This window comes from Takifugu rubripes, chromosome 22 (genome assembly GCF_901000725.2).
Source record: "Takifugu rubripes chromosome 22, fTakRub1.2, whole genome shotgun sequence".
NCBI lineage: Eukaryota > Metazoa > Chordata > Actinopteri > Tetraodontiformes > Tetraodontidae > Takifugu > Takifugu rubripes.
The window spans coordinates 13867704-13937034 of NC_042306.1; the positions used below are offsets into that span (position 1 = coordinate 13867704).

Here is a 69331-nt window from a genome sequence, read left to right on the forward strand (position 1 = left end):
TTCTCGGGTTCCATCTGAAATGTCAACATGCACGTAAATAAAAGCGTTTCATTTCAGATTGACATTAAAACCAAGTGGGGGGGGGGGGCAACCTGGTCATTTGAAAGAAAGTTTGTTTTTGTGGGGCTTTGCATGATAACCAGCAATCCCGGGGAGCAGATGCTGGTTCTGAGGTTCTGACTGATACAGACGGGCACCGAGGAGGCCGCCAGGCGGGTCCTGGTGATGAAGGGCCAGATGGATGATTTGAATCCTGTAAATCACGGCTAAAAGTCAATGTATAAAGCCAAGGTCTATGAAACTATCAGTGTGGGACGCAGAACATGGACGATATGTTAACACATTGCCAAGTGCTACCACTTAATACCATTAATCTTGCCCCACCCCACCCCCAGCCCGCCCCGCTCTCCTCGTCCCTGCGATGGAGTGCTCGGCGTCCTCTAAAAGTATGGATCTTGACCGCAGCAATTTTCCCCGGAAGAGGGAAAGGCTAAAGAGAAAGCACTGACCCCTCTTCGCTGCAATTTTCCCCTCATCAACTTGTGAGACTTCATTAACTTCCACGGGGTAATTTCTTCTCTCAGTGCGTTTGGGGGGGGGGGGTTGTGACGTCGTTGCCCCTCCCATCTATTCCTTACGACTGAACATTAACTGAAAAGAATCACTTTCTTAATTTCCTGCTTGATTCTCGTCCTGGTGACCATCACGTGTCATCCTTTCCCCTCGACCCGACCCCCGACGTCCCGCCTGGGAAGAGGTGGCAACCACGGCCGCTTCCCCTCGTTTCAGAGCAGGAAGAGTGCAGGGACGGCCTCTGTGAGCAGAGTTTCACGGCCTTTATCTCTCCTGAAGATTCAAACCCCACAGCTGGACGTGGAGGCGGTCACGTTGGTCACCTGGAGCCCGAGCGAGACAGGATGCACCTGCGGGGCAATGCTGCCCTCTTCTGGACAATCTGTGCTACTGCGCTCGTCATTTCCCCCTAATCTCATTATTTTAATTATATTAGCAATTACCAATTGTCTAAAATAAATACCTGTTAATGGTTGTATTAATAAGATTGTTTATTATATCTGTACATGCCAGCAGATAATTTAATGAATTTTCGGACACCTCCAATAGACCAAATTCTAATCAGGTAAAGTCCCAAATGCACGTACGTATAAATAGACTGTTCAGCTAGTTAACCACTCATCAAGCTTGACCCCCCCAGTGTTGGAGCCAGGTGTATACTGGGGGATTGGGAATACTGGTGAGACCTAAAGCTGATCTAGAGTCTGTGGATCTCTCAGGGAGGATCCATCTGTCTGTCTCATGTGATGTCAGAGATGTTCATGTGTCTGTGCTGAGCGTAAACTTTCCTCGGAGCAGCTCTATACATGATGCATCAGGTCAGCGTTGGTGCAGAGACAAATGCCAGCTGACTCTCCCAAATGTCACTCCGGACGTGACAGACATTCCAAAACCATCTCTGCCGGAACAATGGGACTGCACCCGGGGAGAGAGGAGGGGTGAGAGGGCTGGTTGTTGCCTCTGGGTCACCTGATCGCTCTTTGGAAAATGACAAACTTAAAAATATCAAACCAGCTCCTCGAACAAATTAAGCTAGACCAAGAAAAAGGGAGCAGATACTCAAAGTCTCTTCTGGGACGTCAGTCTGTCTAGTGAAGAAGCCCAACGATTGGGAATCACTTTCACCTGCTGTTGGGGCAAATGGGGCAGATAACTGGTGTCACCCTGTGACTCCGGCCGATTCTCCAGACCTCCTGGCACCAGCTGCAGGGGGGTCGGAGCTGCTGTGTCTCCCAGCAGTGTCAGGAGCCTGGAGGAGCTCCAGGACACCAGGGGAGGCTGGCCCCAAGAGCCCCCTCAGATCCTCCACGATGCCTCAGCGAAGACTAAAGTGGGGGATGTGTTCATGAATCCTGGTGGTGAATAAACCACTGCCAGACGTCTGAGGAGTTCTGTTTATTAAAGGCACGTCAGTAAAAACACAGGCTGTGCTGGACACGAAGGGACATTCATTATCAGCCTAGATGGAGTCAAGAACAAATTCTAAAGGAGGGTTTTCAATATCCAAGGCAGCATTTCTGAAACCTTAAAAATGTAGGTGTTTGCCTTCTTTTTAGTGATATTAAAATCAAAGAACTGCGTCTTCATATATACAAGAGTCACCTCAGGTTTAGCGTCACTACTAATCTACAGTGCATCACGTTTCACAGCAACATTCAACACAACTCAAATGGTTCCCAACAATGGTTCCCAACAATGGTTCCCAACAATGGTCCCCTCCAGTCCTAGTTTCACCTCTATTATGACACTTTTCTGATGGAAACATGAGCAGGCAGAGTTTGGCCTTCATGCCGAACAGTGAGTGGATCGGGTTTGAAGCTGATTTTTAAGTGCACAAACTGACACCAGACGCTGGAAGTGGAGCGGAAAACGTCCAGGTGTCCGGCTCATGTTCCAGGCAGCTCCTCCAGACCAAACCAGCCCCCCTTCACTGGTCCTGAACCCTCCGTCTCTTCATCTCAGACCCTTCTGAGTCCTTCACGCAGGCAGCCAGGAAGTTGCGGCAGTTGAGGGCGTACTGTTCGGGGAACTTCCTGAAGTGACCCACGTGGGGGGTGGAGACGAAATCAAAACTTTCCACCGGGACGCCTTTCTGCTTCAGAGCGTCCATGAAGGTCTCGATGTCCCGGTGTCGGATCACCTGGTCGGCTGTGGAGTACAGGTGGAGGTGGGGCCAGCCGGGCGGCCGCTCCCGCACCGCGTCGTAGTGGTTCTTGTGGATGTACTTGGTCAGGGGGTACAGGATGACACGCAGCACCAAAACGGACACAGCGAAGAGGGCGAGGAGCGCGGATCGTAGCACGGGGCTAACGTCGGGGCCCAGGGTGGCGTTCAGGGCGCGCATGGCCCCGCGGACGTTCCTGCTGCCCGGGGCGCTGTCCACAACCGCCCCGATCACACACAAGGAGCCAAACTGCTTATCGGTGTGCAGCAAGTCCACGATGTAGCGGTACAACATGAAGCCTCCATTACTGAATACGTGGAATAGAACTGGACTGTTCTCCACCTCGTAGTCGTAGAGGATCTCCAGCAGCTTCAGGGCCGTGCTCTTCAGCTCCTTGTAGCCAAAAGACTCCGAGATGAAGATCGTCTTCAAAGGAGCCGTGTAGCGGAGGGTTACACACCCCTAGAGGTGAACAAAATAATTCCATTTATATTTCATTACAAATGCTTGGCTTTCTTCTTTAAAGACATTAATGACACAATGGAGCGACACCATAGTTGCATATTTACACAAAACACTTAAAATAATAGTAAAATATGTGAAACGGTGCGTTGGCCACGCCCCCATTCATTCATGTTTCCGCAGCTCTCACGTGACTCGGGGCTCCAGGTTTAAGGTTAGCAGGTAAACATTTGTTGATGACACGTGACAGGTAAATTTTCCACTTTTAAAACGCAACACTAGCAAATGGGAGAATCCAGAAGGGAATGATTCCCGTGGGTTGGCCCGGACCCGGATCCCCTCGGCCCCAGGATCTGTGGCACCTGACGAACTGTCACCTGTTCATTGTAGATGGAGCTGTACTTGGAGAGGTGTTTATCCTTGCAGCCTGCCCAGCCGAGCAGAATCACAACTGGCTCCTTTGTCTTCTGCCAGTGTCTCTCTGAAAACACAACAGACCATGAAAGGGCGAATCTGCCCCTGTGCACCGGGCAAGCGTGGCAGGCTTGATTTAACGTGCTCGTAGCCGGATTACACGCACTCGCTCAGATAATGGCACCGTGTTCCGTGAGCTAACGGCAGGCATCACAATGAAAGGCTGCTCACCTGATGTCACGGCATCCGGAAACACTATATTGTAGTCTATTTCGCCCTGTGCCATTTTCGTGCGCGGGAGTATCAGCTGCGGTTTGCTAACGCTGACGTTTGTCTCATTTGTAATATAACGCAATAAGGACGGAATTCGGGGCCGAACGGAGCAGTTTGAGACAGCAACACACCGATTACTACGCGCAGGTCGGCGGCTGTCACGCCGCTTCCGTCTTTATTTTGTCAAAGGAGAACAAGTCCCGCCCCTCTCTTCTGATTGGCTGATGCGCGTTTCCTTATTTTTTTCAAACAGGAAAGTTTTATTGACACGAGCAACATGACACCCCTAATATTAAAATAATGTGAGCTTTTACATGGTCAATGAAGTACAGTATTATGTCATTTAACACTTTGCAGGAGCTACTTAACTTCAGTAAAATATATAAAACTCATACGAATAACAATGTACTGAAATGTCAAAATGAAAATGGCGGTTGCAAATTTCAGTTTCTAAAAAGCGATTTTTATTATTTAAAAACTATTATGGGGAAAATTTCTAATGCATTTTCAGGTTTGCTTCATCATCGTGACTGGTGGTCGGCTGTTGTGTAATGTTATGACCTGTAATACTACACGAGTCCACACGAGGGCGCTGTGGCCACAGTGTAGGAACTCTGATAGAGGTTCCGTGTGATTTATACAAGGAATAAACTGCATTGAGACCGTTTGACTGTGATATTCAAAGGAATTGTGCATCTCAAAGTTAAGAACTGCGTATATATCTTGCATTACTTTTAATTTTCATGTTACACTCAAGCACAAGAAATGGCTACTAGTTTCTGTCTGGAAACACTATTCTATAATATTGCACTGGGGATATTAGTTCGGGTTTGAGTCTGAAAGTGACTTGGGTGTGATGCGACCATACGTACCAGGTCAGAGCTCCTGGGCTCAGGAGTCAAATTTTCTAAAGCAGTTTGACCATTAACCTCGAGGCAACCATATACGGAACACAAATTTAACAAAGAATGTATTGTAACAAATGTGCATGCAAGCACTTTATGGGCCTGTAGCATCATGTGAAAGTAGACCCACGAGCACCTCCGGCTTCATTTAGAGGGTTTGTGACAGCTGAGAGACCAGAGCCGAACAGACAAAAAGTGCTGCAGCTTCGTAATTAGAATAAGAAAACAGAGGAGGAGACGTCAGCAGGGGAAACGTTTCATTACACAGCATCATATTAAAGGGTGACAGCGTCGCTGCCGCAGCTCGAAGATAAAGAGCAAATCATCTACTTGTCACCTGAGGGATTCTGAATTCTTGAACCAATTAGGTGACAAATAGCACAAGAAGCAAGAACCAGTTTTTTTTTTTTCACCCGAGGGCTTTTTTTTAGAGAACGATTGAATCAATTCCAAGTCAATGCCATGTAAATGATCCGTAAATAATTCAGAAAACAATGCGTTTTCTCATTTTCAGTGACGTATCGATAACATGAGCGTTTGACATTTAAGGTGCATCAAAAACCAGCAGCTAATTAGCTGAATGAAATGATCAATTATTGATGGAAGCACATCTGCGCCATCAGGGAATTCGACTCGAGTTGATGCACTTGAATTAGAGAGACAATAATTCTGCCAACACAACACTTCCGAGAAGCCATTGATCATGTTGCTGTGTTGATTTATGTTTATTAACCCGCACTTGTGTTCTTCTCTGCAAGCTCATTTCCACACCAAGTTATTAAACTTTCATTTGATATTAATGGGAAAAGGGAAGGTGTGTGCGTGCAGGTAATGCAAATAAAAGGACATTTTCAAATGATGTGAGTGGAAGATTGTATAAAAGTGACACTGCTCATCAATCACGGAGAGGAGGATTGAAATAACTCACGGTTAGTGATGTGTGAGCATGCTGGGGCAGCTCCTCGGGTGTTCTGTGTGTCAGAATCTCACACCACTATCAAAATACTGGAGCTGGAGAGAAGCTCAGACACTAAAGATCCTCGTCTGATCAACGTGATGTTTCCTGGGTTGAAATCTCTGAATATATAATATATTCAGTATAAATGCTGCAGTTCATATTAAGCATACAATTTTAATTGTATGAAGTATAAATTAGCTCTCCCGGCTTCCATAGACATGCTTTCATGCCTGATTTGATTTGGGAAACTCGAATCACATGTTCCTTGTTAGGAAAATGCACTTCCCTGCAGTTACTGGATACAACCAGCAGGTGGCAGTGTTTCCCCTCATCACGCCTTGTTTATTTAGACTTGAAAATCTCTGACAAAGATGCAAATCTTTAATCTGATCAGACGGCCGTGCAAAAGCGCACATGGCGAATAGGTGGGAGACATCTCCAACATTCTCTCTGATTTTTGCTCCGTGGGTCAAGTCTGTTGTGAGCCGCCTGCTCCAGCAGACAGTCTCGATGGCCATAAAGGTCACTGGGGTTTAATAAGATGGTGTGAGAACCGGAGGCTGGAACTTATATGCAGCGGAAAAGGTCGCCACTTGTCCGCCTCTCGAGCGTCACCACAGGTCGCGGCGCCCCATCGCTGCCTCGAAGCAGACATATGTGACATAACCAAAAATGGGGGCTGCAGGAGGTTGATTGGCACAATTATTCGTCAAAATTACCGGTACATTGTTCTTTGTTTCAGCTATATGTTCCCACAAGGGTGATGATTATTTAACCATTCTGAAAGAGTGGTAATCAGTCGTTTCTTGTCATTTCAGCTCGAACGTGTCAGGTTGAAGGCCAGTGCTGATGTTTGTCACTGTTAATGGTGTCACAATTCACCTGCAGCTGATTTGAAATTCATATGAAGGGAAATTATGGTTGCAAAGAGGGCGAAAAACAACATCTATTACATGAGTAACAAATGTTAAGTGTGTGAGTGAGTCAGGCAAAGGAAATTTATTGGGATCTTTCCCTTAACCTGCGTGTGTCTTATCAGCACACACACACACACACACACACACACACACACTCGATGAATTTCTGGGCATGTAACCTTACAGGAAGAACAGACGCCCAGATAAACAATGTGTGTCATCAATAGGACCAGGCCGCCCTTGGCTGGTTTTAGATCAACAGGAAGACCCGTGTGTGTGTGTGTGTGTGTGTGTGTGTGTGTGTGTGTGTTCAGTTTTAGGTCTGGTAATAATTAAGATAAGGGCTTCAGTGTGCTGGGAGGGGGGTCGGGGGCCTGACAGGAATACATCTTCTGGCTAAATTTAGCTGACAGCAGGTCTCAGGAACGCAGGTCTCCTCTTTTCTCTGCCTTTGGTTTCACTGTACAGCAGAACTTCTGGACCAGAGGGAGGGAACACGCCTGGGACGGGTCACTAGTCCATCACAGGACACACACACACACACACACACACACATGCAGGCAGAGTCAGGGTAACTGGCCTGTTTCTGGAAACCTGAGTGGGAATCAAACCCAAAACCTTGAGACCGCGAATGAATGAACCAGCACACAAAGCCCGTTTTCTTCTCCCCCCCAGATGAATCAATGTTCTGGACCTCTTGTACTCATGCTCTTTAAATATAACTGAAAGTGTACTTCTGCACATTTAAATTTAAAATGTTTTCCTGGTTTAAGACCTTTAACTCAATTAGATTAAAACAAACCTGTAACTACGATTAAAGAAAAATAAGTACAATGTAAGATGAACTTTCTCCTGACGTGAATATGAGAAAATAAGCCTTATTATTCTAAGGATTCTCTTGTTTTTATAATGAATGTAGAATCCCGACTTTCCAGGAAAAGCCCAGTTTGCAGTCGGGCCTCACCTGAACCTGCAGGGAAACGGATGGTTCGGATCAACAAATCAGCCAAAGATCTGGGAAACGCATCACAGGAAGCATGAAACACAAGCCTTTCCTGTGCGTGTGAGACAGTAGACGTGCACACACTCACACACGCCACCTTTCTAACATAAACGCACGTGACTGTAGGGTACAACAATAAAGACAAATAGCTGATGATGTTTTCAGAACAGCTCAGAGTCTTTAGTTAGTTTATTCCACACAGTAAAGTCACATGATGAATTCGACGTTATACAGAATATAAATAAATAATAGTGATTAAACGCTATAGGTTCTGGCTATGTCAGCTGCGGTGTTTCCGGCGCCCTCTAGCGGCGATGAGACGAATTAATGTTTTTACGTAGTTCAAAAATGAATGTTATTGACACTGTTAGACATGATTTCATTTTACAGGAATCCTTCTTTTCTTTAGGAAACGTCTGTTTCATTAGCACCGGTGACAGGTGACTCACGGTCTGCTTCCTGGCGACCGCACTTTTTCCAGGCTTTACCTGGAAAAACGCCTGACTCATTATGGAGTTTTGGGATGCTTCTAAAAGCTCCCAAAACCAGTTTGGCCTTCACGCGGTGGGCCCTGACGCGCCCTTCACCTCACAACAACCTCGTGCGTGTGTGACCGCAGCACGCACGACACGCCTGTAGGAAAGAAAAACACGGACATGTGGCTTTAATGTGGGGGAGGCCTGCAGCACGGACCTCCCTGCTGCATGGAAACATTGAAAACACACCTCAGGATGGAACACACAGGCATGCGCGCACACACGCACACATTCCTCCAGCCAGAAATCCCAGCTATGCACTGGGGCTGGTCTGCTGCTGCTGCATGCATGCGGCTGAGGTAGTGGGCCAAACCTCTGCAGGTCTGATAATGGCTCCAACATGGCTGCTTTCAGATCGGCATTGAACTGCTTGTGCGAGCCTTTTAAGGGAGAGCAGAGAGGGGCCGTCCCAGGCCCCCGGTGCACGTCGGCACCTAAACGGCTGCCAGACCGCTCCGACCGCAGTAAATCCGAGAGGTGACGCTGCAGATAAAAGCAAATGGATGCGGCAGTGAATCCCACACAGCAGGACTCTAAGTAGACGTTCTTTATGGTCTCCAGAGAAAACCCCCGATAACAGGAAAAGCAGAGACGGACGGAAGATTTAGTGGGGGGGGGGGGGGTGCGTTGTTCCAAAAGTAAATATGGAGGATTAGCGGTCATAATTGGGCTGGATGGGCGCAGAGATGGGTGATTCACGCCTCTCCGACCTGTCTGTGTGTGGAATCACAGAAAAGAAGCGCTAACGTGCAGCACATTAGCTGCCGCTGCTGTTAGCGACGGTGTGCACGGTGCCATTAAGACAAGGTCAGCGTGACCGCAGGTGATCGCAGATTAGCCTGCCTGCAATTAACTGGCTGCTTTCACAGGCAAGCATGGCGAGCACGAACGGCTCGGCTGGCCTCCGGATGGACATCTGACATGCAAAAGCTGTTGTGACCGTGATTTCAGTAGTCAATTTTCAGGTGAGAGGTGTTTTCAGGTGCCATCAAATCTCATTTATTGTGTCTTTGGTCCTTTTCCCTTCGCCATAGCTTTTATGCTAACGTGAACTGAACCTCTGCTGTACTACGGATGGTAATGGCAGGAGCTTTTTATTTATTTACTGTACTCTCTGATGGGAATGTTGCTGCACTCACCTTCAACACAGCTGGAATTTCTGTATCAGATAAAGACTTTATCCGAAACAGGTGAAGGATTTTTGCTTCTACGACTTTAGAGAAATACGGCTGAAGTCGAATGGATCCCACCTTTAACCCTCACAAATCTCAGAGTTAAAAACACGGCACGGGCACAAAAGCTGATCTGTCCCCGCTTTTATGCTTTGGATGTGTTTTATAGCGTATTTGTCACTCTTTTGACAAAGCGATTTAGTGTGTGTGTGTGTCTGAACTCGAGTCCTTGGAGTTTCTTTTCTGAGGAGTTTCCAGCCAGTAAGAAGCAGCCTGGTTTGTAAAGTCCCAGTTAGTTCCACGGCTCCAGTTTCCCTCCCAGCTCAGTTGGTCGGAGAAGAACCAGGACCAGGTGAAGCCAAATATTCACACATGTTTAAGTCATCCTCTGTAGGTGTAAAGTTTCCTTTACACACACACACACACACACACACACACGGTGCAGATTTCTCTGTCCAGCTGGAGATTATTAGTTTTTCTCCCAGCCCACAGGAAGTCAGTCATCATTCCAGGCTGACAGGTACATGGAAGAATCTCACCGGCTCTGTTCTGTTCACAGATCGGCTCCGTAATACTTTACAGCATCCTGGCAGTCGCAGCAATCATCCGGCTGATTGGCTGCAGGGGGAAATCTCGTTTAATATACTCGTTTGTGCCAAGATGAGACCGACTTTACCCGGGTTTAACTGGTGGTTGCATCCGGGTGGGTGTGAAACAGGAGGAGCCGAAGCTGGAGAAACCCAGTCATTGGAGCTTTCGAGAAGTATTTCACCATCACACACCACTTTAACCATTAATGCGTTCAGTTGTGCTGACCGGAGAGCTTGGTTCTGACAGGTTCTGGCAGGTTCCGAGAGGTTCTGACTGAATCTTTATTTCTTAATCTTTCTTTTTTCTCCATTTCTCAGCCTGTGTGAGTCATGCAACAGTTAGAAATGTGAATTTCTACCGTCTTGGTTGTGAAATATTGCAGCATGTTTGGCCCAAGATTTCCTGTTTTAAATGCAATAAATCCCAGCCAGTGAAAAGTAAAACGAGTTATTTTAATTTTGATTTGGTTTTGTTTCTTTCCCGTCGGCCAAGCAGAAATTGCACATTTTAGAAATGAATGTTTAGCATAAAAAAACTGATTTTCTGCCCCATCTTTATAAAGTGAGGTGTGTGTGTGTGTGTGTGTGTGTGTGTGTGTGCGTGTGTGTGGGTGTGTGTGCACTCAATTGTGTCATCACACTACCATCCTGACACCACAGATGGCCTAATGAAAACAGCTGGTGAGTCGCACACACACACACACACACACACACACTCACACACACACACACACACACGCGGAAGGTCAGGTCTGTCTCTCTGTGTAAACATCAGTGCTGATACAGAAAATCTTGTTCAACTCATTAACCCCCCCCCAAGTGTTTGCATGAATGACATCATTAACGGGGATTCTTCAGCTCACGTGTTCACACATGCGCACGTTTGCCTGAGATGCTCCTCTGTCTCCTACCTGGACCGACGCTGAGCGAGCGCCCACCAGCAGCCCAGAGCAGATTAGAAACATCTGCTGCTGATGCAGGAGGGGAAGGGGGGGGGATTGGATTTCATCCTTGAGTGGGGTCACACAGGAATATTGTGTTACCTCTATTTTCAGCGCACGTGCGCTCTCGGGCCTTCGCTATTGTCGGGTATTATATTCCAGAGTCCAGCTGGTGCCCAGTAAGAACCATCACCGGTTTAACCCACCGCAGCACTGTCCAGCTTTTCCCTCCCCAGTCAGGGATTAAACAAGGCTCCATCGCTGCGACTCTGCTCCCTGTTGCCCAACCACACGGCAGCCGTCATCAATCACCTGAGGAGCGGCCGGACGTGCACGTTCCAGGAGGGGACAAACTGAAGGACGGGCGGTGACGTGCAGCTTCCCGGGGAACGCCGGCGCGACCACCGCGCCGGGAAGTCACGCCTGTTAGCGCAGAAGCAGCCCCGATGTGGCATTTAAACCCGGAGGAGGGTGTGACGGCGTTCCCATCCACGTTCCCGCTCTTCCTGAGCGTCTTTAGACGGAGGCGATAAAGGTGAGGTGGCAACTATGATTTCCCCATTTCATTAAAAATGCCAGCGTGAGACGGGGCCTTAAAAGCACCGCCAGTGCAATTATCTGCAAATTAAGTGTGCTGTCATGCTATTATCACAACCTTTTCCTTCCGCCTGGCCGCAGCCACATTCATAATTTAATCTTTTATGCACTTCCCCTGTTCTAGGTGTTGCCGGCGCTCCTGCCAAGGTAGGCAGAGAGGAGACCTCCTGCAGGGGGGGGGGGGGGCTGACCTGCTTCTGGGTCAATTAGCCGCTAAAGGGCTCGTTCTTGTTGCCCTGTTTACATGTGGGTCAAGACAGAACCCGGAGCGGAGCTGCTGGGGGTTTGGCCCTGATTCAGTGCGACTGGGTGACCTCTGACCTTTGGACGGTGTCAACGGGGGCTGCAAGGCCTGTTTGGGTTTGTTGTTCCGTGTAGCTCACGGCGACAAACTGTTCGAGAGTTCGGTTTTCACGTCGGATTAAAGCGAAGCTGCCGGTCGTTTTGTGGCAGAAGTTAATTTCCACGGGGTGAAATATTGTGAAGCGACATCAGAGAAAAGGGGTTTTCAGCTATTACCCACGTTGAGGCAGAGCTGACAGGCTGTTGAGGGTTGGGTGTGTGGGGGGGGGGGCAGTCTGAATATTAAATCTGGCTTTTATCACTTCGTAGGCGATGCGAGACTGATGTGAGATATGAAGCCTCTTTCATTGACCGTCAAGTGTCGGAGCGGATTTGGAGGTGATGGAGGAATAAAGCGCGAGGCGGTTTGATCTGTGCAAAGTGCAATTAGTGTCAAAACAGGGAGAGCGGAGCCGATCGGAGGGGGGGGGGGCTCACCTGCGTGGTGGTGGAGATCCTGTACTTCACACGAGCCAGATTTGGATATCGCGGATTCTTGGATGTAGCAACAAACACTGAAGTTTACCAATTCCAGTTGCTCAACATCTGCCAAAGCCAAATGAAAGGACCAAACCAGCCCCGTCGCTGCACGGTCTTTGTTGACCTCCAGGGGGCGCTGGTGAAAACGACCCACGCTGGATGTCCAAGCTGCCTCAGGTTTGACAGCAGCCCTCATCGATCATCTGAAGGTCAAAGGTTACCTTCGTGCTGCACCTGACTGCTTTAATGCTTTTTCTTGCTAAAGTCACAGTTATGAAATGGGATGCTTTCGCCTTTGATCCTCATCGTAAGTGACATTGGGTGCTCTTGGGGAACGTGAGTCTGCAGTATTTAAATCATCCCAGTGGTTCTAACATCCATTTCATTAGTTTTTATCGTGGCTCTCTTTTCCCGTCTTCTCCCTTCCTCCTCCAGTTGTTGGTGGGGGGATGACGAGCGCCGCGTCTGACTTTCACCCTGAATAATGTCAGGCAGGATGACTCACTCGGATGTCTTCGCCATGACTTACCCTCCTCTCGCACACAGGGCGCTGCTCCTTTTCCCATCATGCACCGCGGCTGAGGCAGAGTGAGGTCATCTCTTCGGGGGGATGTCAGACCACGGGGGACGTGTCGGGAACAATATCGCCTTCTGTGGTCGACAAGGACCAACACGGACCGTCAGAGCCGTGCTGTAATTAGCCACAGTTCTTTTTAACTGCGTGAAACACGCGCGGACGGAAAAATAGCGGCAGTGTGTGTATTTTTTATAGGTCTGTTCAATGCAAGCCTGCGTGCATTAGCGCCTCCCACGCACACACCTGCAGGAAGTGAAAGCAGGTTAATGCTGCAGAACCTGGTCCAACACCTGGACCTTCCCAGATGCTGACACAAGGCTGCAGCAGGCTGGGGAAGCAGGCGGCGTCACAGGGCTAAACGCTGACGTCCTGTGGGAAACGGCTCAGGTCTCATTTCAATATCAGAGTGAGGATTCACATGTTGACTCCCGGGAGCGCGAAAAGCTCGGTTTCAGTGCCGTATTTCTGAGAGGAACGGGTTTTATTTAAGTGCTCAGCAGCCATTTAACTCGTACCAGGAAGGAGGTCAGTCCATCAGTTCCCCTCTAACCTTGTTTGCTGTGTTGGCTGATGTCATGTGACTGTAGAAGGAGAGGAAAAGGCAAATGTGAGAGTTCCGTCACATCGTCGGCTCCATCAGCTGACCTGGAAGGCCACATCACCTGACGGGTCGGATGATTTTCCATTTAACTGCTGAAGCTCACACCCTGACCTGACAGCTCGTCCTGCTGCCTGTGTGAGCCACAACCTCCACTCAGCCGCCGCCCCAGCGCCTCCTTTTAAGCTGAGACTTAATTACAGTCATTTCTACCTTGTCCTGTTACCAGGACTTACTGGCAGCTACCTTTCTTTCATGTGTCCTGCTCATGAAGGCGCGTCTGTAGGAGCTTTGCTGTAGATGCTAAATCCTCAGGTCAACACACAGTGTCTCATAGATCAGGTCCCAGTTTTCTCATCATCTGTATGTTTTTACCATCAGATCTGCAGATGTATGACTGAAACATGGAGAATACAGGCACATGTGACGCTTTAACCTGCACCTCTTCGGGGATGCCACCATCATGACTGGTTTTTCTAAAACTGTGGTTCCAGAGTTGGTTTGGTCTGCCAGGAAAAGGACCATGCTAAGCTTGCTGTGACTCGGCAGCCATGACGTGTTTACTGCAGTGTACCTTTGTGCCACTGGGGAGAGCTATTTGTCCCAGTCCTCTAAGTCAGTGGTCCCGGATCCACGGCTACAGCCAGAGCAATATTTGGACCGATGACGGTCCAAGAACTCTTGCTTGTTTTCAAAAAGCTGCGCTGAGGTGTTGTCCAAATGCTTCTGCCTGTTTTCCTGAACCTCTTTGCTTTAAACTTGTTCCACAGCGGCCGAAAGCAGATGCGTAGGAGGAAGTTCTGTACAGCAGCGTGCCAACACTGGCTGCTGCCGCGTGCAGAGTTACCTACAGAGTGGATCAGGCACATAAATATAGACCTCACTTTGGTCTATTTTTGACTGAAGCTGCATCAAGCTGGGCAGATGGAGCCAGGCAGGAAGTCAGGCTGAGCAAAGGGGCCTTTCAGAATAGAATAACCTCAGCAGCGTGTTTCAGAAACACCAAGAAAGACCTTCAGTAGCTGATCCATAATCAATAAAATGAAGCTGCGTTGCACAGAGATGCCAAGAATATGCTGAGACGGGATAAATGGGAATAATCCTTCCTATGTGTAACCAGTCTATGCAAAAGGGTCTTAAATTCAAAAGAGGAGTGCACGAAGGAAGAGGAGCTTCTAGGTTAAAAATCGCCCTTTGTTGAGTGCGGTCTGTAGTTAGACTCTCTCCATCCTAGCGGGGCTCAAAGGACTGAGTAATGTGACTTCCATGTGTCTGGAGCTGCAGCGCTGCTGCAAATGAGGTCAGCCTCCAGGTATTGGCTTAAACAGGAGGCAGCGCCTCAGAACGCACACATGCAGAGTACTGTATGCCCACTGGCGTGGAGAGACACACACACACACACACACACACACAGACATTGTGTCTGTACTCTGTGGAGATGAAGTGATGCACAATGACATCAGTTGCTCCTCTTCCTGCATGTGACTCATTAAGGCTGGCTGATAAAGGCTCGCCATTATCACTGCTGGGATGAGCAAACAGGCCATCACCTGAACTGGACGCGGCTCCATTGATCCCCATTGTGATGCGAAGGGTTGTTACCACAATTAGTTTGCCTTAATTTTACACCATATTCTCCAGAGGCTTGCTTACAACGCGTGTATAACTGGGTTTCTGCCTGGGTGCCTTGCTAGCAAACACTGGAAGATAACAAGACAGCATAACTTGATACAATTTTACAGCCCAAATCAATATTCACCTATTACCTGCTTTCCTGTTTAAACTGTCGGCACTGAAGAGCAAACACCTGATGAGTGGTCAGCCAGCTCACCCCTGCACGGCGTACCTGAGTGGAACCGAAAATGCCTCCGCAGACTTTGTCCCTTCAAACACGCCGCTTATCTCAGGTGACAGGATGTAAGGAAAACCTGAAGCTTGGGTCCAGCTGTCTCAATCGATGGCGAGTCAATAAAACAGTACTTTGTGTTACAGGACGCCCGATAAACATGCAGGACAAACACTGGAGGCTGCCATTACGGGGTTAAAACTGGAGTGCTTCAAAATAAATCCATGATTTAGGTGGTCATGAAAGCAGGCCGACTCTTCCTTTTTGTATTCATGATGCCATTCGGCTCCTCAGCCTTCAGAGCACATCATTAATGAGGAAGAATGACAGGAGGAGAAGGATGAATTCCACATGAGGACCCGCCATTATCAACTCCCCGGCCACTCATCCAGACGAGTGATTTGTGCCCACATTACTCATCCTGGCACAAAAGTACATTATTCATCTGCGAGGTGCCAAACTTATGGCACCGACAACGGCGGAGGTGGTTTCAAAAGTTCCCTTTGGGTTTGTCTGATAAGCCCGACAGACCTCGCCCTTCGTGCAGGGACATCTCCAGCAACAGTCTGAGGTGACGTTCACCTGCCTTTAAATAGGAAGGCCGGAGGGCGTGCTGGACAACAGGCCGTTTGGGGACCAACTCTTTGGTTGCACCAGCAAAATCGGGCTCAGATTTACCAAAGCCTCAACCCCACACCCACGTGTGCTCCACGCTTTGCTGCAGGAGCTTCGGCCTCGAAGGGGTTTGTCATGTAAAAGTGCTGGTGGCTGATTTTAAACAGAGACCCTTTCACCAGTTCTCGCGCCTTTTCACGTGGGCAGTCACCCATACGTCGTCTGAACCGAACTTAAGCGGATATTTGAAAGGGTTCCCCGCCCTCATCGGGGCAGATGGAGCAAAGAAGCAGCACCAGGAGCGTTTCAGAGTTCCATATGCTGCTAGAAGTGAGGCATCAATAATTTAGAGGTGGCCCTGCCTTTTAAACGAACCGCCAAATATCGAAGCCCCCGACAAACCTCCTGCCCGAGTTTGAAAGATGATCCCAGTGCTGGACTCAGACGCATGTTTTAATGCGCGTTTTAATGCGCGGTTGTCCATGATGCAGTCCTGCTTTGATTGCACGCGATCAAAGTTACATGTGTTCTTTGGTTTTTGACACCCAACAACGTCCCGCAGCGAACGCTCCCTCTGCTTGGAGCGACGTTCTTCCCCTCCAGGGATTAAATTTGTCCCCAGCGTGTAGATTCTCCAAGGTAGACCCCTACCTGACGCATCACAAAGGCAGGAGGCTGAGGAAGGGATGAAAAGGCATGTAGCCCGAGGGCTCGCCTCTTCAAAGGACAATGCTCGCACTTTATGGGCTGGCGGCTCATTCAGAGGGATTTTCCTGCAGAATCACAAATGGATTAACTAAACTGGTGGAAAAAAAAGGACCACATATTCATGTCAATAGCAAATTAGCATTGGATAATGGAATCTATTTCCTCTCTCACATCACAGGCAGCGGATGCCTGTAGAGCCGCTGTAGGACAGAACTCCCTGAATGGGAGAGGTTCCTCCAGCCGTTCACATCCTGTCAGTGGGAGATCAGTTACAGGCGCTGCCGTTGGTGATGGGAAAGAGTTAAAACTGGATTGTTTAGCTAAGCCTGCCGCTGCAGCATCCACAGAGGACACATCCAACATCTGCTGGAGCCATTTTCACAACACACACAACCTTAGAGGAAGCGCCAGATTTAGGGTCCACTTTTACACATATGACATCTTATCTGCTCTAAATATGAAACAAGTTCCCTCAGCCACACGTTAAACGATGTGGCCCCTCACATGTCTGCGGCTGCTAAACCACCTTCCTACTCAAGGAAAGGGATGTGACCCAGTGGAGGCCTCAGACTTGCTTATCAACCCACCTAAATCTGGATGACAGTGCCATTGTGGGGGCAAAAACCTGAGCATTAAATAAACTGACAAAGCATGACTTGATGAGTTCACCATTCTCCTCCATTAGAACTAATGGAGGATCATTTTCCAGAATATTGTAGAAGCGTTAGCGTTAGCATGTGAACAACCACCCAAAATGAAGGAAATGGGACCTGAAACGTCTGCCAAAGGCGACGGACAGGTTGTCCTCCGCCACTGGAACGACGAAACCAGATCTAAATGCATGATTGGAACAAATGGAGGTGTGACTTATGGTAATTCACGGGAACGTGAGGACGCCCTCCACCCCTGTGACCTGAATCATGTGCTCACCATCATGGATTCATCTCACCAACAAAAGAGGAACCGCCCAGAACATAAAGCATGTCATCAGCCGCACTTCTCTCCGGTGAGTCTCGGTCCGCGTCCTCGGAGGAGGACATCCAGAGGAGCCCTCCCGGTGAGTCCGAAGTGGAAACCCGATCACGGGCATCTACAAGAATAGCTTGACGGAGCTATAAAGGTCATTCCTTTGACCTGCTGTGAACCGACATTGAACTTTCATCCCTGCTGAGGACAACGCCGTCGGTCGGGATGAAAATGATCAGATTTTAAAGCACCTCGTACCTCAACAGCCTTGTTTTCATCTGAGTTTCAGAGGATTGACACATAAAAGAGATGCAAACGGGGTTAGAATAGAATAAAACAATAAAATAGCTTTGCTTTCAGCCCTACAGATTAGCAATCACATGCAAAATAAACAGAGGTTTCTTACCGTTTTATTGAGGAAACATCCAAATAAACACATTTATGAGAATAATCTGACCCCTGAAAGCTACCCCGACGGCCAGAGCGTGCCCTGAGGAGTGTGCATGTGGACGACATGTGTTTAAAGAACCAGAAAGTAGAATCAGTCACATGGAACATTTGAGCTAAAATCAATAACCCTCTTTGTAATTACATTTATAATAACCAGAAGAATGAAATAAAAGGAAAATGTCCAACAGCCACACATCAAATATGTAATAAACTAGTGGGATTGTCCTGTTATACTCCACTGGTGACCATTCAGCTGCCTGTCAGGGACACTTTATTTTCCTTAAACTCCACCTTTTCCAGAATGTTCCACCTGTGGAGGGAATAATTGCTGTTTTACGTGAATATTTTCATGTTTCCTGCCCTCACAGGGGTCGGGACGGCGCTTCCCCTCCGAGAACACACCCACGTGCCTCCAGTAGGAGGGGCCACGTGCTGAGGTGTTTGAGAAGGTGATGCCGTAAACGCGCGCAGCCTGTCGTAAACCAGGTGTTTTTTTTAACGGAGGGGAGGAAGGTGATGTCGTAAAGCGGACAGGGGGGAACGGGAGGGGAGGGTGAGGCGGCAGAATGGGGGAGGCAGGAGGAGGAGGTGGAGGAGGGAGGTAACTTGCGAGCGGCTGCGCTTCAGACTCAGCGAGAGGATCATGGCGGATGGCCCCAGGTGTAAGCGCAGAAAACAGGCGAACCCGAAGCGGAGCAGCGGTAAGTCCCCAGCCGTCCGCGGCCGCCGCCGGGCGGCTTCCAGGCGACTTCATCGCTCGGTAAAGTCCCGTTGAAAGTGTCTGGAAGTGAGTTGGACCACGTTTCGAGGACTTTTGCGGAGTACTTGCGCCTTCATGTCCCAGTGTGCGGGTGTACCGTTATACCTGGCTGGCTGCTCTCTCCGCCTAGCGGCGCATGGGGCCGCCTGGATGGGTGAACCGTTATCCGCTGGTAATAAGAGCCCGAGGAGCGCTCTTTAGCCGCCTCGACTTTGAGTTTTCCCCACTCTTCCTGCCTTTCTTTCGCTACTTTTCTGCCACTTTCCCACACGAAGCAACACTTGACGGCAGGTTGCGGAGCTTTCGCACAACAACGTGGCCTCGTTGCGCGCAGTTTGGAGGATGTTTTTTTTTTTTTTTTTTTTTTTTAGGGCGAGGTTGTTGCGGGGTTAGTTTCGTGTTAAGTTGCAGCTCGCACGGCCCCGGTCGGTGCCTCGGCTCCCTCCCGTTCAGAATCATTCCGACTCTGGCTGTTTCTGTTGTCGGCCGGATGGGAAAGTGTGCGGATGCGGCGATAGATGCGGTTTTCTGCCCGGTTTGGTCGACTAACCGCCGCTGCTGCGGTGATGGCACAGAGATGGGATGTTTGTTTCATTCACCCCTCCCCGCATCAGCTCCCCAAACACACATGTTCGCCTCGTTAAGGTAAGAAGAGAAACTATATTTTTAATCCACTCGGGGTATTTTTATCCTCCGGCAGTTTTGCTCTCTCTTTTATTTTGTTCTTCCTCTTGCTTGCTGCGTGCACTGACTGTTGCTTTGGTGTGCGTTTAAAGTTGGAATACGCACGTTTACACGTTTACGGGTGCATTTAAAGGCAGCACGGGTCACCTGACGACAGATGGTGGCGAGAAACGTCGGCGTAAAAGCGCCTTTATGAAAATAATGGCAGAATATAAGCGTGTGTTCGGCTGTGGGGGGTTTAATCGGGACGTTTTAGGCAGGAGAGGATGAAATAAATAGAGTATTTTGGTCGTAATAACTTTAAATTGGAGCCCCCGTCCCTCATTGGTCGGATACCTTACCTGTACTTCCCACCCTAATACGCAGCAGCCAATAAAAGGGTAAAAGCATAAAATTATATATTTCTGACTCCGTTATGGTGTGTGCGAGCCGAGGGTGGAAAGCACCTTTTTTTCCTCCTCCTGCTGACGCCACGACGGTGACTCTGCGCGCTCAGGAGCCATCATCAGCACCACCATCATCATCATCACCATCATCATCATCATGTTTACCTGAAGGCGGACAACCAGGATGACAAACGGCCCTGAAACAGACAGAAAATAACACCTGCGGCTCGCCAGCAGGATCTTTTCGCCGTTTGGTACCGCCTCCGCGCGTCCGGAGAACCGCTCCAAATGTCAACTTGTGCAGGTACCGATTTGATTTGCGGGCTAGTTTTTTTTTTTTTTTCTTTCCCCACCGTGCGGGCTTCGCCTGGATGCTCGCCTCCCCAGGGCGGCTCGCCTGCCTTCATTCTCGCGGGAATTATCTCACCGACGCGCGTTCCTGACCCACTTTCGCGTCTTCTATGTCCCCTTTTATGTAATCTTTTTTTGTGTGTGCAGACTGGTTGATCAATCGAGCGCTGCGTACGTGCGCGTGTGCTGCGCACGGAAAGCGAGCGGTGCGCGAGGTGTTTTTCCACTGTAGCCAACCGTGCAGTGTAACTGCGCTCACAGCAGCCTGTTAAACCCTCCTTTTCCATCTATTGTGCTACGGTAATTCGTCTGAAAGCCTCCTGAGTGGCGTGCACGGGAGAATGGCGGTCGGTACCATCACCGCAGTGAAGGCGGGGCCGCTATTTTTCCTGGACCGGAGACAGCCAGGTACGCAAGGTGATGCAACACCTTTAAAGGTGCATTTTCACCCACTCGACGGCAGAATGTTAAACCTGTGCCCTCGCGGCGCATCCGATCGCCTGATTCGGATTAACGCCGCGTCTTCGCCCTCAGATGAGATTAAAAAACAAAAGCAGCGCGTCCTGGCGGCGCTGATCAAGATGGCACAAGGTACCTTTGGCTCACGCGCGCGCAGATGCGCCTGCGGTGTTGCAGCCTGCTTCAAATCAAAGGTGCGCCAGTCCTCCCTGACGGCCGGAGCCCCTCCAGCCCCTCTGCTCCACAAAAGGAGCTGATATGCGCCAAACATTAGCCCGTGCTAATGCGCCGTGACCTGCCATCGCCGTGATGTGGCTCACAGCTGCTACCATCGCTTACGATTACAAAGGCTTCCCATTGTGCTGAGATCTTTCACATTCTCAACCGCTCTGGCCACTTTGTGCCCCCCCCCCCCCCCCCCCCATTTACAGTGACAACAAGCGAGGGCCACTCTTACACCTCCCATAAGTGTTTTAGTAGCCAAGTGTAATTCCAGATAAACCCTCTTATTTCTTGCGACGCGAACAAGCTCAGAGCTGCAGAAGTTTTCTTTGAGTCATTGCAGTAGTTGTGATTTCCTCCTCGACTGAGACGGGTGAGTCACCGTGACGCTCAAATGGAATTATCCTCGGTAAATAAACCAACCTTCACCCGCAGGTTGCCTCTGTAAACACGCCGTTGTGCCGCCCAGGAGCAGAGCTGCATCCCAAGTACCTGAGGGTTCTGGTGGGTTTGAACCGCCACGCGTGGCAGGTGTGGGTCCGGCGTGTTGCTGCCGTAGCCTCAGCCGCCCCCCGCCCCCCCAGTCCGACAGTATGTGCCGGAGTGTGTGCGCAGCTCGGCTGAAATCCAACACTGCAATTTAGGGACTATAGGAATGTGGCCTGGTGTTAACATACCTTGACAGGATAAACAGTGGAGCCTACTCCCAGTACTCCCAGTCCCGGAGCGGGAGCGCTCACATTCACAGGCCTGCTCGCCTGAGACTGAGGCGTCATCGGCATCTGAGATGGATGAGGAGGAGGATCTCTGTTTTTAGCTGCTTTCTGGAGGTTTATCCAATTAATTGTTGCCTTTTCCATCACCCAACCTGCCTTTTGAGCATCACTGGTGTATATATTAACCATTTTCCGAGGATATTTGAGGATATTTCGGCGTTAGCATGCGCCTTTAAGCTACCTGGGCTCAGAAAGTGTATCATCGTGTATCGTGTCCATATGTGATGAGCGTGCTAATCAACCTTACGCAATCCCAGTCACTTTGGATGACCTTGATATTGATTCTTTACATGCAGATATTGTTTTCAGTCTGGAACTGGTTTGATTTTTATTTTTTTTGGCTGTGTGGTTTGATTAATTTAAGATTTGACGGTTTGGATTTTGTCATAATTACTGTCAGATGTTTGGATTGGTTGCGTTGACAGTTTTCAGTTTCGACGGTCTGAGTCAGTCTTGTACTCTCAGATGTGCATTGTTTACTCTCGCTGGCTGCATTTTCCTATGGGGGGGGGGGGGGTTTCCTGATAAGAAAGTGCTTTGAATACATTTTAAAGGAGAACTAGTGTCATTTTGGTGATCTTTGATCAGCAGGCTGGGGTTTGAAAAAGTGCTGTTTTTTCTCACCGTTTCCCATTTTCTGTCAGTTTTCAGGGGAGTATTACTTTTTTAAGAGGCCTCACTTGTCACACACACCTCCAGCCTTCCGCCGAGCTCGCATCTTCAAATAAATGCGTTTGTGGGGCGGCTGCGTGTTTTCTCTCCTCGACTTGTGCTCATCCTTCAGAACAAATTAACCTGTCTGTGTTTGTAACCTCTGAGATGATCTGGACATATGTGAGGAAAACCTGGCTCACCTGAGGCAAAGCTCATCCCGGTACACTCCTTTAGACTCATTACACATCTGATCCCACGCGTGTTACGATTATTATTATTAGCTGATCTTTTGTAGGCAGCTGCTGGTGGGAAACGGTCCTGTGCTGGTGGCAGGTAACAGCGGTTTCGGCTCCGCCAACACTTGCCATTTGCGATATTTCCTCATTGCAGTTGTGTGCCGTTTCCCTGGCACACACAGGCCTGTGGAATGACAAAGCACTACAGGATGTCTCTGGCAAGTCAGCATTAACCCCTCCTGTAGCCTTTTATGGGCCGGAGGGGGAGGGTGTACGTTCGAGGCTACCGGCGCTGCTTCTGCCACTAATTGAGTTGTGTGTTTGCGAACACATCCCTTTGCGTGGACGAGAGTGGGAGTGAGCAGCTCCTTTCCTTCGGGCCGTGCATAAAAACACAGGCCTGCTTGTTTTTGATTTGCATGCTCTGTTATGTGTGAATGAAAATCAGCAGTTCCCACTGGTGCCGTTGCCGTTGCCGTGCAGACGGCGATGGCGGCTGATAGCTGCGGCGTGACGGACCGGGCAGGAAGGAGCAAACGCTGTCCGTGTGCGTGACCCGGACGGGATTGATTCGCTGGTTTACGTCTGACAAGCGCTGGTCTGTTTCCAGTTGGGGCGGACAGCCTTGAACTAATCGCATCACGCAGGCCGCGCTGCTCTTTAGCCGGCATGAATGTGAAATATGCGTGGCTTTAAAGCAGTTAGCTCCCCGCGTCACCAGAGCCCCCTCCCCTTTAGACCCAACCTCCCTCCATGCAGAGGTCAGTGGAGCAGCCCTGAAGCTCTGTGACCCCAGAAACCACATGTGAGAAGCTTGAGTTGTAGAAAAGATCTTTCTTTTTTTTTTTGCCAGCTCTGCCATGTTGAAACAAGATTAGAGCAAAGGTAACTAATCTGAACCTACGTTGCCGTTTAAAATCGACGCCACGAAGGCTGCGTTTGCCGAGCGACGCCTACGCGCCGAACAAAGCCCAAACATGGAACCAGGACTCAGATTTACCTCCAGCGCCTCGTGTGCGTATAAATCTCAACGGGTCTGCCAGCCCCGCGCGAGTCGCTTTCTCAAAGATGGCCTAAACCTTCTCACGAGGAACCTGCTTTGCTGTTTCTTTTCATCTCCCTCATTAAACCGCCTGAATATTCATGTTTCCCAGTGAATCCCCCAGCAGTTAAAACTCTAATCTTTGTATACTGCGGTGTCAACCGAGGCCGAGCACCCAAAGACAACCCGTCCCGTTTGTTATCTGCGTCAGAACCTCCAGATACGGGCCCGCGCCTGCATTTGCATGAGCTTTAATGCGTTTACATGAGTTTTTGTCCACGAATTTGTGCAAATGTGTGGGCGCTGTGCAGGCCCATGTGTGTCAAAAGAAAGAGTCCCATTCAAAGTCCTGCGAGTGTGTGTGGGAGAGGGGGAGCACTCTTTCACACTCAGCCGGTGGGAAACTCCTCTCCTTTTCCTTTGGAAGGCTCATTTGCATATCCTGCCATCCTCTATTCTCTTTTTTTCCTCCTGCCGCCCGGCAGCAGAGGAGAAACTGGGAGAATCCAGCCCAGGGCTGCTGCCTTACGGCTCAGCACTGACCTAAAGATTTGGATGATCCATACGGCGCTGTACCCCTGATAGCCTCACTTTCTTGAAATTTGGGACAGACCTCAAAGAAAAGCAGCAAAAAGAAAAAAACAGAGCAGTTTGAATACTGTCCATCAGGCCTATTTTTGTGTAGTTCTCCCAGTTAAGATGTTTGGAATCTGCACCAGTGATTTAGGCAGTAAATCTCATCAAAATCTGCATGTTGCCAAATATGTTTAAAAAAACCCTCCTATTGGAAACGAAAACAAATTTCAGTTCCACACACATGTAAATGTAAAGCTGCACATTTGCATCGATCCCATGAAGCCGCAGGAAAAATGTCTAAACAGCTTCTGTCAGTTTGTGCTATAGCAAATCATTTTAAATGCCGTTTTTTGCATCTTTGAATTCATCTTTTTTTTAAATAAAAGGCTGCAGTGGGAGTGGGGGAGGTGGCCCAGGCTGACATAAATCTTGAGCAGTGGACAGGTGGGTTAGGAGGGGCCTGGCCTCAGTAAAGACCCCCCAGAGACCTCTGTGGGTAGAGCAGCAGCAGGACAGGTGGGAGTGCAGCAGAGAATTAGATTAGAAGCTCAGCACATGGATTTGGCCTCAGTCGCGTCGCTGCCTTCACCACTGTCGCCGGTATTTTGTCAGCTTGTGGTGTGAATGAAAGGAAAGGATGAGACGGGGAGAAAGCAGGCTGCTGCGTTTATACCCCGACCGCACCTCCTCTCGGAGGGACTGTCAGCCCTCACAAATCCCCCGTTTAGTCTTACAGATGTATGAACTCATCGTGAGTCGGTCCAGCTCGTCATAATCCTCAAACCTGTCGGTGTGTCGGTGGTAATCTTTGTACTTCCATCTATTCCAGTTGCCACACAGCAGCTCATCTCTCTGGGGTATGTTTCTGTTCCTTTCACCTAAAGTCTCAGGGGGACGGGTTGTGTTCACCCCACCCGAAGTGTGTGTGTGATACGGAAACAGTGATTCAGCGATTTGACCTGCATTTTTCAGGAATTGCTGCACTTGTGAAATGTGGATTGGAAAATCGGTGTGGAAAATAAAATGTGTGCTAAGACAAACAAGTGAAAACTCCTCACCAATGACACCAGCACGTCTTTATTGCCCTCTAGTGGCTGGCTGCAGTAATTCCACTGCGCAGACGTCTCCTCGTGCTAAAAAAGAAAGATAATAAAAAGCGAAAAATCCCGGATCTGTATTTTTCTTAATGTCTGAGTCATTATTGGACAGACGTCGTCTCGCCATTTTCCACCATTCAATCAAGACGGAGACGAAACACGTAGAATTTGAAGAGAGAATTTGATTAGCGTCTGGGTTAAGAGGCGGTTTTGCCCCTCCACCTTGTGCTTTCCAGGCTCGCTGGAGCCAGAGGAGGTGAAGAAAAGAAATGATTTGGAGGGTCGGAACAAAATCTGCCGGCCCATTCAGAATCCTCAGAAAGCTGCGATTGTACATTTAAATTTGTTGATGTTGGAGGACATTAGCGCTCCCCCTGTTTAATACATGCAACACATTCACGGATGAGTGGAAGAAAGTGCTGGAGAGGCTGAAAGAAAGGGAGTGTTGTTATTGAATTACAGGTGATGGTTGCTAATTGGGCCCTCCAGAGGTTGTGTGTGTGTGTGTTGGTTAAGTGTGTGTGTGGCTCTAGGGATGTGGAGCTGATGAAGCTGTTAGGGTAAAGTGTGGGGCCCAGCATAGTCTCTGAGTGCTGTGCTTCAGAGGCTGTCCTGTCCCTGTGGAGGAGCGCTAATGGAGGCCACCAAGCCCTGATGAATTACACCCATACGGGACGGAGGGAGAGACGACACCGCCCGAGGTGACGCTGCTGTAATTGAGGTTGCTGCTGAGCCACATGAGCGTGTGGTTCTCGATCAGCTGTGGGCATCAAGCAACACGTTTGGACCAAAACTGTGACAGCGGCGGCATTATCGCCCACCGTGGCTCTTGGCTCTGTCTCAAAACCACGGCACGCTAGCTTTTTATAAGAACTAATTACATCGGTGACACGACAGTGACTGGACTATCGGGAGTCCCTGACAAAAGAAGTGCTTCAGGTCTAACGTCAGAGGCGGTGATTATTCTGGTCGTTGTTTTTAGTGATCGTGCTCTGTGGTGTTACCAGAGTTTTTATTCTGGCGTGGAAGAAAATAGGCTGGCTGTAGTGCTGAGCAGGGCAGTTCCACGTTGTAACAGTCAGTCAACTGGAAGAAAACAGCAACTTTCAGCAGATAGAAATCAATGAATTGCTCGTCCAACCTGCTGAATAACTGATAATCATAAGCTTTGTTGGATAAACAGTTTCATCTGCACCTCCCCAGTAGGACAGAGCAGGCAGATATCAACCCTGGAATCCAGCCGCTGATGCTACGCTACAGCTGCAATGGAAAATCTTAGCTATCCACACCGAGACCGAACCTCCAGTAAGTAGATTAAAAGTGATGGACAGACAGATGGATTTGGGAACAACTCTTAACTTTTATTATTCATGAAGTGGCAGCACGTCTCGTAAAATCCTGCAGTGTTTCCATTACTCTGACCACGTTGCTACATCAGCCCATACTGTAGTGTTCTCCTTTCTGCTGAGGGTTCGCCGCCTTCGCTGCCACGCGGGACGCCTCAGTCGCTTTGATCAAAGCCCGTCTGGCAACGGTCTCGCAGCTGCAGCGCCGCTGAGGTGTCACCCGTTCACCACAGACCCGAAGGCACAATGCTGCGGGGCTTCTCGTCGTTTTTGGTTGGCTTTTGCTGCTCAGACAGGATTTTCTATTTGTTTTTCCGGTTTATACATGAGAATCTGGCCGCCCGTGTGTGCGGGGAGGATATTGTTTGCTTTGCCACACTTCTTTATTACCGCAGCCACCATAAAAGTGTCAACTTGTGCCACTCTGCAGTGACTGTGCAGTATAAATTTAAATCTGCTGCAGGGAGGTAAAGGCATGTAGGACTTAATCTCACTGCTATAAGGTTGCTGTATGGACGCTCCCCACTCGGTTTAATACTAGTTTTCCTCTGTTTGGGACTTTCCTTCAGCTCCATGTCACTTGCTCAGCACACCTGATGCTGCACCTGATGGAACCATTTTGAAGATGTTGTAGTTGCCACCCCAAACCACTAGTTGGCAGTGTGTTTTGCATGATGCAGCACGTGCGCAGACGCCTCCTCCTTAAGAACAATAATGTGCAAAGCAAATTAAAATTGTCCGCTCGGCCTGATGACTATAGCCGTGGTGCACATGCACAGCTACTTCCTGTTTCAGAAAACTGTTGTTGTTTAGAAGCGTCGCCTGTTTTCAGGGACCGGAAATTTTAAGTGAACGAAAACCGAAACGTGGCAGACGTTTTTCACCTTCTGGGTCGGTTTGTGTTTCAGGTGAAGTGTTTCTGTGTCCCGTCGAGACGGGGGCTGAGCGCGGTGGGTAATGTCACCTTTCTGGGCTGAACCCGCTACCGACAGGTTACGTTGTGGTGCCGAGCTGGTAAAAAGGCAACACAGAGAAGGTAGACAGAGGCCCAAAGCCAAGCCATCAAAAGATCAGGTTAATTATTGTGTTCCAAGCATACCTGGAAACTAACAATTCCCATTTAATTATAGATTAGCAAGTGCATTTGGATAAATAATTATCTTCACCATTCGCTGCTTTTATAAAAAAAAAGATTATTACATTTAGCCTGCAAACGGAGCTTAAATGTATTTCAAAGCCTGCTTGTGTGTGTTTGCTTGCATGTCTTGATTGTGTTGATGACTCAGTGTGTGTGTGTGTGTGTGTGTGTGTGCGCGCGCGCGCGCGCGCGTGTGTGTGTGTGTGTGTTTACATGCAGCCTGGCAGGTGTGCCGGGGTTTCAACCCCAATTATAAGTCTCACAACTACCGCCTGACAACGTTGCAGCAGACAGGCTCCAGCATACAAATGCCCCCCCCAGCTGTGTTGCATAAGCATGCACCCAGAGGAGCACTGTGCTGGGAACACTGGGAACACTGGGAACACTGGGAAGAGCAGCTCTGGGAGTTTAACACCTACTTATATCTGTGCATTGTTGTCCAGGATTTGGTCGATGTTTTGGTAAAATGCCTTTGGAAGTTAAGGCCTGTCTGGGTATTCACCTTCCCCTCCTCCCCCTCCTGCATTGTGAGACGCACACCCACACACACGCGCGTGCGCGTATGTGTGTATCCCCGTAGACATTAAGGGAAATTGCTTTGCACACCTGCTGCAGGCAGGATGAAGTTTTTGTATTTTTCTTCACAAAACAGCTTTAAGTTGTTGATTTTCATGTTTTCCTGAAGCACAACTGAAAAGAAAAAGTAGGCTAGCAGCTCATTACCCCCCCCCCAACAGCCCATTTAAAGGGAGGTTCGTGCTGCTCAGACTTCTTTTTTGCCCAGACGGGTTTTAAATATTTGATTATTAAACAAAAAAGATCATTTGAGCGTTTTCAGAGGATCCTCCAAAGACGAACTCTCCAGGTTTGACTGCCAAACTAAAGAAAAAGTGAGTGCTGCCTTTGGTTGGAGGCTTTCCCCCTGAAAGCATATGGGCCATGTCTGTGCCACGCAGCCATGAAACCCTCCGCCGGGGCTGCCAGCGCTCTCATAATCGGGCACCGGAACAGTCTCGTCTTCCAGCTCGACTTGCCGACGAGCGTTCAAAAGCAGGCTAACTATAACCACCCCAAATTCAATCAGCAGGGGGAACAGGCGTCATTCTGAAGGGCAGAAATGCCAATCCAGCCAAGGCTGTGCACCAGCGAGCTGCCCGCAGACTCACGCCGGCTGCCGCCTGCTCCCGACATACAGTAGACGGCAGATTTGCCCCCGCGGAGCCAAAAACAAGGCGGTCTTGTGGAGTATTGTGATGTAAGCTGGTGGGTTGGCGTGAAGCAGCCTGCTGGGTTTTGAATCAAAGATAGGGAAGTCGGAGGCCGCCGCTCTGTCCGTCCTCCATCTGTGTCCCGATTTATGAAATTAGTCTGCCGACTGGATACACAGTCTCATTCATTAAGGCTTAAACTGTGAGGAAATCTGGACTTTGCCGTCACCCAGGTGGATTATTGAAAGGTTTGGTTCCCAAAGCTGTCGAACCAAAGAAATATGAGAGAAAATGTTGCTGGTTTCTTCGCGCTTTAGTTTACAGACGGAAGAGTCGATAATTAGGCACCAGCCTGGACAAGACCGATGCTAAATGCTCAGACTAGGTCTGACCTGCAGCCAGTTCGGGCTCAGCCTCCAGCACGCACCTCAGAATGAGAGCAAACATTTGGAAGGATGCTAGCTAAGCTCGCAGCTGACCTCGGCGTGACCAGGCCGCCGACGTCAGCAGTGTTATTCGAGTGCAACTTTGTGATGACACCAGTTGCCTGTCTGTGACTGGGAATGTTTAGGGGCTGCTCGCGGTGATGCGTACCTCCCTCGGGGAGGGGGGGGGGGTTGTGTTTCAGAAGGCATGTTTCTTTTAGTACGCCCACAAAGTCGAATGAATCTTCGTGGCAGGAAAAGTCACTTCCTGGACAGTTTCCCAAGGAGTTTTTGGGAGGGGGTTTGAATACAAAGCAGATGAGAAGAAGAGCACAGCGAGTGTAGGATCGCTAATGCAGCAGCACCTGAGGGGCTTAAATCAGGCCAACGATCATGATAAGATGGAACTTTCCTTGATACACATTTTAATAGAATGGAGAGATTAATTCTGCTGGCAGGCCTGAACCACGGAGAGGACAATTTTATTAAAAACAGGTCAAAGTTGGTCCAGGATTAGTGCTCGCTTTCTTTCTCCGCCCCAGCATCCTTTCATGGCTTCACTCCCAACAAGCACAGGCATACGGAGGTCTGACTGGGAGGATGTTAACCTCGTTACCCCCGTCAGACATCAGCCCCTCCCCCACCCACAGCAAAGATGGACACTGACAGGATGGAAAGCAGTGCTGCAGCAACTGTGCATGGAATGCCCCCAACTGCAGCTTCCTCCATTTCAGCCACTCTTTTCCCTTCTAATTAACAAGTCTCGCCGCAGGGCATCGCATTCGCGCGGGGGTCAAAGGTCACGATCGGCCCGAATTTGGGAAAATGTGATCCGCAGCGGAGGACAGGTTGGAAGTCTGGGTTCTCGCGGGATTGAACCCAGCTGTCCAGAAAGCCCAGCAGAGTAATCTGGGCTGTTTTATAACCGTAGAACACAAGGTTGTTCTGTGCTTCGGGGTATTTTACTGTCAGGAACCGCAATTTATGGCCTAAACCTGCAGACGATAAGCAAAATAAATAGTGTTAACTTTCAGGTATAATTCCATTTGTGTTGTCCTGACTGACTCCAAGGCGACCTCGCAATTTTTTCTGTTTATCCCAGTTTGATCTGACAAAGTCCCTCAGCTGTTCTATTGGCTGCAATTAGACGGGTTGAATTTGGACTTGTGGGATGGAGAGAGGAGCTCCACACCAGCAGATGCAGGAAAGCCTGAACAGCACTCTGCCGACAGTGGAAAATAACTATAATTTAGAATAAAGCGTTGGCGGTTAACACCGAAAGACCTAATGCAGGCGGCGCGCGGCTGTTCTCCACCTCCGAGACCGGCTGAAAGTGGAACCGAGGTATCACATTTATTTAATTAAACCCCAGCAGGGCAGCAGCAGTCATATATAACGCTCACCATCTCGTTGCACACTGCTGCTGGGTCAGCTTTCATTTTTTCCTCTGTTTTTTTTCCAAACCCACACGGTATTGTTTCTGATTCCGAGGTGCAGCGCGGCGGCTGCGGCCCACTCGCATTCATGCGCATCAGGCCTGGAAAGTGCCCAGTGTAATCAGGCTTTTTCCCCTCGCCGAGAACTCGAGAGTTCTGAAGTCTTTTTGTTGGCGGGGGGAAGGCAGGCGGCTTGGCCCGGCACCAGCGTGGAAGATATCAACCTTTTTCACGGGCGCTTTCCTTGGTTTCGCAAGCTTTGATGATGTCGCGCAGCTGTGAAATGTCACGGAGGGAAGAGGTGGCGCCGTGAACCGACGTTAGCTGCTAAAGCTGGGAGCCCTGGCGGAGCTGATGGCGGAGCTGATGACGGCGCTTTAGCAGGTTGTGACACCAAAGCCACGATGAGGAGGAACGAGAATCACGGTTTTGGCCCAGATTTGCTCCCCCCCCCGTAGCTGCCACATCTACAAAACAGTCCCATTTGCCTCGGAGGCTTCAGAAAAGTGTCATGCTTTTCATATCAGCCCGTTTGCCGCCTGTTTTGCTGACGTCGGGATAGCGCCGCGTCCGTCCGTATATGGCTGGGAAAGCGTTGCGTAAGCGCGTTTCACATGAAAACGTTGGCTAATGCCCTGACTTCCAGGTCCAGATGTGCCCCCTGTTTGACACGAGAGTGCTGTGCGTTCGTGTTTATGGAGCATTTAACAAATCCCCGTTTCCTGTTTGAGTTGGTATTGATATCCGTCATGCTGTTTCCAACTTGTGCTTCATAAAAGTCTGATTACTTTTAAATGAACGCGCCAGGATGCCAGACCTCTTAGATTGAGCTCATTAGCAGAGTGGCATCACCTGGTGGAGGACTTGAAGGGTTCCTGGCCACCTAAATCACATTAAGAGGCTCAAAACTGCATCATTTTACAGGAAAGTAGGATCTTTAGGAAGTAAATGAGAACAAATGCTGCTGGTCAAGCTGGTTTTATACTTTTGCACCGGTTAAACGGGTAAAAACAAACTCTTACATGAGACCAGGGAAGAGTGTGTTTCATCCTAGTTCAGTTTGATATGCATTGTTGGTTTCTCCTTTCCTACAGTGTGTCATGTGGAGGGAGGCCATGTGCTCAGAGAATCCTCCTCCCCCCTCAGCACAATGGTCTGGTTCCCTCCCCCCCCCCCATGCCGAGGTGGCCTCTGCAGTTTCTCAGTAGTGGCAGCAACCTTTCCAACCTCTTTAGCGCCGATTGGTGAAGCGCAGCCCTTAAGCTGGGCCGCTCTCCCTCCTCCTGGGCTTCTGCTCTTTCACTGAGGCGCTGTGCTTCAGTTTGGGGGGGGTTGGCTCGTCTCTGTGGTGTTTACCGGCTGCTCGGCGCGTTAATCTGCTATCAATGTCATGTTTGTGCGGCTCAACTGTTTGATTTTGTGCCATCATCTCTCCGGTATGAGTCTCAGTTGCCCGAACGCCATTAAAAAAAAAGGGTCGAATTTTAATTGCTAGCTTTCGCTGCTTCCGCTGACGGGGACGCCGTCGCTGTCGCATGTGGAGAAGCTGCACTCGCGACTTCATTTCGTACTAACCGAATTCGCCACAGCTCAATAGCACAGTTGGCCTCCTTTGTGCGTGATCGCAACCCCGTAAAGACGAATCGTAACGGCGCCGAGCGCCGCCCTTTGTGTTTTTTATTATCATCAGATGCTTTAGGAAGTATTTGTGCGTTGGGTTTGACAGTGCAACCAAATGGTTTTCAAGATTTTATCATCATTAATGACTTTTTTCCCCATCTGCTTTAATGTGAACCTTCATTTCCTAGATGGGGGTATGGGGGGGGGCAAACTGGGTGATTTATCGACGTATTCGCTTCGCTAGCAAGCACAGGTAGGCAGGTGGGTAAAGTCCAGGTAAACAGTGAGGTGACAGACAGACCATGAGCACAAAGCCAGCAATCACAGGAACAAAGAGTCCCGGCTGGCGCTGAACCAGCAACCGATGAGAGAAATGAGCCGCAGGTGTGCAGACGCCCAGGTGAGGAGGTCCAGGTTATATGAAGGCACACGGCAACGGGCCTGCGGGGAACTGGAAGTGTGTGTCTCTGGGTTTTTTAAGAGGATTTGGGGGGGGAAGTGATGAGGTTTGATGCTACTTGATGTCTCAAACTGGGCCAGTAAAGCTTGAAGGCATTATCAAATAGTTCAGGGGCCAACAGGGGGCAGATCATGTCAATGAATGAGTGAATGACCCTTTAGCAGCTCTGTGTGGGGTAGCCTGTGCTGTGGGTGCAACGTGCCCTTAAAGGCACCCACAGGTGATGTGTGGCGCTTCCACAGGCCTGGATACGAAGCAGATGAGCACGTGCTTAGTTATTTAGAAAGCTGACAAGATTTAAAGGCACATGCCAAAGGGGAGAACTGCATGAAATGGAATTAGAGAAGGAAAGAAAATGCTAGTGCAGCAGTTCCTGCGCACACACACACACACACACACACACACACACACACACACACACACACACACACACACACACACACACACACACACCCTCTGCAACCCTGAGTAATGGCTGGGGTTTTAGGCAAATTGAATCAGTTGCTTCTCTCTCCATTGAGCTCTTGCTTACCTCCTGGCATTGAAACCCAAGCTATGGGATTGATTTTTGCCCTCTCACAGTCGGGCCGCTGCCACGTGCCCCGGGACGTGTTCCGGTTTGGACCGGAGCTGCCGAGGAGAGGCTGGGGGAAGCACCCTTGCTGTGCTTTACTCATCTTGTGCATGAACAGGGTGCATGAACACCAGGTCTGCGCTGGCAGTCAGTTCCTGTGTGACTGTTGCTCTGAATGTGAGGCGGTCTGCTGGGAGTACATCTTATGTAACGTCCCTACTCATCCGTCCCCACGGGTCCACATCAGAGACTTGTAGAAAATAGGGTCAGTCCAGCTCCATTTAATCGTTTATCCCTGCCGAGGCAGCCATGACGCAGCACTCTCTCTCTCTCTGTTTGTCAAAGCGTAATAGAGAGCAGCTCTGACAAGCAGAGCATTATATCCGTGATTAGCCCACGAGCATCCTACTCACTGCTGACTGAAAATAGTCCCGCAGAGGGGACGCCGGCTCCGTGACACGTGGTTTGAAGTCACTGTGGAACATAAAGGAAGGCAGCCTTCATCGGCACGCTGTAGAACGGAGCGTTGAGATGCACAAAAGTTCCGGAGTATGAAATAGAACCGGGGCTACGGTCACAGCTCTCCTCTGCAGAGAGAAGGGAAACGCCCTGCTGGATTATTGAGCGTGTGTGTGTGTGTGTGTGTGTGTGTGTGTCTTTGAGAATGATCGTGCAGCCTGATTGACCACCTGTCTGCCTTGTTCTCCACACACAGCGACGGGCTTTTAGGTTTTTCAAAGTGGAATATGTGCAGTACTTTAGTCTTGGTTTTGCTCTAAACATCCAAGATTAGAATCACGACGTAGCTGTAATTGAGGTATCAGCTGACCTGAACCGAAGGCTTGGCTGAGACAGACTTTCACCCGAGGCTGAAGCGACGTGAGCGCCAGGCAGCTGGTCTGAGATCTGCCGTGAATTATTGGCGCCGTAATTCTGTTGCCTCGGCGTCAGCAGTTAATCAGCTGATAATCAAAAATGAATTCTTCTGGAGTCGGAAAAATGCAGGGAATTTTCGTGATTTAACTTATTAACTTCCCAGGAGATTCCAGTTGTTACGGGGGATCAAAGCATAATAATCCAACCTGTAAAACGCAGCATCCTGTTGTCAGAGCGCCGCCTGGATGGGCTGATTAGAGTGACTGCTTATTAAGCTGAGCAGGGACTGAACTGAGGTACATAAACAGGAAGTGACCAGTGAAACACCGTTCCCACGCCACATCCTGAAGGTAGAACTATGGGGGGCCTCAGCCGGGGGTGTGTGTGTGTGTGTGTATTGTCTCCACTGCCTCCTAGGGCTGTTTGAGGGTTAACACCTGGTTTTAAGGTTTAGGTTGGTCTATTAGTTGCGATGGGAGGGTTAAGGTGAGGGACTGAAGAATGTGTTGTGTGGAAGTCCTCACAAAAATAGAAGTACAAATGTGTGCGTGTGTGTTTTTAAAAGTACCATGTTAGAATATGACCCAGTTGTTGTCATAGTGAGTTAAATCCTGCTGATCCTATACTTGTCAAACAAATACAGTGTGTGTGTGAGTGTGTGTGTGTGTGTGTGTGTGTGTGTGTGTGTGAGTGTGTGTGTGTGTGTGTGTGTGCTGTCAGGCAGGTAGCACTAAGCCGTTGTGGCAGCTGAATGTCAAAGATGCATCTAGTTGGCAGCTCATGTTTTACTGACCGTCGGGCTCGGAGGGACGTCGGAAAAACCCACAAAAGTCGACGCCGCTTCGGCTCCAAACTCAACAAACACAAAGCCCTTTTTTTTTTTTCTGTTGTGAGGAAAGGTCAGAGGTCAAAGGGGAAGGCAACTCACAAAGAAAATATCCAGGAGGTGGCAGGAACAGAGACTTTTCAAGGCTTTTCATATTCAAAGTGAGTTCCACACTTCCTGTCCTGCGTGAAACGAAGTGTCCTTCATTCATTTGATTTTCTGTGGTTTTTAATCACACGTGTTTGCACGTCTCGTGCGCTCTCCTTAGAGTGAAACAGGCTTTTTATTGTGCCGTCCCAGCGATAACGCCTCCCAGCCGCGCTTATTTATCTGTCGCGTGTGCAAATTGACACGTATAGAATGAATCCACACAGAAGCTGCCTCATTCTTTAAATAAAAAAGGCATTTTCAGCGCTGTTGAGGTTTTATTTGCAGCTTCGGGGGTTGAGGTTTAGGGTCAGCCTTAATGAGAGTCACCTCCGTGACTCCCCCGAACAGAGTCGGGGGGGAGTTTATGTAATAATCTGCTTTAATCCGCAGCGACGCGAGTGTTTATCTGCCTGTCCGATGAACTCCGGCACCAGACGGATGACGGCGTGGTGCAGAGGTGCACCTCCAATGGCTGATTTTCTTCAGCAGATCTAATAAACCTGAGATCAGAGCGAGCTGAGGGCGTTGCGTAACAGCCCGCGGTACCGCCCCCCCCCCCCCCGCCCGGCACCACTCATGACACACGGGCGTTGCAGATGACTGATCGACCGCGTCTTCCCGCCGAGTGCAAGGTTGAAAACGCCGTTTCTGACGTGGCAGGTGCTGCTTGATTTCCTCTTTTTCTCTCTGAGGTCATTCTCACCTCACGTGAGGCCACACGTTTCAGGTGTGGCGACGCCCTCTGACTCACGCCTGGGTCGGTGGCGCTCGCAGCGAACAGGCCGCTTTGGGGAAATGATGTCAGGTGTCAGGTTTGAACCGCTTGTGGGACTTTTTGAAAAAGTTTTCAGAGGCCCCGGACGCGTGAAGTAAATTATTTTGTGAAATCCCACATTCGTCAGAGGCGCTGAGAGGGAATCTTATCACAGTTTCCACGTAACTTCACAAACTCGACTATTTCAGGCGTGTATTAGAAAGTGGAGCGGAAGAGTCAGAACTTTAAAATTTTCCCTCCTGGAGCACAAAGACTTCCTTTTAAACAATAATCACTTCTTTTGATACGGAGCGCTGAGAGATGTGCCTTTTAAAAGAGGATCCTCAATCTCACAGGGACTAACCTAGATTTCATAATCTTCTTACCAGAGACTTCAGGTAGGTAAACTAGGTGTGGGCAGACTCTCAAATTTACCTTTTTGGTAATCTGCTGCTCTTTCATAAAAGCTCAGATGCCGTCGGTGTCGTATTTGACCGCGTTATTGCGAGTATTTAGCTTTAAAATGAGAGTTTTCTGTGCGTCAGCGTTGGTAACAGGCTGACGGAGAGCGTCCATACGTGCTGGTGGTTGTGACGGTATGCTCCTACGATGCAGTCTGCCTGCAAACACAAAGGAAGGAGAGGGGAAAAGGGGGGGAGGAAGACAACAAACCTCATTAGAGCTTGAGAATATTAAATTATCCATCTTTGCTCACTGGTGTGCAGCCTGTCTCACCCTCAGGTGTGTTCAAAACACACATTTTCCTGTCAAAGCACACGGGTTCACTCCGTTTCAGCAGCTTATGGTATATTTTGTTTTAATATAGGGCAGATCTGTGGTGGCCCCCTGGTGGCTGCATGGGGAACAACACGTTTGTGCTCCATGATGGAGTCTGTAAGCTTTAATCTGCTTTAAGTTTAAAGTAACAGTAGATTGGTTTCCTGGTGAATATTGCTAAAACCTGATTTTAAGACACTTCCTTCTGTCATGTGTGTGTGTGTGTGTGTGTGTGTGTGTGTGTGTGTGTGTGTGGGAGAGAGGAGGAGAGAGGTCCAATGGGGTCTGATTGAGCACCTGGGCTGAACAGGAAGCAGCTGGAGAGTCCTGATTACTGTGGACACGCACGTGCACACACACACACACACACACACACACACACACACACACACACACACACGGCAGATGCCGTATCCTTGGAGGCAGTGGGAGAGACCCTGACCTATGGATTTCATAGCTGGCTACAGCAGGAGGGGCTTTCCTGCCTTTCTAGCTGTGGAGCGTGTGCTTATCCAGAGGTGGTTGGCGGTACTCCGGCAGGGCCACGCCCCTCCTGCTGTCTGCGCCGCTGCGTCTCAGCCCGACGTCACGTCCACTCCAGCCCAACTCCTCGTGTGGCTCAGTGCTGCAGGCTTTTACACTCGATACAGGTCTAGAAATCTAAAGCAGCGTTTCTTTTTAAAGTAAGGATTCAATGATTGAGGCGGATTTTTAAAAGAAATACACCTAAACATCAAAAAGCTTAAGTATCTGGATGGGAGTCAATCAAAGCCCCCAATTATAAAGAAGATTTCACGTAAACGTGTAGTTGTGTCGCATAATCAGGACAAACCAGAGCACAGGTGAGAGCATTTCACTAGTCACCTGGCTGGTGATTAGGTAACAGTCAGATGAGGATGAGAAGGTGTCGCTCCCTTTAACAAGGAGCTCTGCAGCTGCTCGCCATGGTAGTGGCAGACAGACAGGCAGACAGACAGGCAGACAGACAGACAGGCAGACAGAGAGACAGGCAGAGAGACAGGCAGGCAGAGAGACAGAGAGACAGGCAGACAGAGAGACAGACAGGCAGGCAGACAGACAGGCAGAGAGACAGAGAGACAGGCAGAGAGACAGGCAGGCAGGCAGACAGACAGGCAGAGAGACAGAGAGACAGAGAGACAGGCAGACAGACAGGCAGACAGGCAGGCAGGCGGGCAGACAGGCAGACAGACAGGCAGAGAGACAGAGAGACAGGCAGACAGACAGACAGAGAGACAGGCAGACAGAGAGACAGGCAGACAGAGAGACAGGCAGACAGGCAGAGAGACAGGCAGACAGAGAGACAGGCAGGCAGGCAGACAGCTTTACCGATGTATACATCTGTGTTTGGTCTCTCTCTCACACACACACACACACACACACACACACACACACACACACACACACACACACACACACACACACACACACACACACACAAAAACACAGTGGGTAATTGTCTGTTAGTGTATTGGCAGGGGTCCCACACTGCACAGCTGCACTGGGTCAATACACACACAGACACACACACTTGTACAGAGAGAGAGAGGGAGAGAGAGAGCCCAGTCTTGGTGTCTGATTAGTTTTGCTCTTCTTTCTTCATGTCTCCTCTTCGGCCATGCAAAGTTCTACCTGCGCCGTGTGTTCAGCTGCTCCTGGGATCAGTAAATGCCGCCGTGACCACGTCTGTCAGCTGACTCACACTCTTCAGCGTTGTCGCGTGCTCCCGAGGCGGCTGCTGCTCAGGTCTTCACGCCTCAAACATCCCCAACGCCGCTCGACGACTCCACAAGGACCTCGGAGGCACCGCCGGTGTTCCCTGAAAAGTGCCTCCGCAATGTTTCCCACAGCTCCAAAATGAGTTGAACTGGGAAAACTGTGGAAAAACTGTGGAAAAACTGGGTGGCTGCCTGATGTGTTGCAGGTATCAACGTCACTTCAGGCTAAGTTGCAGCGGCGCTGCAGCTGGACACGAGTCGCCGACGTGTCTGGAAGAGCCGATACTCTTCTGAAGCGAATATTCACTCATGACTCGTCTATTTTGGGCTTTTCCTCTTCCTCTCTCTGCCCAGCAGTCTACCTTTGACCCAGATACGGGGACATGTGGTCCATGTAGGGATGTGTTGTGGTTAGCCAGACGCGCGCGCTTCCTCTCCACGCTCACATGTCCTGATGTGGGTCTGCAGCAGCCAGGAAGCTGCTTCCAGGCTGTTCTGGCCGGTTTTCTGCTCATGCGTTTGCCTCGTTTTCATGCTTTTGTCCCGCTAATGCACACCGCTGCGTAGCTTCGCCTCGGGTTTGAGTACCGCCCTGTGATACGCGCATATTTCCTCTGCTATCAACCATCCAGCTGAGGAGGTGAAAGAGGTTTAGCGGTGCGGCTCCAGGCCGCCGCAGCACAACTGATATGTTTGATTAGCTGTTGCCTCCATCGCTCTGGAAACCCTCACAAGCTCCTCTGTGAGGAGAGCGCCGGTCCACCACTGTGACCTCTTGAAGTCCTCCTACAGAGGTATTTTACAGCAGAGTTTGCAGATAACCTCTCACCCAGCTCCTCTGTCTCGTATGCAAACGACTCCAAGTGGCACCTCGGCTTGTTTCGCTTTCAGCAGCGTCTCCAACAAAGGCCTCGCCAGCAGCACCGGCGTGCAGGCCTGCGCAGCAGCGGGCAGCTTTTTCAGTTTGATTTAGAGCTGTTTGCGTTCGTCCTTTTGCTTGTTTCTCCGTTCCTGAGAGATGCAGTGAGCAAAAATGTTGTTTCTGTCAGGAGATGGGAAACGCAGCCCGGAGTTGAATAAAACCTGATTCCTGCCGGTGAAGGAAGGCCTGGATCTGGGCCCTCGGGTCAGAGTTCAGGGGAAAATACCAGGCCAGAAAGTAGTTGGCGGTAATAATGAATTGACATGTTCTCCGCTGGAGACGTGGATGGCAGGAAGGGAGGAGGGCTATTGTCTAGACTGTTCTTTCCCTTTCTTAGTCTCTGCGCCCCAGATGGAGGATTAACAGTTCACTTGACGCATTGTTGTGATGATGTAGACAGGTCTCCCTTTGTGTCTCATTCTCCGTCAGGACGCACACACACACGCACACACACACACACACACACACACAGACACACACACACACACCCAGGGGAAAGTTGTTCCACAACATTAGTCTCATGCTCTGCTGGCTGCTCCCCCTACCGGCTGTTCACGGAACTGCACCCTGGAAGGAACGTTCAATTTTAGACATTTCTCTTTGATTCTGAAGAAAATCAAAGTATTTTATAGACTCATTCTACAGATCAGTTAATTTGAAATACTGATGTCTAAAAAGGGTTGATATGAAAAGAAGTCTAATCACATTATTACCTGCTTCAAAGAACGAATGAAACTGATTCGTTTTGAGAGATGTTGTGGTGCAGATCTGAGCAAGAAAACATTTTAAGGGTAATTAACTGATAATTTATTAATTTCTTTCCTTAACCGGGGGTTTAGATTGATACCAAACGTCTTTGTCTTCGTATTTAGCCGTTCGTGACTAACACTGATTCTATCAGCGCAGACGCGATAAGATACATCCTGTTCCAACATTTGGCAGAGTCTCCGCAGTCAGCAGGGAAGGTGTGTGTGTGTGTGTGTGTGTGTGTGTGTGTGTGTGTGTGTGTGTGTGTGTGTGTGTGTGTGTGTGTGTGTGTGTGTGTGTGTGTGTTTCGCAGCATCTTCGTTTTGTGCAGGAGTACATTTAACACACACGCAGAGCTGTCTGTTTGCAGGTGGTGTGTGTGTGTGTGTGTGTGTGTGTGTGTGTGTGTTCACACAGGCCCGCCACCACAATAACAACCCAAACTTTTCTCCTCATTAGGCGCCACAACACCTCCGCGTTCGTTTCCCTGCAGAGAGCGTCCAAACACACACATGCGTATGCATTAGCACAGACAAGACCGTGGACACACACACACACACACACACGTGTCCACGGTGAAAGAAGCAATTAAAAAGCTAAACCCTTGTAGTCGCCCTCACTTCCATCCCTTTGTGTCTCTACCATGTGTGAGTTCGGCTCCGTTCAGCTGCCTTCACTGATAAACCAGTGTGTTTTCTGTGCCGCACGGAGGGGGCGAGGACATCTGCACGCTCGCCGCTGGGGCGTTGGGATGTTAGATGTCGTCTCAGGTCCTTTTATTTTCCCCTCTCTTGCTCAATCAGTAGTTTCCCTGTAGAAGCTCCGCGCTAATGTTCTCCTGTGCAGAGATGCTTTGATTAGAAGCTCCGGTCCTCCAGCAGAGGAGGTGAAGATCTGACACATTAGCATGTGTGAACAGAGCTGTTGCCTATTTTAGGACTGAAGTGTCTCAGCTCGGTGGTCCTTCGTTATTATTTTCATTAAGATGTCGACCTGATGGATCCATCGTTTTCTTGTTTTGGCCTCTTCTTCTAGATTTCTGGCGAGGACGGCGTGACGCTATATTTCCCATTCAGGAGGCACGTTTACACGTTTCGCTGCTTTGCATGATTACAGCCGCGTCTTCTGCCGTCTGGAGTTGCCGTTAACTGCCTTTGTTTTGCCTCCTTGATGTAAATCCGACACTAATTACAGCAGCAGGACGCCGACCTCTCGCTAATCACAATTCTAACAAGCTAGCTGCTGAACTCTGATGATGATGATTTCCCCCCTTTTTGCAGTGACAAACTTCAACAATGGCTTGGAGGCCAGCTCAGACTCGGACGACGAGGACAAGCTGCACATTGTGGAGGAGGACAGCCTGCAGGAGCCTGAGGCTGCCGCCGCGGAGGGGCCCCCCCTGCAGGACAGCCACGCCGCCGCCACAGTATTGCCCCACAACGGCGTGAACGGAGGTACGAGGTCGCCGGCAGCCGCGTGACGTGTTGACTGGCAACAGCGTGACGTTTGCTCAGGTGTTCAGACTGTCTGCACAACCTGTTGTCAAGGAAAAGATGCATAGCAACCCAAGTGGGGGGGGGGGGGGGGGGGGTGGGGGGGGTGGAGGAGGAGTGTTGGCTGGAGGCAGCAGCACAGGGAGCTGGGAGGCGGGATCAGGTGGACATGAAGGCGGGACAACAGGACCAACGGCTTGGGTCAGGCAGCAGGTATCAGTCAGCCGGCTTCACTCCCGATGGTCACGTCCGTCGGCCATCAGCGGAACGCCGGTATTCCGGTGACAAACGTGGAGAAGCCGTTCCATCACGTCTGATTCCTGCGTGACGCGTCCCACTTCCTGCTGCTGATTAGTGTGTCCGTGCGTCTGTCTGCTCCCCCTTTGATCACATTAGCCGAGGCCTCCTCTTGGCCCGGGGGGAGCGCCCCCTCTCTCTCTCCGACAGATGTTGCGCTCCATCGCTCCTCGCCGATATTCTTCAGAACCTTCTATCCTAAAGGCTGAACGCCGTCTCACTCTGACACGCGCACGCGTGCGCTTTGATAGGTGGCAGGAATGAGCTTCACCTCTGTCCTCGCACAGGTGTAAAGCCGCTGCTGCTCGGCTCTGTTTGATATTCCCAAAGAGCGGAGCTGCTAACAATCCCCGATGCTGCCTTTAGGCTGTGATTTATGGCGCCTCCACCTTCACGGCTTTACTGTGAGCATTAACATGCTAACGAGGGAAACGAGCCCCGCCTGGTGTGGGACGGAGGTGAGGTCGGCTCCTCCTCGTCCACGCCAGGCTCCTGGCAGAGGAACGCCGAGCCGTTCCACCCGTGCAGGACGCGTCACAGCTGCGCCTCAACTCATTTTTCGGTTTCCTGTGGTTCTTCCTCTTTCTCGGGGCTTCTGGGGCATCGCCAGCTGTGAGCGCCACCAGAAATAGATGTTTTTCTTTTTCCCGCGCGTTAATTTTGTTTTTCAGATGGTCTGAAGGAAGCTCTTTGAAGAGCATCGCCTTGGGGAGAAAAGCTTTGAGGCTCAGGCCCAGACAGACGAGCGGCTCGACGGGCGGCGCCAAAGCCGCGTCGTGGCCCCAACTGCAGGGCCCGATTGGTTTGTGTTCACTGTTTCAGTGGCGTTTTAATCCCCGATTCCTTCATCTCACAAGGCGGCGGTAGAGGTGAGCAGGAAGTGCTAAAACCATGGAGACGGCGAGAATGTGACACTGAGATAGGACTCGGCGGGCCCGTTTCATTGTTTCTGAATAAAGCCTTACATGGCGAGAGCAGCGCCGCTCTGTTTTCCTCCCCCTCCTCTTTTCTGTGCATTCACTCACTTCTCCTCTTTGTATTCCTCCTCATTCTGCCCTTTTCCTCCTCTACCTTTTGTCTGGCCTGATTCTGCTGCTCCTTCTTTATTCTCTGGCTCAGAACTCAGGTGAAGATGTTTGTAGGAAAGTTTCTCCCGACTGTTTGAAGCTCTGCAACTCTGGATATTATTAGATGTTAATTATCCACAGTGGGTTCTGCTGAGTTGGTAGTTGTTCAGAAAACCTGCCTGTTATTTCTCTTTTTGTTGTTTTTATAGAACTTTGGAGGCCTCCTGCTGCAGCTGCAGGTAGCTGAGAGCAGATGAAGCCTCGAGCAGCACGCTGGTGCTGTCCTTCCTCTTCATGGACATGTAGCTCATCCTTTCTTTGCTGGAGTTTGGCGGTCTCCACTTATCACACTTTGATTTTCAGTTACTCCAGGTGGGAATAATGAGGCGACACCAACGTTTGTCCTTTGGTAATGACCAAACGGAGCCGTCAGCAGGTTTTCCTGCTCTTCCTTAATTTGCATCCTTAGATTCCAACCATTCGCCCCTCTTAGGAAAACATGAACAAACCAGCAACCGGAGAAGTCCTGGCAGCTTCTGGACACAGGTCCTGGAAAAGTCTCAATCTTGCGGTGGAACCTTGCAGGAAAGGGACGGATTCTCGATATTTTTGGATTTTCTGATTTACTTTCCTCCTTTCTTGGGGAGCTGGAATGGAAAGCAGGCTTCTCTGGTGAGGGATCAGCGGTCAGTGTAACTCCCCCTGCAGTCTGGGCCCCAGCACAGCCTTATAAATACACCGCAGCCTCACTGTGACAGCTCCTGGCAGGATATTCAACTGCAGCGCTCTGGGTGTGTGTGTGTGTGTGTGTGTGTGTGTGTGTGTGTGTGTGTTGGGCTGGGGCGAACTTGGCAGGTGTGTGTAGCTGTACACCGAGAGTGTAAGCACGCATGTGTGTGTGTGGAGCTGCACACCCCATGGTTTCCTGTTTTCATTCCATCCTGATCTTCCACATGTGTGCGGAGTCCTGGTCATCATTATGACTTGGCTTTTTTGTGTGTGTGAGACATTAAGTGTAATTGGAGTGTGTGGTGGGAAAATATGCAGAGGTGTATGAGCGGAGGAGGAGGAGGAGGAGGAGGGATGGAAACAAAGGACGGAGAGGAAGACTTTAAATGTTCTGGTGCTGCTGCCAGAAACCCCTTGTTTCATTCCAGTGAAATTACAACAACAACTGCACAAAGTGGTTACAAGAATATTCGCTCAGGCCAACTGGCAACCGGTGGTTTATCATGTAACGCAGCTGGATGGATGCTAAACAGAGGGAAGGGGAGAGAGGAGGCGATAACGCAGATAAACCAGCGGCGAGAGGAAGGAGCGGCGTGCAGCCGAGGCGAGCGCATCTCTGAGGTGGAAAGAGATTTGGAAGCCTTCTGGATGAGGTCATGGGAAGCTGAGATCGAGATCTGTGTGTTTAAAATGAGGCTTAACAGCACTCAGCCTGGGCCCGCCTCTTTATGGGCACACACACACACACACACTAACACACACACACACACACACAGCTGCACCTGTTGCTGACACAGCTCAGCAGGAAGGGGCGTGGCCTTTGGCACTGGTCCTGGCTGCAGTATAAATCTTCTCCCAGCTCCAGGTTGAGTTTCACCTCACTGCTCGGTCCAAATGGCTGTTTTTAGGCTCAGTGAGGTGTGTGTTTGTAAGGCTCTGTTTGGAATATCATTATGTAATAACAGGAGCTCATAAACAAACATCAAATGAGATCCTCATTCAAGCAGCCCAGTGGGGAATAACACGTTAATATTTATTTATAGCCCTGCTAAATAAGCTTCTAAGGCGCCTTAAACAGGCTTGTGCTGCCCTCTGGTGGTCATGCTTAAGAACAGCACCCCTGTTAAATCTTGACATTTTCTCCTAAAATTGTTCATTTCAGCTTGTCTGTGCCACAAACTGGAAGATTAAATGAACAATCTGAGTGTTTTTTAAACAGATCCAACAGTGTGAACTGTGCTCCTAAAACCTTGTAAACGCGTGTTTCCGTAGTTAAAGAAGAATGCGTCTCGGAGGATGAAGAGGAGGTGAAGGACACACTCGTGGAGGAGATTCTCCAGCAGGGAGACACAGCCATCATCTATCCCGAAGCTCCCGAGGATGAGCAGAGCCCAGCAGAGACGGGAGGCGCCGATGAAAACGGTAACCCGGACAACAGAACCACTCCCATCCGTCCGCTTCTGTCAGCATGGGCTGAACTCCTCCTCTCTGTCTCAGGAACCCCTGATTCCTTCTCCCAACTGCACACCTGCCCCTACTGCTCCCGGGGCTACAAGCGCAACGCCTCGCTGAAGGAGCACATAAAGTATCGGCACGAGACCAGCGAGGACAACTACAGCTGCTCGCACTGCAGCTACACCTTCACCTACCGCTCCCAGCTGGAGAGGCACATGAGCCACCACAAGGGCAGCAGGGAGCAGGTAACACCCGGGGGGGGGGCAAAAGTGGGGGGCAACAACCCCCATTCTGCGTCTTCTCACTCTAACTCTGTTTCCAACTGTCGCAGCGTCAGATTTCTCAGTCGACGACGGGAGGAATCACCGAAACGGGGGGGACGCGGAAGTTCAAGTGCACCGAATGTTTCAAGGCCTTCAAGTATAAGCACCACCTGAAGGAGCATCTGCGCATCCACAGTGGTGAGCTGTTACCGCGGCGACCGCCACCCTCAGTCACACGCACGCCCCACAGGGCGACCGTTCGGTCGCACCTCAACTTTTGGGTGAATTTATTTGTTTTTGTGGGAGCCGGCGACTTAATTTGGCCTTTTTAAATGTACCAAATCACAACTAGATGCCAACATTAACCCCCAAAAACTGCGTGGAAAGTGGGTAAAGAGGGTTTGCTCGGAGCACATGGTCCACTCCTGGGGACAAAGGGAGCCACTGGCCCCGCCCCCAGTGCTTCACACCTGGCTGCAGGGTCCACCTCAGGGCTCGCCTCATTGGTCAGTCAGACACTCCTGCGTTCTCCTTCTTCCTCTCCTGGGGAGCTCTAGTGGAGGAGGAGCCACTTACCTGCAGCTCCAGCGTCTGTAGCCTGCAGAGAAATGCTTAACTGGCCTCCAGCCACCACACGGTCTCCAGTCTGAGGCCTGAGATTTAGAGGAAATTAGCCAAAACATGGCGCGAGCTGTTCCGGCCAGTCTGCACCAGCGAGCTCTGACCAGTAAGAACTTCTCTTCTTCTTCTTCTTCTTCTCCAGATTTACTGAACTTCCTCTCAGCCAGGTCGTCTTTACCTTTTTGTATTTGATATTTACAGCAGTTGGAAATTCCCACTTGAGCCAGAAAGTGAGCAGATGTGTCTGACCTGCGGACCACGTCTGCTCCTGCCCTCGTGCACGTGCACATGGTGTGAGATTAGCAACCTTTAGCTTCAGTTACAACCACACACACGTGAATCGTTGATCCTAGTGTGGTGAAGTCCAGAATGAGACCAAGTCCCAGTTGGTCACCGCGTGTTTGTATCTGGACTTTGTGTTTATTGTTCTGGCGGCTTGGTCTCATGTGGCGACCCGGGTCAGGGGACCATCCAAGTCCTCTGGTTCTAAATGAACCAGTATTAAGAGACCAGAGTGGATGTTTGACCATTGTCATTCAGCCTCCATTTGACATGCGTACTGGTCCCGCTGGGACGCTGCAGCCTATTGTTCTGTGGAAAAGCCTTTTCAGGCCCCCTGAGGCCTTCACACCTGGGCGCAGAGCCCGCCCCTGCGCTCGCCTGATTGGTCGGGGCTGTGGGAGAAGCAGCAGCTTATCGGTGGCCTGCAGAGGCTCCGCGCTGCAGTCACATGATCCAGCTGATCATTAACCGGACGTGGGGGCGCTCAGAGAGGGGAGCTGTGATTCCGAGCTCGGCTGAGCTCTGCCGGAGGCCGACCCTCGCCCCCTCGAAAGATCTGATTAGATTCGCTGTGAAGTCGCTGTTAAATCGAGAATAACGCTCATTTTTTTGGCGTCTCGCCACAGGTGAGAAACCGTACGAGTGCTCCAACTGCAAGAAGCGCTTCTCCCACTCCGGCTCCTACAGCTCCCACATCAGCAGCAAGAAGTGCGTGGCGGCGGCGCCGGTCAGCCGCGCCCCTCGGACCCTGATCAAAACCACGGCGAACGCCGCCCAGGTGGCGCAGGTCCTGATCGCTCCCAGCCGCGGCGTCCTGAAGGAGAAGGCGGAGAGCAAGCCCCTGCAGGAGCAGCTCCCCGTCACCCAGATCAAAGCCGAACCTGTGGAATACGAGTGCAAGCCCACCATGGCGGCGGCGGCGGCCACCAGCGGCGGCAGAGTCGTCAACGGAGCCGCCACGCAGCCCGGCGTGGTTCCGGCCGCGGCCGTGCCTCAGGGCGTCGCCATGGTGGTGCCGACGGTGGGACTGATGTCGCCCATCAGCATCAACTTAAATGACTTGCAGAACGTGCTGAAGGTGGCGATGGACGGGAACGTCCTGCGGCAGGTGCTGGGCAGCGCCAACGGCGTGATGACGCCGGGGAAGCAGGGCATCGTGGTCCAGCAGGCCCAGCAGCAGATCATCAGCCTGCCGGCCTTCGTGGACCACGACGGCACCACGAAGATCATCATCAACTACAGCATCGGCCCCGCGGCCGCCACCACCGCCGTCACCCAGCCCACGCCGCTCGTTTCCAAAAACAACGCCGCTCCCACGGCGACGGCCGCGGCGGCGCCGACCCCCACCAGGACCGACCAGGCCGCCACCCCGGAGGCGGCCGACCTCAGCATCGTGAAGACGGAGCCGGAGTCGGTGCCGATCGCGAAGGTGGAGGCGGCGGCGGAAGCGGACGGCGCCCAGGTCCCGGACAGCAACAGCACCTGTTTGCTGTGCGACGACTGTCCGGAGAACCTGGAGGCGCTCCACCTCCTCCAGCACCACAAGGCCGCCAACGGCGAGGCCGTGGACTCCGCCGCTCTGGACCCGTCCTTCGCGGATCTGCTGAGCGAGGCGGGCGTGACCGTGGCGGAGCCGCCCGTGGACGACCTGCTCTCCCTCCTCAAGTCCTACTTCGCCTCCAACGCCAACCCCAACGAGGAGGAGCTGGCCAAGCTCTCCGAGTCCGTCAGTATTCCCATGGAAGTGGTCCGGAAGTGGTTCGTCAAGATGAACTCGCACAAGTACAACAGCGCCGCGGCGGGTCCGGCAAAGACGGGACCCACGACCTCCCTGGACGAACCGTCAGAGGCCGACGGGGGGAAGAACTCGCCCGGAAAAGCGTCCTCGGAACGCGGGAGTCCGGCCGCGGACGCCGCTCCTCTGAGCGCCGACGCCGAGGGCCTGGTCATCGTGAAGAGCGAGCCGGAAGAGGCAGAAATCAGCAACTCTCAGGCGGAGCCGCTGGACCTGTCCCTCCCCAAACATCTGGCAGCTCAGTTGGAGTTAAAGGAGGCCACATCTGCCCCCAAAGGGCAGGAGAAGCCGCTCAACCTGGCCTGCCTGAGGAAGGACGGCCAGACCATCTACGTCGCCGCGCCGCAGGCGGGAAACCCCGTCAACATCGTGACGGCGGCGCAGCTGCCCACGCTGGTGGCCATCGCCGGCCAGGGCCCGGTGGGCTGCCTGAGCACCATCAACACCGGAACCAAGCGCACCATCCTCATCCCACAGCTCACCTACACCTACACCACCACCACCGGAGCCAAGACCGTGGTGCTGAACAGCCACAAGGTCGGTACACGCACGCCGCCGCGGGACGGGCGGGACCGGGACGGGCCGGGCCGGGCCGGGCTCACGGGTGTTCTCTGCTTTCGTAGGAGACGAGTCCGGACAGCGGCTCCGACGGCGTCGCCGTGGCGGAAGAGCAAAGCGAGTCGGAGCTGGCCATCATCAAGAAGAGGCGGCTGGAAAACGGCGTTTACCCCTGCGACCTTTGCTCCAAAGTCTTCCAGAAGGGCAGCTCCCTGCTCCGACACAAATACGAACACACAGGTTTGTGCGCGCACACACACACACACACACACACACACACACACACGCGCGCGCCGGGGTGGGGGGGAGCTCAGGAACGCCTGGTCGAGCGGCGGCGTCGGCGTTCCTCTGACTCTCGCTTCTCGTCCGCAGGCAAGCGGCCGCACGAGTGCAGCATCTGCAAGAAGGCCTTCAAACACAAGCACCACCTGATCGAGCACTCGCGGCTGCACTCGGGCGAGAAGCCGTACCAGTGCGACAAGTGCGGCAAGCGCTTCTCCCACTCGGGCTCGTACTCGCAGCACATGAACCACCGCTACTCCTACTGCAAGAAGGACGGCCTGCACGCCGCCCCCAGCCCGGGGCCGCGCGGCGTCCCGCTGGAGCTCAGCAGCCCCGGCGCCGCGCCGCCCTCCGACAGCCCCACCGCCACCCCGCCCTCCCAACTGGACTCAGACGAGAGGGAGAGCGAGGAGGACGAGGACGAGGCCATCTGCATGGACGACATCCGCGTGGTCCAGGTGGACGACGGCGAGTGCGAGATCTACGAGGGCAACTTCGACGACGAGGAGGACGAGGAGGAGGCGGCGGGCGAGGAGGTGGCGAAGGGCGGCGAGGAGGGAGGGGAGATGGAGGAGGGGGAGGTGGTGGGCGAGGTGGTGGAAATCAAGCTGGGGGACGATCACGTGCAGGACGACGAGATGGACGGGGAGGCGGCGGCGAGCGCCGGCTGCGAGGCGGAGAGGGACAGCAGCGTCGGGGAGGGTCCGGACGCCGTCACGCCCACGGAGGAGGCGGAGACGGACGCCAAATGATGGAGGGAATCAAGACTGAACTGCAGGAAATCAAAGATCCTATCGGTCCACTACTGTGTACAAAACCCCGGGTGTGCCTGAACTCAAGAAAAAGGAAAAAAAAAAAAACTGACTTTTTTTTTTTCTTGTAGAAATGAAATATCAGTGTTAAAATTGTTTATAGAATGAGAGATTTTAAAAGCAGACGTCGCCCACGGTTACTGAGACATCCCAGGTTCTTTCCTTTGCTTTTCATTTGCTCAGTGTTACTAAACTCGTTCTCCTCTGGAAGCATTTTAACCTGTAAAGACGAGACATTTGTATACCTTTTTATTGCCAATGAAGTTTCCTAAATCAGTATTTTACTGCGTTCGACGAACAAAAACCTCTGCACTACAGTATTCCTGGTTTACCGACAGTATTCCTGGTTTACCTACGGATACATGCCTCATGCATTGTACGGTTGTCAGTGTTAACATTCGAGCTAGCCACATGTTGTCCGTGTTAGTGTTAGTTCTGTGCTAGCTAGCGTAACTTTTGTTTTCAGTTTGACTGTTAGCCTTAAGGAAAACAACGTATTCTGGGGGAAGTTTGTGGGTGGGTCGGGGAGGGGGGGGGGGTCCTGGGGGGAGGGGCTTCTGAACGCCATAACCAAATTAGTCCTATCAGGGAATGTGGAGTATCAACCTCAAAGCCAGCACCGGGCGGCTGCGTTTTGGAGCGAATGGGGCGGAGCCTCCTGGAGGAAAAAAACAAACAAACAAACATGTGAAACTTAGGCTCCGCCCACATCAGCTCAGCCGCAGGCTCCAAAACACAGGCCGCCGTTCTTTACCAAGCTTCTCCTAATTTATCCGACTTGAGTTTCAGGTCAGCGTTTCAGTGTTTTTAGCTTATCGTGCGACTCTTTGTGAAGGAACAGGGTGGTTCCTGCTCCGGCCCGATGCCTCCAGCCTTATGCAAGACCTGTGTGCTGTTAAAGTGCCATTGAACAGTGTTATCATTTCACACATGTAGCCAGTATTATTTCTCCTTGACACCAAACCCACATTTACTAGTGTTTGTCCACTTGCACAGAACAGCCAACGCGTCACTTTGACTCAAACTGAGGACAATTCTGAGGCCTTTGAAGTGTTTTTAACCACAGAAACGATTTTCATCGGTCGAATCTGCGCAACTGTAAATCAAAGCTTAAAAAAAAAAAAAATCATCAAAGCAAAGCGACGAGCAAAAGTTTCGGCCAAAACGAGACGTTTCTGCGGCGTAACCGAGTTGTCGCTTGGGCTTTAACGAGTCGCTGAGAATCATCGTTAACATTGTGAACTTTAACCTGTGGAGATGCGAAAAAGCCGCCGCCTCGAATCGTCCCCTCGTCCCTTCGACGGGCACCCATTCGGCTTTTGTCTGCTTTGATGTGGAAGATCAAAAGAATTCCAGAAACCGCTCAAAGTTTTCATTCTTAAGATTTTAAACGAAGATCAAGCGGGAGAGAGCGACGGAAGTCGGACGGTCGGCGGTAAATGTGCACTTGTTTTAAAACCAGTAAAAGGTGAGAAGCTGTCTCGCACTTCAGGTAACAAACGTTAGTGAATGTGGTGACCGAGTGATTTCAGTTGCTTTTACCGAACAGTGTTTTTAGTACTAGTGTGTGTTTTTGTTGTTGTTTTTTTTTTTTTTAACAATGGCAGTATTAGAATCCTTTTCACAAAAAAAAACTGTTTAGTTTTTAGAAAACTTTTATATTTATGTGTCTTATTTTTATATTTTCTTTTACAGTTATTTATTACACATTGTAGTGTACATTATTGTAGTTTGAATTGATACAATAATATATTTTAGTATGAAAAATAATCTTCAAGTCAGACAAAAAAATGTGCTCCTGGGAGATGAAGTTTGTATCAACGCAAAAGAGAAAAAGAGAATTCCGATTTCTGTTTTGACCGAGGAAAAAAAAAAAACCACGAATTAAGTGATGAAGGAAACTTACATGTGCATCCCAACTGCGTCGTTATGAAGCTACTGAAACCTGTGATGTTAAACGCATGACTCGTTATGAAGGATATTGCTATGGAAACGTGACTCCTCCCCTTTTTCTTTCATTTCGAAGCCAAATTTCGATCACCCCGCCACCGATTTCTGTTGTGTGCCAACTTGTTAACTTGTACTGTCGAAGGCTGCGAACGGCTCCTTTTTTGTCCTCACCTTTGTAAATTCACTGTCTTTTTTTTTTGTAATGTTTGTATTTTAGTTTTGCTCCATTTTTATGACTCCCATCAAAATAAAATATAAGACGGCGTCTCTGCGTCACATTTGTCTGCTTGTGCATTAAATAAAGATCTGAACATTCTGAGGTTAAAGCTAAAAAAACTACTTTAAAATCTAGATTTCAAGGAAAAACCTTCAATGTCAATAACAGGAGTTTTAGATCATAAATATGGCTAAAACCTGGTAATGTTGGACATTTCTAGGCTACTTTGAGCCACCAGGTGGCGCCAGAACGCCAAACATCTGAGACGCTTGCAGTTATTCCTAAATAATCGATTTCTGAGGCGCGATATTTAATCCAAACCGTGGAGAATCCAGGAAAAATCCAAATGGGGAATCATAAAGTCCAGCCGCTTACAACAAAGATGGATAATGCCCACAAAAATGTTTTTCAACAGCTTAAATTCAAATTAACCACAAAACGTGAGCTATTTTACGTAAAAACAAACTTTATTAGAGTCAGGGCGACGTGACGAAAACAGTAAACCTAAATTTGAAGAAGGAAATTAAAATAAATTAAATTAATCTTTAATGATCTGCGCGATGGCAGTTGCCACTAGGTGGCAGTGTTGGGCCGTGTCAGGAATTAAATGGACGCTATTTCATCAGAAAAAACTTATTTTCTTTTAATTTAACCCTTTTACAGGTGTTCTGCTGTACTGCAACAACACTAAATAAAGGTCATTCATCTAAATTTGGATGCTTCTGCGTGGATTTGAAATGAAACAAACTGCGACTGCTGTTGAGAGCGTCAGATCCCGATTTATCATGGAGGAATTCCCGCTTTTCTTTCATTTTTTTTATTACCTTCAGGAGTTCTATTTTCCAGGTGTGAATGACACTTGGAGGTTTGATTGTCGCGGCTCTTAGATGAAACACTTCTGGAGCTGATTTCAGGTGTTGGATGATGTCACAGTCGCCCTCAGGGGTGTCGGGACGGCGGGCTACAGGAGCCGGAAGGTCACATTCAAAAGTCGCCTTTTCAGAGAGGATGGAGGCACCCACGCGGCTCAATCTGGGGGGGCAGGAACGTTCCAGCAGCAGAACCAGCAGCAGAACCAGCAGCAGCTTCAGCTCATCTCCATAATGAAGCAGGGAGAGTCTGTGGAGCAAAGCGGAGCACAAACAGCATCACAGCCGCCACAACGGCTGTAATTAAAGCTCATTCCACGCCGCCGCCGCCGCCGCGGGCCGGGTCGGGCCGCACGCGCAGCCGTTTGTCACAATTAGCTGCCGGATCAGGCCTGTCAATCAAATTCAACCTCTGCCCGCAACAATCAGCAGCTCCGGAGTGATTTCCCGTTGTTTGGTTGGAGTTTGGGCCGCCTGAAGGAGCCGAAACGGGAGGAAAACCGGCGCAGGGACAAACTGTTCGGAAAATTCTTCCAAATGTAGAAAAATAACACATTGGAAGAGCTCAGAACCCAATTTTTAGGGGTTGTTTTGTGATTTTTTTCTTCACTCATCGAAACAGGAAGTTGAGGCGCTCCCGTCTTCCTGCTTCCAGCATCGTTTCCTGTGTGTTCCGTCTGCGTCCAGGTCAAAGGTCAAGGGGAAACCCTTCCGACTGCACACGTCCTGTAGCGACAGGCGTTGCATCGGCGCCTTCGTGTTGATGCCAACGGGCTTTACGTCACGCAGCCAAAACCATCCCAGGTGGTCCCAGATGGGGCGGGACTGTTTTCGCTGGGACGTTGTCGAGGCTGAAATTGTCCCGTCGGCCTGGTCGGGTCCAGGTCGGGCAGGTCGGGCCGCCGCTCCCTCACTATCTCCTCCCTGAAACTTCCAGAACAAAGAAATGCTTCTTTTTTTTTTAAATCCCCATTTTCCTTCCTTTTGACAACTGACGCGTGCTGGAGATCGAGGTCAATAAAAGCTGAAGAACCCACGTGAGCACGTGGGCCGCTGACCTGTCATCCAGCAGCGGCCTGTAGGGGGCGCCAAAGTGCGAAAACCTTCCCTCTCCCGTTTATCTGAATATCTGAGCTCTGCTTGATCCAGCTTCAGTCCGGGTGTGTGTTGACTCCTCAGTCAGGATTTATGCTTAATGAACCGCAGATGTGATGTTAAAGAGGGAAAAGGGGCGAAGCCTTCAGCTCCCGGTGACAGGAAGTCCAGACGGACACAGATACTCGCCTGCAATCAGGTTAATATCGATCTGTAATCCTCAGAGCAAACAACAGATGTAGCAACATCTGAGGGAACGTCGGCCGAGCGGGTCAGAAGGGATGAACCAGGAGGAGTGAAGGTGTAGCTTTAGCCGGGTCCGGTCCTGAAAGGTGACACCCGCCCACCAGGACCTTCACTTGAATGTTCAAGGTCGTTTCAAAGCTCGCCGCTGGTCATTTGGGCGCGGCGTTCTCTTTAGACAGGACTGAGGATGTAAGTAAATACTTCTGAAGTAGCTGGCAAACATCGTTAAAAGGTAATTAGCTATTTTAGAAGATTCCTTTTTAAAAGTCCTTGTGAAGCGTCGTTAGCCGGTTCCTGCGGGAGCCATTAATCCAAATCTGGGGTCAAAGATGCATCTTGGAAAAAAAACGAGCGCGTCTTTCTTTAGTTTAGAGCTCATTAACAGACGAGCCGCCTGTTTTCCCGCCGCCTCGCTCCACCTCATTACGTCCCCCCGTCCCTCGTTCACGCCGCCTCCACCCAACTTCTTCATCGGGGCGTCCGTCCTCGCGTCCCTCTGATGGAGACGTGTGTGTTGGAATCATCAGTTTGCTGCTGCGCTCCGTCTGAAGCTGTTAAAGGGCACAGCAGGTGTGTGTGTGTGTGTGTGTGTGTGTGTGTGTGTGTCCTTTAAGCAGAGAAAAGAGTGGTTTTTTCACAGTTAAGTGTTGCTGCCTCAATCTGTCTTGTAAATGGAGAGAAGGTCAGGAGAGAAAAGAGGAATAAAAGTTGAGTTCAGCTCCTCCTCCTCTTCCTCCTCCTCCTCTTCCTCCTCTTCCTCGGCTCCTCGTCCCTTGATAAACATTTTAGTCAAACTTAAACATCTGAACCTTGAAATCTCAAACCAATATTTTCCCTTGATGGATTCGGCTGCGCGCAGAATGTGTTGAAGAACCCGGAACGCTCCATTTAGCACAGCAGCTAAAAAGCCGAGAGACCTTTTTAAATTGACTCGAGTGTCACTTTTTACACACACACACACACACACATACACACACACAGAAGCGTGCACGTGCAAGTGGCCTGAAGGTTGAACTCAAAGATTTCCAGAAGGAAGTGACCTCAGAGGTGGAAAACTCTGGTCGATTCCTAAACCCATAATATCCTACCCTGACCTCCGCGACCCCCCTGACCTCCCGGTTCAGCCTCCTCTCTTGTCTTTTACCCTTCATCAGTGTGTCTGGCAGAAAAAAACTTGTGTTGTGGTCGGCTTTGACCTCGAACCGGCTGGTTCTAAACGCACCTGCGGGATTTGGCGCCCTCTTCTGGCAGGAATATCCAATCCGGAGCAACCGGAATTAAATCTATGGACATTTGAGTCCGGAATGATTTAAACGCCAGTTTTTATCAGCAAATTCTGGCTAGTTGGCACTTGTGACTGTGATTAAATCCGCTGCTCCTCGCTAGCTAAATTATACTGGAACCTCTTGTTGTTTTCTGGAGTTTGTCGTGTAACGTTTGTCCTAATAAGCTGCGTGAATGTACGCAGGTTGTATTGAAATGCTAACCGCGGCTAAGTGGGATGCTGTGGCTGAGTTTAATGGGTTTATTGCCTCCTTTTCAGCTCCGCCAGCTCCAGAATGTTGTGCAGGTTCAGTTAAAAAACTCATTCATTAACTTTCTCAACCTAGCCAACATGCTAATCCTACATACACTCCGTATTTTATCCTAAAATTAGCTCAACGAATCAAGCGCTAGCATGAAAGATGGAATATCGTGTGCTTCTTCTATTTATTTTTAGCATTTTCAGCCTTTATTTGCTGGCAACCACAGGTGGGAGGGGGGAAATGAGACATTTCCAAATGTCCGGAAGGGGTGTGAGAGTGTGTTATTTTAAGATTTCCAGTTTTTCTGCTCAGAATTGCTGTGTAAATGACAGGTAGCTGGAACAGCCTGGCAAACTCCTGAGCTCCAGCTCTCCCGTATAATTCCCCCTGTCATTCCCGGCCGTCTCCCCCTCCCTCCGTCCTTTTGTTCTCCCCCCAGAGGCTGCAGCTGGCTGATAACCAGCTTCAGTCGGAGACGACTCGGACGCGTCCATCAGCAGATGGACCAGCGTCCAACAGTGGCCACTCCCACTCCCTCCTTCTTCCATCTTCCTTCTCCTTGTGAATGAGTGAATCCTAACCCCGTCATCAGACAGGCACGTTGAGGTTCTGTCTCCAGGTGAAGCGACCCGAACGTCCCCCAGGGACTTCGGAGTGAGGCCGTAACCGGGACCGTGCTAAGCTAGCGTAAGCTAAGTATCAAATGACTGATGACGCGTGTGCGCGAGCCTCTGGGTTCAAGCTGAGTCATTCACGGAACCACAGGCCATCAGCAAATTGATGGAGTAACAAGCTGCGTTCCTTCAGGGAAGAGCCGGTCAATACAGGCTGCAAATACCGCACGATTAAAGCAGCAGCGGCAGCAGTTTGGGCTAAAAAAATAAATACTACAGCAGCGTCTGGTGGAAGGACAGAAAAATCCGATATTGGGGGCTGTGACGGAGCTTCGGGGGCTTCACGCTGAGCAGAGATTACCTGACAAAAGGTTGTGACGAGGAGCAACGAGGCTCCGGGGAAATCAGCCGGATGGAACCTTCTCACCTGAATCACCTCCTGATTACCATCATTTGGTCGCCCCGGTCGGGTGGGAGAAAAAAGGCAATTGAGAGGAGCATGGAGGCAAATTTTAAGAGGACGAGATCAAATCAGCTCTCTGAACCTTCAGACCAAAGAAACCTTGTTTTTAAAGAGGCGGAAGTTTTACAGCCGGAACTTCAGAACGGCAAATGTTTCCTCGGAGGAATCCGTCTCCTCTGGGACCTTCTTACATCCTCGGCGGTTCCTCTACACAGAACCTAAACTGGATCCTGTACTTGTTTTGTTGAGACGGCTGAGGAGCGTTCCAGTGCTCGTCAACCCCCCCGAGACCCCCCAGAGCCCACACATCAGCCGCAGCAGCCCGACCAGGAGATCAGAGGAGGGTTCATTAGCAAACAGCTGAACCGTGACGAACACAGAAGAGGCAAAGCTGTTTTGTTTTCCTTCCCAGGTGATTCCTCGGGGATCTTTGCTGCCTGTTGCAAAGAAAATAGCGTCAGGAGAGCAGCCAGCGGCACTAATAACAGAGGAAATTGATTTTCTTTGTTTCATAAAACAAGACAATGGGGGGGAGGGGGGGTTCAGGGAAAGTTGAAACTGTCAACTTCTGGGGCTGCATGATGGAAGGGGAGGGGTTAGGGGAGGGGCCAGAGGTGGGGCTGCAGGTGGGTCTACAAGTGGAGCTATAGGTGGAGCTAGAGGTAGAGGAGGGGATAGAGGTGGAGCTAGAGGTAGAGGTGGGGCTAGAGGTGGAGCTCGAGATAGAGGTGGGGCTAGAGGTAGAGGTGGGGCTAAAGGTGGAGCTAGAGGTAGAGGAGGGGCTAGAGGTAGAGGTGGGGCTAAAGGTGGAGCTCGAGGTAGAGGTGGGGCTAGAGGTAGAGGTGGGGCTAGAGGTGGAGCTCGAGGTAGAGGTGGGGCTAGAGGTAGAGGTGGGGCTAGAGGTAGAGGTGGGGCTAGAGGTGGAGCTCGAGGTAGAGGTGGGGCTAGAGGTAGAGGTGGGGCTAGAGGTGGAGCTCGAGGTAGAGGTGGGGCTAGAGGTAGAGGTGGGGCTAAAGGTGGAGCTAGAGGTAGAGGAGGGGCTAGAGGTAGAGGTGGGGCTAGAGGTGGAGCTCGAGGTAGAGGTGGGGCTAGAGGTAGAGGTGGGGCTAAAGGTGGAGCTAGAGGTAGAGGAGGGGCTAGAGGTAGAGGTGGGGCTAGAGGTGGAGCTAGAGGTAGAGGAGGGGCTAGAGGTAGAGGTGGGGCTAAAGGTGGAGCTAGAGGTAGAGGAGGGGCTAGAGGTAGAGGTGGGGCTAGAGGTGGAGCTCGAGGTAGAGGTGGGGCTAGAGGTAGAGATGGGGCTAGAGGTGGAGCTCGAGGTAGAGGTGGGGCTAGAGGTAGAGATGGGGCTAGAGGTGGGGCTAGAGGTAGAGGTGGGGCTAGAGGTAGAGGAGGGGCTAGAGGTAGAGGTGGGGCTAGAGGTAGAGGAGGGGCTAGAGGTAGAGGTGGGGCTAGAGGTGGAGGTGGGGCTAGAGGTAGAGGTGGGGCTAGAGGTAGAGGTGGGGCTAGAGGTAGAGGTGGGGCTAGAGGTAGAGATGGGGCTAGAGGTAGAGGTGGGGCTAGAGGTGGAGCTACAGGTGAAGCAGGTCAGGCTGATTACTTAAGGCTGCAATCATCCAATCAGAGGCTCAGGGCGGCCAGACCGGCTGTATATGAGGCATTTCTGACTGCTGCTCCTGTTGGCTGGTGGTTGTCATGGTGGATGTTGTGCTTCTTCATTATTTCAGTCGCTGTGAACCTTCACACGCTGTGACGAGCGCGCCGCACATGGCTCAGGTGTTGCTCTTGATGTTGACGATCCAGTTAGCACACGTAGCTGAAACAAGCTAACGTTTCAGGTGTCCCAGCCATAAATTGAAGCCCTTGAATCCTCCGTCTGCCTGGTGTGAAGGGAAACGCGGCGATGAGGTTCAGCTTCAGAGGATCACCACCACCACCACCACCACCACCACGTCCGTGTGGTGAGGTGTTGCTACGCGACGGTGGTCATTCTGTTTCTGGGGTCTCTTCAGGCTGAGCTGAAGGCCGTGATTAAAATAAACTCCTACAGGAGTCGAGCCCCTAACACTGTTGGTGACCTGCAGAGAGAAATGAGACGACCTGCAGCTGGAAAAGAAGAGTGCAAATGAGCCGGTTGGGCTGAGGATAAATTCTTTTCTCCATCTCCGAATGTCCAAAGTCATTTTCCCAAACCCTCTAAAGTTCAACAGCGATGCAGCCTGAGCTGATATTCTGGCCTTACTTCATTTTTTCCCCGATGTCTCGCTCCTTTTCTGCCTTTCTGAAGTTAAAAGTCTCTGAAAATTGAAAGCAACCGACCGGATGAAGGGGTCAGAGGTCAGGGCTGGGTATCCCCTGCAGCGCCTCTGATGTTCAGTACGAAATGAGTCCAATGTTAACAGAGAGTCCAGCTCTTCCTGACGCTAAGCACATGTTTGCTGTGCTAATCCTTAGCGACAGCGCTGTAGCCTAGCTGCAGGAACCACAAATGCACCTGGTAGATGCAGGAACAGTCAGAGGAAGCTGCCCTTTCCTGGAGATGCTGCTGTGCTCCTGCCCATCAATCGGCTTAATAATACCCATCCAATAATAACCATCCTTCCATTGCGGCCGCTGCTCTTTGACTGCTGCTTTTGTGGCAGGTCGGGTTAGATAAGAGAATCAATACCAGCAAAATTGCCTCTGTACACGTCCATCTTATCAGCCCGCGTAACAAAAATCAGGTATCCCATCATTTCGTCCGCTCGGTCTGCATCCATCAGCCCAGATGAGGCCATGCTAACTGCTAACGCTACGAGCTTTGCTAAGTGTCACCATCAAAACGTTAGATTTAGCGGCACCTCGGGGTGAGAATGCAGCTGGGGGGACTCAAACATCTGGAGAGGTGATAAACCGCTAACGGACGGAAGCTAATGCGTCGCCCACAACCGTGAAATGACTCCAGTACTCGTCAACGTCACTCTTCAAAAACATTTTATTACAATTATTTATCCTGTAGCCCAACAGCATGGGGGTGGGGGGTTGGGGGTGGGGTAGGGGAGTCTCTATGGCAGGTCACACACACTCACTGACATCATAGTTATCAACCAATCACATCGTTACGTTTACGTTACATCAGGAGTCTCAGACCAGCCGGAGCCAATGACCCCGGCTGCTTATGGGTGTGCACGTGCACGTGCCCGTGCGCCGCTGCTCTTGAGTCTGGGTGGTTGGGACCGGTGGTGGGCTGTCCTGCGTCCTTCAGGGTGTCCAGCAGAGGCAGCGGTTCACGCCGCCGACAGCAGAAGACGACGGCTTTGGTCGTTAAACTCCCACCTGTGTCGTCAACATCGTCCCTGTTTAAGATCAGTAAAAAGCATTTTGGACCCATTCCCGTGGATCTTCCTGTCTCACTGCGACAGGCGGCGGCGGCGGGTGGCTGCTAGCATCGCTAACACGGTCAACTGTGCTGCTCGAAAAAGAGATTTCTCTGACTTTTCAGGCTAAAAATGAGAAAAGGGAAACTCAATTTTTTTTTTTCAAACTAAGAACCCGACATTTGAAACTGAAAATGGTCTAAAGTGACCGGCGCTGCGGTCGTGTCCCACTCCCCACTCGGCCGTCTCTTTAACTCCATTCAGTTTGCATATATATATATATACATATATATATTATTGAGAAACTCGATCGTTTACCCCGTTTTATAGTACAAATACTTAAGTGACGGAGAAATCTGCCCACCAGGGGGCGCACATCAATATTATAGCCACCCACTGAAAAATACTATTTGCAACATTTTCAACATTTTTCAGTATGACAAAGTGACGCTCGATACAAAGACGGTGAAACATTTACAGGTCTGTACAAAGTCCCCCCCCCCGGGTCCGGCCCTGTCGGTGTTCAGTCGGTGAGACGGTGTGGAGCGGCACCACCCCGCCTCGGACACCTTCGGTTTTCATGGAGCCACTTCCTGTCAGCCGCGGCTCTGAGCCTGAGGTCCTGAGGCGTGACAGGAAGTCGTCTGCCTCCACCTTCTGCTCAGGAACCCCACCGCTAACCGAGTCGGCGCGTGTCGCTTATATAAAATACTCCTTCGGGTTTTCCTCGGAGGCGTCCTGGGACTCGGCCTGGCTGCTGAAGGGGAAATCCGGCCCGTCTTCCTGTTTGACCCCTTTCACTTCCTGGTTCCGGTAGGTCTCTTTTCTCCTGTAGAGGAACCTGCCAGCTATCGCCAGGCCCGCCACCATCAGGAAGATCGCCACGGCGATGACGCCTGCAGGGCAGAGAAGGTCCAGGTTTAATTCACTTCCACACGAAGCCTCTAAAACCATTTTCGCCTCTCTCAGCTGGATCCTCGGCTCCATTTTCACTGCTTTCATTTAATTTAGACTCCAAACTCAATTCAAACGCGCGATGAAGAGGTTGGCGGCAAAGGTTGGAATTAGCGAGCTGGTCCTGTAAAGGTTTAATTAGGGGACACAGTCAGGCTGCTTTAATGGCCAACCTGAAATGGCTTCTCAGACTCACCTTATCTGTCTTCACCGTCTCAGATTGAACTTTTACAAGCCTCCACTCTGTTGCTCAGCAGATTAAATTAAAGTTTTAAATGAGTTTCCGATGGACTCATCGGTTTTTACGGGCGCCCGGTGTCTGTTTACGCCGACGCCGTTTCCATTTAACCTTTTCAGACTTCACAAAGCGTCCTGGGTCAGTCTGAGACCACGTTTTTCACCTCGGCTCATACGATCGGCCAGATTCTGCAAATGTCACAGCGCGGAAACGGGTCCGAGCTGAGATAAGGCTCAAGAGGAGCTCCTCCAGCAGATCAACGGGGAGGGGAAAGTTCCAGTACCTCCAATCAGAGCCGAGTCGGTCCTGATGGCATTGACTAAAGGCTGACCTGAACCCGCTGAACCGGACTGGTCTACAGCGGAGAGAAAGGAGGAGAGGTGCAGAAGGGAGGAAGATTAAAGTCCAAAACATGCTCCACAGGGGGAAACAGGAAACAGCTTTAGAGACATTTGTGTCCATTCTGCATGAGAGCGGACAAGGTTAGCACATGCATGCTAAGCTACACCACGTTTAGCTGAGGGGAGCTTCTGTGGACCGCCTCCTACCTGTCAGCAGGTGGGTGTCCTCTGTGGCGGACGGGTTGGCTGAAGCCGAGCCGCAGCCGGACCGGAGCAGAGGTCCGGTGATGGTGACGGGGCTGGTGTCCGGGTGGAGCAGCGCCGCTTTCAGAGGGCTGATGGAGTTAAAGCGGACCACCGAGAGGCAGCCGGCAAAACCCAGAGAGCCCAGCCGGAGCAGGTCTGGGTCCAAGTCATCAGACCCTGAAGAGGGACACAGAACAACAGCCAGATGAGGGAGGCGGAGCATCTGTGGGGGTAGAAGACAGCAGGAAGGTCTACGGGCAAACGGCTGCCTCGGCGTCCGACCTTTAACCGGGTTTCTATGACATCACCAGGATCCTCTTATGTTGGAGCTCCGCCCCCAACACAAAAGCTGCTCGCGCTGCTCATACTCACCGTGGACTTTTCCTAAAACCAGGGACTTTATGGCGTTAAATTCCCCGTCAGACGTCAGGTTGAAGTCCTCTCTGGGGTTCTGGTCGATCTGAAACAACCCAGACGATTGTTCGGAGGGTAAATGTGCGGCGTTGGCGATCCCGTCCGTACCGAGACTCCTTTATGATTGCGTCCTTTCCTCGAAGCTAAACTACACCTTTTCAAGCAATGTAGCTTAGCCTTCCTCATGCTAACTAGCTGAGAATTGGAATGCATTAGCCGGTAAACCCTATTAAAGGAGCATTCTCTCAAACGGGGAGCGGCCCTCCCGCAACAGCCGGAAAAGTAGAGCAACAAAACCAGGTCTGTAAGTAGCCCAGAGTCAATTCAGGCGTAAGTGCCTCATTTTTCCGGTGGACGTGAGCTCGGAGGAGAGCACATTATCCGGTCCACACGCGAGAGCACGCCGGCCATCACCGAACGGCGAGTCGGCGCCCCGAGTTGCTGCAAATGATCGAATGATTCAAGGTGACGGCGAAATGGAACGCTCATTTTTCACCGGAGCCCGGCGGCGCAGGGAAAACAGGAAGACGCGCCCGTGTGGATCGAGGTCGCCTTCAGGAGCGAGGTCGCCTTCAGGAGCGAGGTCGCCTTCAGGGGCGAGGTCGCCTTCAGGGGCGAGGTCGCCTTCAGGAGCGAGGTCGCCTTCAGGAGCGAGGTCGCCTTCAGGAGCGAGGTCGCCTTCAGGGGCGAGGTCGCCTTCAGGGGCGAGGTCGCCTTCAGGGGCGAGGTCGCCTTCAGGAGCGAGGTCGCCTTCAAGGGCGAGGTCGCCTTCAGGGGCGAGGTCGCCTTCAGGAGCGAGGTCGCCTTCAAGAGCGAGGTCGCCTTCAGGGGCGAGGTGACCGCCACACTGGCGTCCGGTTACGTGACGTTAAGCTCGTGTATCGTCCGCTATTAACGTGATAAGACAAACCCGCCCACGCAGATACGCAGACGACGCTCTGAGCTTCGTGACAAGGCTGCGGAAGACAAAGACTCGTTTCAGACAAGAAATTTAATCCGACTTTTAGACTTTTGAAGGGAGCCACCGTGTGACCCGAACTTTGGTGTCCCAGGCTATTTTTAACGCTGCCATCTGAAAAATTCCGCGCTCTCTGCGTCCAAATCCAACCGTTTCTAATAATTATTTAAACTTTGCGATAAACCGGTCATCAACATCCTCCGAGAAGGAGAAAGAGAAACAGAGGAATGGAAATGTTCTGTTTGAACAGGCCTCTCTGCTCCTGCTAGAACTTTCTCCACAGACTCGTTTCGGTGATTCGCCTCATTTGCATTTTTTTGGTCGCAACTCCCCGAAATCCTGTTTTCCCCGCGGCTTTGAGGCCGGAGCCATCGGCTGGCAGCAGAACCCTGACAGATCTCGCTGCCAGGGCCCGAGCTGTCAATCAAACCTCACTGGTGCTGGCAGCCTTCCCTGCTGTCGCGCTACTGGATCAGAACCAGAGTTTAGATGCAGATCTGCACAAACTCTGCAGCCAATCACAACACGGGAGAAGTTTTCCGGTGCAAGCTTCCAGTCTGTGTGTGTGTGTGTGTGTGTGTGTGTGTGTGTGTGTGTGTGTGTGTGTCACCTGCACAGACACAGACTCCGACAGCCTCCTGATGCTAACGCTGTGCAGCCGTCCGTTAGCCAGGTGTCTCACCCGGCTCCTCATCACCTCGGCGTCTCTGCTGCTGTCCAGCTTGTATCTCACCTCCAGCTTATCTTTAGACACAGAAACACACATTTTCCCCAGTTTAAACTTTCCTTTTGATGTCCGCCTCCGCTCATCTCTCCTGCGGCTGGTTCGGCGATGTTATCGGAAGTGCTAAAGCGCTCCATATTAGGAGGATTAGGGCCTGATTCCTTATCAATAACACATCGCCAGATCTAATGAATTTTGCTAATAATGAGTGGTTTAAGTGCAGATTTCATGAAAGCCGTCAAATCTAACCTTTAAAGATCGGAATCACATGTTGTCCCTCAGAGCTGCAGTTAATCACAGCAGAACCTGACGTCTCATTCATGTCGTTTTGATTTCAAAGCTACTTTTACCAAGACCAACATCTTTGGTAGTTTTTTTTTGTTTAAATAAATGTATGTGTGTTCTTAAATAACAGCCCTCTGGTGGCAGACGACTTGTTTCTGTCTGAGCAGCGGAAAGAAGCGGAGAAACATTAATGAAAGGGGGAAAAACAGCTCTCAAGATTTAATTGGACACAGCAGCATAAGTGCTTTTACTTGACGGCTCCACGCCACAATGAAAGCATCAACGTCCCGCTGTCCATCAGCGTTCTGACTCATTACCAGCAGAAAAGAATCCATTTACAGCTAATCCAGCCACGATGTGCCACTTTTATTGGGCTCCTGAGTGCTGCAGGTGCGCTTCGGAATTCAAAATGCTTCCTCCTGCTCTTAAAAGTCGAATTCCCAACTTAATAATTCCAAATAAACTTAAATGCCGGGTTTTAGCAGGAACTTGAGCGTTTCAATAGCGGCCTCTAAAGACGTCCATCAGGCCTGAGTGAGAAGTTCTCCTCTTCCTCACCGTGTTTGTTGATGAGCACGGCGAGGAACTCTCTGTGGTACGAGCTGACGTAGAAGAGCACGGCTGGACTCTGGAACGTCCTGAAGCTCAGGGTCACGTTCTCTCCTCTCAGCGTCACGTCGGTGTAGATGGAGGACGGAACGGCGCTGCTGTTCCTGACCTGCTCGTACGGCTCTTTGAAGGTGTAGCTGACGGACGTCGCCGGCTTGAAGCTGGCTGAAACCTCTGGAGGCCGAGAACAGGTCAAAGGTCACGAGATGGAGCACAAATATCAGGAGTCAGAGCGAGACGGGGCCGTTACCATGGCGAGACAGACTTGGGAGGGAGACTCAGCAGTGATTGGCTGAAGTTTAAGCCAAGTGAAATCTCATTTTTTACCTTTAGCCTGTTGAATGTCTGGCGAAATGTCAGAAAAGACGCACAAACTACTGTTGCCTGTTCAAAAAGCTGCTAAATTCAGGGCTGAAGGAAAATCTGCAGAGCACAAACAGAAACTCAGCAGGATTAAAATGCTGTTGTAATTTGGGCCAAAGCTGCAGAGCACCCCCCCCCACACACACACACACACACACACACACACACACTTTATTGCTTTACTGGTCTTATTTATAGATTTCTTTGAGGCGGAACGCATCGACTTTTGCACCTTGCACAAATGCCATTTGTTTCAATTTGAGCCATCCCTCTTGTTTGGCCCTAAAGCTAAATAATCCGTCAATATAAGCAGGAAGTGAGTAATTCTCTTCTCGGCAGAGCGAAATTCACATATTCACACTCTGCACTCGGAGATTCATAATGAATTGTCGGAGGTTGTGCAGCTCAATTCGAGATTCCCACAGCAGCTACACAGCCGGGAGGATAGGGAATGCTGCGGAATGTTCTCCAGGATGAACTGCTCTCTGATGCCCCCCTGCAGAGGGAGGTGAATTAGCATTGTCACGCTCGCCAACGCTTCTCCGTATGCTGATACGGACGCGGCGGCCCTGATTTAAGAGGGCAGAGAGTCGTCTCAGTGAGGAACACAGACGCATTAAGAGTGCAATGAATGCAAGATCAAAGGAAGGACTCAAAGAGGCCCCGCAACATCAAACAGGCACGATTAGCACGGCAGCCTTTGATGTGGTAGCTAAGTGCCCGCTGACGAGTGTTTAGTGCGTTAAAAGGTTCAGAGGAGTTGGAACGTGTTAATAGCATGCTAGGAAGTCTTAACGCTGCAGAACTTTGCAACAAGAAGCTCAGGATGTTTTTCATCCACTTTCCCCCTTTTAAAGAGCCAAAACCTTCAACTCGGGTCGAATCCATTAGCTTGAATACGGAGTGAAGGATGGAGTGAGGTGCCGACAGACCAGCAGCTGCAGCTCTAAAGAGCTCTGATACCTGTGTGGCAGAAGACGCCGGCGTGCGCCGAGAGCCCGCAGTCGCAGTGGAAGCCGTTGACTCGCTCCACGCAGCGGCCGTGGTTCTGGCAGAAGGAGCCGTAGCTGCTGCAGTGACCCGGGCAGCCGGGTTGGACCCCCGGTGTGATGCTCGCCCTCTCCTCCAGGTCCAGCGTGACCCCGTTCAGCTGCAGCGAGCGGATGCAGCCCCGGAAGCCCTTCTGCCTGGACGCGGTGCCTCCTGAAAACATGCAGGTCGCAATCAAGACGGCAACAGAAGCACGTTGACGTCAACCGGCCTCCTCTTCCCGACACCCTCGGCACCTCCTGACGGAGCGCCGCTGCACGTTGGATCCTCAGACAGCTCAGCTCCTTCATAGCAGCTCATCAACGCTGAGACTCGTGGTGAGCAGCAGCAGCAGCATCAGTAGTAGTAGCAGCAGCAGCAGCAGCAGCATCAGTAGTAGCAGCAGCAGCAGCAGCAGCTACAACATCAGCATTAGCAGCAGCAGCTACAGCAGCAGTAGTAGCAGCAGCAGCTACAGCAGCAGTAGTAGCAGCAGCAGCTACAGCAGCAGCTACAGTAGCAGCAGCAGCTACAGTAGCAGCAGCAGCTACAGCAGCAGTAGTAGCAGCAGCAGCAGCAGCAGCAGCAGCTACAGCAGCAGTAGCAGGAGCAGCAGCTACAGCAGCAGTAGCAGCAGCAGCAGTAGTAGTAGCAGCAGCAGCAGCAGCTACAGCAGCAGTAGTAGCAGCAGCAGCTACAGTAGCAGCAGCAGCTACAGCAGCAGTAGTAGCAGCAGCAGCTACAGCAGCAGCTACAGTAGCAGCAGCAGCTACAGTAGCAGCAGCAGCTACAGTAGCAGCAGCAGCTACAGCAGCAGTAGTAGCAGCAGCAGCAGCTACAGCAGCAGTAGTAGCAGCAGCAGCTACAGCAGCAGTAGCAGGAGCAGCAGCTACAGCAGCAGTAGCAGCAGCAGCAGTAGTAGTAGCAGCAGCAGCAGCAGCTACAGCAGCAGTAGTAGCAGCAGCAGCTACAGTAGCAGCAGCAGCTACAGCAGCAGCTACAGTAGCAGCAGCAGCTACAGTAGCAGCAGCAGCTACAGCAGCAGTAGTAGCAGCAGCAGCAGCTACAGCAGCAGTAGTAGCAGCAGCAGCTACAGCAGCAGTAGCAGCAGCAGCTACAGCAGCAGTAGCAGGAGCAGCAGCTACAGCAGCAGTAGCAGCAGCAGCAGCAGCAGTAGTAGTAGCAGCAGCAGCAGCTACAGCAGCAGTAGTAGCAGCAGCAGCAGCTACAGCAGCAGTAGTAGCAGCAGCAGCTACAGCAGCAGTAGTAGCAGCAGCAGCAGCTACAGCAGCAGTAGTAGCAGCAGCAGCAGCTACAGCAGCAGTAGTAGCAGCAGCAGCAGCTACAGCAGCAGTAGTAGCAGCAGCAGCAGCAGCTACAGCAGCAGTTGTAGCAGCAGCAGCAGCAGCTACAGCATCAGTAGTAGTAGCAGTAGCAGCAGCAGTAGCAGCAGCTACAGCAGCAGCAGCTACAGCAGCAGTTGTAGCAGCAGCAGCAGCAGCTACAGCATCAGTAGTAGTAGCAGCAGCTACAGCAGTAGCAGCAGCTACAGCAGCAGCAGCAGCAGCAGCTACAGCATCAGTAGTAGCAGCTACAGCATCAGTAGTAGTAGCAGCAGCAGCAGCACAAACCCACTGGACACTGCTGCAGGAGTCCAAACACTGGTACCGTCACAGACGGCCTGATGTCCTTTTACAGGAACTGAGTGAGGAGGCGGAGGTGAACGGTCCAGAACCACAGAAGGAATCCAAAACAGAAGCGCGGGACCTGATCCAGCAGCACAGCCAGACGTTTGAATGTTAAACAGCAAAGACGCCGCTGAGGCACAACGTTTCCAAAAGGCTTCATTGTAGTCAGACGCTCCAGAGTGCAGCAGAGCGCCCCCTGTGCTTCAGATGAAGCGTCGCCGGGACAACAAATGAAAGCTAATCTGAAAACGTCTGCAGGAACCACGGCTGAATGCTGCGGAATCCGCTGAGAGACGCTCTGCAGAACTAAAAACAAAGATTGTGTTTTCTGATGCCCTCGCAACACCCAAATATCTCAGCGCGCCAGGCGGGCCGGAGAGTCGGCAGCTTATCTGTCTCCAGCAGGCTGACGCTGCTGCGCGTGGAATTTCATAAATATCGGCAATAATGAAGGAGAACATGAGAGAAATCTGCTCTTCATACTGGGGCCGCTAAACTGGGCCGCTAACGGCGTTCGCTGCTGTGCGGCGTCGCATTAGCAACAATTATTTAAGGTTGGCTGGTTGAGTAAATATGAAAACAGAAGACGGATTTGCTGTGGATGAATATTTTATAGTGTCTCGTAAATCTGTGTAGCTGCCATGAATAGAAGTAATAATGTGTCGGGAACGACTGCGCGGATTAGCAAACGTTTGCATTGTTCCACCACAACTGGCTGGATGGGGATCACGGCCTCGGCTGAAGGTCCGACGCAACCTGAGATTTCTGCCGAGTCACTGTTTTACGGTCAAAGTTCTGGAGCAGAAACGGGTTAAAAAATAATAATTAAAAAAAAAAAAAAGCGCAGCTGCCTCTCGGATGTGCAGACGGTTCTAATTCCGCTGCTCTTTTCCCAGTTAGCTAGTGATGAATCGCAGGTAAACTCTGACCTTGGCGCCGATTTTTGTCTGAGCAAATCCAGCCGATCAATAAACGCCGCTGCTGCTGTTTTCAGCCAAACCCGGTCAATATTTGCCGCTTTCGCCTCCCTCCAGATTATTTTGCTGCTACGAGTGGATGTAAACAACGTTTGTAGAGGAAAGCTCAGGGACGGTGCAGCACTTGACCTTTAGCGGCGCCTCTTTAACCCCACCGCTCCAGAATGGGACCGAGGGAGGAGATTAAATGGGG

The 69331-nt window shown here is 50.8% G+C and overlaps 3 protein-coding genes and 1 long non-coding RNA gene across 7 annotated transcripts in view; 2 read left to right on the plus strand and 2 right to left on the minus strand.

The window, feature by feature from the left end:
• Nucleotides 1-1953: 1953 nt before the first annotated feature.
• On the minus strand, nt 1954-4083 carry tmem53 (transmembrane protein 53). Its single transcript, XM_003975890.3, has 3 exons — nt 3845-4083; nt 3577-3680; nt 1954-3199 (listed from the first exon to the last, which is right to left on the minus strand). Exons 1-3 carry the CDS (start codon nt 3897-3899, stop codon nt 2501-2503), a joined length of 858 nt encoding a protein of 285 aa, XP_003975939.2. The 5' UTR covers nt 3900-4083; the 3' UTR covers nt 1954-2500.
• Nucleotides 4084-11169: 7086 nt separating this feature from the next.
• Nucleotides 11170-15590, plus strand: LOC115248031 (uncharacterized). 2 transcript variants are annotated; one of them, XR_003887061.1, is made up of 3 exons: nt 11170-11443; nt 15301-15409; nt 15495-15590. It is a non-coding gene; the product is annotated as an uncharacterized lncRNA (long non-coding RNA). The 2 variants fall into 2 exon arrangements; XR_003887060.1 differs by having other exon boundaries at nt 15301-15419; nt 15495-15555.
• A 2871-nt stretch (nt 15591-18461) lies between these two features.
• On the plus strand, nt 18462-50027 carry LOC101079552 (zinc finger E-box-binding homeobox 1-like). 2 transcript variants are annotated; one of them, XM_029830812.1, is made up of 8 exons: nt 18462-18788; nt 41606-41779; nt 45184-45333; nt 45409-45611; nt 45698-45827; nt 47159-48864; nt 48951-49125; nt 49258-50027. In XM_029830812.1, the coding sequence occupies exons 1-8, from the start codon at nt 18731-18733 to the stop codon at nt 49917-49919; spliced, it is 3258 nt and encodes a 1085-aa protein (XP_029686672.1). In that variant the 5' UTR covers nt 18462-18730; the 3' UTR covers nt 49920-50027. The 2 variants fall into 2 exon arrangements, with proteins under 2 accessions (XP_029686672.1, XP_029686673.1); XM_029830813.1 differs by lacking the exon at nt 18462-18788 and adding an exon at nt 19606-20221.
• A 9891-nt stretch (nt 50028-59918) lies between these two features.
• The window catches only part of LOC115248033 (contactin-associated protein-like 4), a 38086-nt gene continuing 28673 nt past the window's right edge, over nt 59919-69331 (minus strand). The window contains exons 18-24 of one of the 2 annotated variants that reach the window (XM_029831474.1): nt 66408-66647; nt 65031-65255; nt 64074-64207; nt 62464-62551; nt 62053-62268; nt 61788-61859; nt 59919-61208 (exon numbers count right to left, since the gene is read on the minus strand). In XM_029831474.1, the coding sequence (XP_029687334.1) occupies nt 61012-61208; nt 61788-61859; nt 62053-62268; nt 62464-62551; nt 64074-64207; nt 65031-65255; nt 66408-66647 (1172 nt within the window). In that variant the 3' untranslated portion in view covers nt 59919-61011. The remainder of the gene's footprint in view (nt 61209-61787; nt 61860-62052; nt 62269-62463; nt 62552-64073; nt 64208-65030; nt 65256-66407; nt 66648-69331) is intronic. The other variant, XM_029831475.1, reaches the window with a different exon arrangement.

Coding starts and splice junctions, on each gene's coding strand:
- tmem53 (XM_003975890.3), bottom strand. CDS start 3,899: ATGGCACAGGGCGAAATAGACTACAATATAGTGTTTCCGGATGCCGTG. Junction 3,681..3,844: donor TCCGGATGCCGTGACATCAG/GTGAGCAGCCTT, acceptor TTGTGTTTTCAG/AGAGACACTGGCAGAAGACA. Junction 3,200..3,576: donor GCTCCATCTACAATGAACAG/GTGACAGTTCGT, acceptor GTTCACCTCTAG/GGGTGTGTAACCCTCCGCTA.
- LOC101079552 (XM_029830812.1), top strand. CDS start 18,731: ATGGCGGATGGCCCCAGGTGTAAGCGCAGAAAACAGGCGAACCCGAAG. Junction 45,828..47,158: donor GCATCTGCGCATCCACAGTG/GTGAGCTGTTAC, acceptor GTCTCGCCACAG/GTGAGAAACCGTACGAGTGC. Junction 48,865..48,950: donor TGGTGCTGAACAGCCACAAG/GTCGGTACACGC, acceptor CTGCTTTCGTAG/GAGACGAGTCCGGACAGCGG.